The 72089-nt window shown below is 38.7% G+C and overlaps 1 protein-coding gene across 2 annotated transcripts; it reads left to right on the forward strand.

Annotated features, from left to right (window-relative positions):
- The first annotated feature begins 28146 nt into the window (after window positions 1–28146).
- lhx2b (LIM homeobox 2b) lies at window positions 28147–35838 on the forward strand. 2 transcript variants are annotated; one of them, XM_060881384.1, is made up of 5 exons: window positions 28147–28957; window positions 30219–30421; window positions 31016–31383; window positions 34332–34537; window positions 35095–35838. In XM_060881384.1, the coding sequence occupies exons 1-5, from the start codon at window positions 28772–28774 to the stop codon at window positions 35383–35385; spliced, it is 1254 nt and encodes a 417-aa protein (XP_060737367.1). In that variant the 5' UTR covers window positions 28147–28771; the 3' UTR covers window positions 35386–35838. The 2 variants fall into 2 exon arrangements, with proteins under 2 accessions (XP_060737367.1, XP_060737368.1); XM_060881385.1 differs by having other exon boundaries at window positions 31019–31383.
- The last annotated feature ends 36251 nt before the right edge of the window (window positions 35839–72089 follow it).

The raw sequence follows: 72089 nt of genomic DNA on the forward strand, positions 1-72089 counted from the left end.
AACAGTTTGTCCAGGGTGAGCAAATTTTCTATGAACGAGTCCAAAAAATGCAATCATCCTTGTCTTCATGAGCAATGTGGCCTGTTGTGCTTTTTTTGGTTCTGGAGGCCAGAAACAGCATGCTCTAGCTTTTGAACAGCATGCTCTAGCTTACTCACTGCTGAAAAAACACAAAAAATGTTTCACACAAATTCTTTAGTCTTGATATTTTCAAATCTTGAAATAATATTTAAATATCAAAATATTTTCAATCTAAATTTAAAAAAAAAAGTGGTAGACTTAAATATTCTAATTTATATAAAATAATTTGAAATTATGATCTTATTTCTTTTTCAGGATATGTTGTGGTAACTCCATTTACCCAGAAGTGATGTCAGCATATTAAACTGATTTCACAGGTTCCTTTAACTTGCACTTGCCAGTTAAAGAGCAGGAAGCATCCCGTTTCACTGTTTTTGCACACCTCCCTTCAAGCAGGGAGTTTGAGACTTATTGAAAGCTTCTGACAAACAGGCGTGAAGGAGGGCAGCTGGAAGGGCAGCCCTCTCAGGACCCTAGGCCCACTGGAAACACAGGTGGTATAAAACAGGAGCCTGCCAGCAAACAACCCAAATAACGCCCACCACCCCCACCCCAACACCACAAAAACATTCCCCCCAACACAGTCCACACCCTCTAACACCCACCCCCAGGCCCCTGGGGAAACTTGATCCTGACTGTTGAGACATGGAGATTGTATGCTGCCTCCAACAGCGTAGAGGATTTTTTATCTTTAACTAATACAAAAAACATTTGTAATACACATTAAAATGTCCTCATGGGTTTCTTTTCATGGAAAGAAATCAAACCTTCAAAAAAAAATCAAACCTTCTCCTCTCTTTGTGCATTCTGTTCACAAGAATTTCTTCTTCTTTTTCTGTTCGGTATTTAAAAATTCTTGTCATTTTTGGGTAGCTCTCTATCTTGGTGTCTTCATAGCATGATCTTCACTGTTTTTTCTTCTACTCCCAAAAGCTTTCTGTTTTTCGATTAAGCATATGTAGAACAGGGTCTTCTGTCTAGTAAACTTGAGAAGTGATTCTGTGTAGTAAGTGCTATAAAAAGCATATGCATATTTGGTCATGAAGGAAGTATGAGCATAGTATCATAAAAAGCTTTGTTGTTGCAATCTAATTTTTCATTTGATGTTGGACTGATAATCACAGCAATACTTTACAGTAAAACGACACACAGGTTTATATTTCCAATCTATATGAGCTGATTTCAAAACAGGTGTTGACAATAAGAATACACATGCAGAAAAAATAGAGGCCAGACATACAATAAGTTGAGATCAGAATCAAAACAAGCACATGTGGAAACATAAACAAACAATACAGAACAAAGTGTGTAGAAAAGTGCACCAATTTTCTTGGATTAGAAAATTAGCTTGTATTAGCTTGAATTAACTTGGATTAGCTTTCATATAAAAGTTCTCTCACTCTCTCACTCATTTTCTACCGCTTATCCGAACAACCTTGTGTCATGGGGAGCCTGTGCCTCAGGCATAGACATCATCTCAGGCATCATCGGGCATCAAGGCAGGATACACCCTAGACAAAGTGCCAACCCATCACAGGGCACACACACTCTCATTCACTCACACACTCACACACTATGGACAATTTTTCCAGAGATGCCAATCAACCTACCATGCAGGTCTTTTGACCGGGGAGGAAACCGGAGTACCCGGAGGAAACACCCGAGACACGGGGAGAACATGCAAACTCCACACACACAAGGCGGAGGTGGGAATCGAACCCCCAACCCTGGAGGTGTGAGGCGAACGTGCTAACCACTAAGCCACATTGCCCCCTCATATAAAAGTTTACATATAAAATTGTAAATAAATGTTTCCAGCTATAAAAAGGTTTATAAATATAATTGGGAATTTCTGTTACCCCAAACTTGGTATTGTATATTAAGAACAAAAAAGATGTTCTCACTTCTTAGTTCTCACCTTTACATCTCCACAAATATTTGTGATCACCAACTTGGATGTAACCTCATGTAGCTCATATAAAAAGACCAATTTAGAGATCAAATATACACATATTAAAGAAAAGGGGAGATAAAAAAGAAGGCTAAGATAATGAAGGAAAAAGTAAAAAAAAAAAAAAAAAAAGCAATGCTACGGGGGGTGACAACTTTAAAAAAGATAAAAAAAAAGAGCATGGTTTTGGGGGTGTACAAGTGAGGGTAAAGACAAAGAAGAGGAAGTCAATTATGTGTTCTGAACCCTGGTCGATGTCATCCCCAGAGACTTGGCTACACACCTCAGGATCAGTAAATAATTGACAGATAATATTAATTGGCTGTGGATTAGTGAGCAAGCAGAGTATCAGCACATTAATATTTGATCAGAAGATGATAGGAACTCCTGGCAGGCACTGAGAGGGGCAGCTGGGCCTGATTTGTTTATTAGGGCCGTGCAAAAAGGGACAGTAGAAACAGACACTGTGCCATATAGACTAATTGCCCATGAAGACACGCACATGGAAACTCACACATGCATGGAGAGAGAGAGAGACAGAGAGAGAGAGAGATTTTTTGGTGTTAGGACTGTTAAGACATTTGTTACAGCAACTAACCTCCCACTGACAGCAAGGTGTAGACTGGATTATTCAGTATGCACCCTTGCAACCATTATGCCCCGCCCCCAATACTCACAACCTCCCCCTCACTTTTCCACCCACCCCAACACATACATCCCCACCAACCCCTGACCCATAATGGCAGTCACTGATTTTATTAAGGAGAAATCTCCAGCTAACACACACACAGACAAGCCACAGCAACATGCACACCCAGCTGCTGAACTACTGAAGGCTAATTAAAGTGTTGGATAGAGTGAACATGGTATGTGTGTGACGACACAATGAAAGACTGAAGATAGCAGGGAGGAGGAAAAAAAGAGAATGGAAACATAAGCCCCAACCACAATAATGCTCAACACACACACTAGTTCCATCTACCATATGCTGTCGGTTGTTTTCTTAAATCCCCTGGAAGAGCCTGTGATTCTAGACTGAACAGCCAAGGGTGCCTCCTCTATGTCTGATCCAATGCTCCCATGGGCTTTTCATGCTTGTTGTGTTACTCCAAAGTTGTTTCTTAAAATTATATAATATTTTAAGTATGATGTCTATATAATCACTCAGTTTGTGTGGTATGTGCTTATATTTTTATACAGCAAAAATGTAAGTGCACACAATACATAATATACTCTGCATAACAGTTGAGTTCCATAATCAACCCATTATCCATTTAACATTCAGTAACTCCAGTAACTTTATACTTTACCCTATAGTTCTATTGTGTTTATTGAATGAATTATAGTGTGTACTAAATAACGCAGATTAAGAAGAATATCTGAAGCAGGTTATAAAGTAATATTATTTAAATGCATATTTCACTGTATAATATTTAAACCATATAAACAATTCCCTATAATTAATTTGGTAGACTGCAGGCCACAGGTGGTTCTTGCTAATTGTGAACATGTGCAGTAGACCAAAACCCAATAACTCAGTGTTTACCTTTGAGTAATCAACCATGCTGATACCCTCAGGAAAGGTGTAGCTCTGCTTTTACAGTCTGTAGCAGTTAAAACTTCAAGTATTACCAGAAGCAGAAGACTTGCATTTATCATGTATAAAAATATGGATTATGGCATGCAACAAATATATTTAGTCTAGGCTTCCACTGGATTTACCTTCTTGTAATGTAATCAGATGATATTAATAATAGAGTTTTATCCTTGAACTAATGTAAGCGCTGGAATGCTAATTAAAGTTTATTGATTCTTTTTTTTTTTTTTTTTACAAATATTATGCTTAACATGCAACACTTTTTCAGTTATCAGGAAGGGCTTTTTGCTAAAATAAACATACTCACATACATTTTTGCTATTTATTTATTTATTGTTTTTTTTGTTGTTTGTTTGTTTGTTTGTTTGTTTGTTTAGTCACTTGGTTGTTTACTCAATTGGAAGATTATTTTTCCCAAATTCTAAGATTGAAGCATAATCCAGTGACATTTAGTTTTTCTACTACTACTACTACTACTACTACTACTATTTTTTTATTATCTAAGTTTAGTTTGATACAGATCATTCTAATTCTATGTATAAAAGGTGCATGTGCAAAGTTCATACTGTGAGATATATTTGTTAATCAAGTAAATCAATAAAATGTTCCAAAAACTTGTTATTTTTGTAGATTTACTGCTAAAGTCACAACAAGCCATTAAACAGATTCTTAGCCTTAATAATGTGACTGTCTTGATTCACCCCAAAACCAACCATAGCAACAAGCACTTCCAGGTTGGTGGCCATCTTGGACTGAGCACTCCTGGGTGTACCACAACTGTATATGCCCCAGCACTATTTAGGGATAGTCTTTTCTGTTTGTCTTTGTGCTGTTGTCATCCTGCCTTGTTTCTGTTTTTTCATTGCCCATTTTGACCGCTGCCTGTTCCTGTTTCTCTGCCTCTGTCTCATCTTTTATGCCCCATTTGCCGATTGAGAGTTACCATTAATGATTGTGAATTTGCCTGGCTCAGATGGTTTACCCACTCCGCTGGAGCCTGAATATTTGCCAGTAGTTCAGCTTAGAGACTATTCCATTACCACTGTTGTTTGCCTGCTCAAAGCCTATTTTCACTATATTATTTACCTGCCTGAACCCCTGTTAAACTTGCATTGTGTGTTGACTGTTTTACTGCACGTGTTCATTAAAAACTGTTTAATTGTTCCTCTGCCTCCCACCTCACATTTGGGTCCAAACCAGTGTTACTGTCAGCACCATCTGGACAGACATGGACCCAGAGGGCACCCAGAGTTTGCAGGCTCAGCTAAACTCGTTGACCCAAACCACCGCCCATGAGTACTGACTGCAAAATTTATGAGACCACACAAGACCTGATTCATCAGCTCAGCTAGATCTCTCTCTTATGCCCCAACAAAAAGCTGCCAGAACACTGTCTGAGATGGTGCAGGGGAATTGTCTAGTTATTGAGTACATGGTTTAGTTTCGACACATTTGAGTGCACTCAGCCAAGATGACAACAACATACAGTTGGCCCCTGAATCATCAGCAGGTCACTCAGTATCCTCCATCCCTGCTAAGACCTACAGTATGCCGTCATTGACACCTGCTCCACAGCTCAATCTATGGAGTTTGGCTGTCATAATATACCTACTGTCGAGAAGGAGAGGTGTCGAGCAAACAGACTTTTTCTTTACTGCAGCGGACCTAGACACATCATGCTTATCTGTTGTGTTGATGACACAAAGTGTTGGCCCCCTTCCTGATTTTTTTTTGCACGTTTGTCACACTTTAATGTTTCAGATCAACATCAAACAAATTTAAATATTAATCAGAGCTACACATTAACACAACATGCAGTTTTTAAATGAATGTTTTTATGCCCCTAAACCTAATTTATTTTGCGATAGCTTGCAATGAGTCTGTTACAGCGCTGTGAAGGAATTTTGGTCCACTCAAAAAAATTTTTTTTTAAGGTCATGCTATAGCATCTAAATAGGATTCAGTTCAGGACTTTGACTAGGCCACTTCAAAGTCTTCATTTTGTTTTTCATCAGCCATTCAGAGGTGGACTTGCTGGTTTGTTTTGGATCATTGTCCTGCTGCAGAACCCAAGTTTGCTTCAGCTTGGGGTCATGAACAGATGGTCGCACATTGACCTTCTGGATTTTTTGGTAGACAGCAGAATTCATGGTTCCATTTATCACAGCAAGTCTTCCAGTTCCTGAAGCAGCAAAACAGTCCCAGACCATCACATTACCACCAACATATTTTATTGTTGGTATGATGTTCTTTTTCTGACATGCGGTGTTTCTTTTACGCCAGATGTAATGGAACACGCACTTCAATCAAAAGGTGCAGGCTATTTGGTTGTACCTCTAGTACAAAAGGCTACAGCAGGGGGCAGAGCTTTTAATTACAGAACCCCACAGTGGAACAGTCTTCCAATTAGTGTTCGGGATTCAGACACAGTCAGAGTGTTTAAGTCCAGGCTAAAAACAAATTTGTATAGTTTAGCCTTTGATGAACAGTTTTCTTAAAGGAACAGGTCTGGAGGGTTCGTGGAGTAGAGTGTAGTGTTTGGTCAACTGGGATGTTTGGATGCTGTCGGCTTACCACCCTTGCAAGTTGCTTAGGTTTGCACAATGTTGAGTGATGGGACGCTTTAAATCCCAGCAAACCCTTATGTCTGTGTCACCTCTGGCTCTAAACTTATAGTTATGCTGTTATTGCTAATCTTGCTGGAGTTTGTGTCTGCATTTTGCACATAACTTACATTGTCCATCTCCTGATTACAACCATACCTATCAATTGTCTTATTCTCTCTCTCTCTCTCTCTCTCTCTCTCTTTCTATCTCTCTCGGGCTCTCTCTCTGTCGAGCTGTATATGCCACTCCAGAGCTCATAGTGTTCCAAGTTCCTAGATTGATCATCTCTTCTTATGGAGCTACTTCGTCAATCCTGACATTCTACACTCGGTTGGTGTCTCGTCGCCCGGTAGTCACCCTGCCAGGGATTGATTTGCATGGTCAGCCAGTGACTCATGGGACTGTTGTGGATGGAGCTGCCTGGAGACTGTCATGCCTTGAGCCAATGTTGTGTCAGTCAACTGTATGGTCTGGTCTTCATCAGCAAACATTTGAAGACTTTGACAAGAAGGAATTAGTGTTGGGTCCATGGTGAACGCAGAATTTGCGCTGACCCATTAGTTCCTCAGGATCTCTGTTGCACTATTATAAACTGTTGTAGAAATGACATTATTTACATTTACATAATTTCCTGTCCAACATAATTTCCTGTCCAATTTTTTCTTCTTATTATTATTACAATAATATTTCTTCTGTTTCTATACTTCTGTAAAGCTGCTTTGAGACAATATAAATTGTTAAATGTGCTATACAATTAAATTGAATTTTCATTTCAATCTTCCCAGCTAAAGGAAGTGCTCATCACTGAAAGGGAAGCTAGAAGGTTGTGCCTCTTGCACAACATCATCTTTGAAAGAGGTCCACATTTCACTTCAATTTTTTAAAAAGTGTTCTGCCAGCTCATGGTTGTAACTATCAGCCTTCCAGCTTCCAAATACAGAAAAACGGTCAGACCAAGTGAATGAACCAGGAACCTTAGATGGGACTACATCCTTTGTGCCGAAGAGCATTCTGGTTGTCAAACCTGATATGGTCTGAATATACCCACAGTACCCTCCCTTCAGCCTCCATGGGCTTTCAAAGTTGCCTATGCCAGCTGCCATTATCCACCCAGGAGTTGGGGTCCTCTGTCCCTTCTGCTGTTACCCTTGCCAAGCGGTTTTGACATGTCTGGAGAAAAGCTTCTCAAGTCCTCCAAGTTCTGTGTTGGTCAGAAGGTGTGGCTGTCCAATGGCTGTCCTCAACCCAGTGGCTGCTTGTGCTCACCTAAAGCGGTCATCTAGTTTGAAACGGACCTCTTCATGCTCATTTAGCCAATATAAATTAAGCTTGCCGCAGAATGAGTCAAAACCTTAAGTAGTTCCTCAAATGCGAGAAAACACTCTCAATACACATGATAAAAGGCAAAGTCACCAGAATGCCCATAACACAATTTTCCACTCTAAGCAGACATTGGCTGGATAAACCACGACACCTGTTTCAAGTTTTGACAGATCACAAAAATCATGAATACACAAAAAGGACCAAAAGATTGAACCCAAGGCAAGCCAGATGAGCACTATTTTTCACTCACTTTTAGTTTACTGTGACGTACTGACCTAGATCTAAGGCCACGTTCACACTGCAAGTCTTAATGCTCAATTCGGATATTTTGCTCAGATCTGATTTTTTTGTTTGGCTGTTCACATTACCTTTTAAAATGTGTTTTCGCCGGCGCATAATTGTGACGAATGTTGATGTATATTGACGTAAAAGTCGCATCAAATCCGCCTTGGCTGTTCACACTGCGGCCACATTGGAAAAAATCAGATTTGGGTCTGATTCAGGACCACATATGGAAGTGGCCCAGATCTGATTTGAAAAAATCAGATCTGGGCTAGATTTGAGTGTTCGCACTACTCCTGAAGACCGGATTTGGGCCACTTTTACCTGCAGTGTGAACGTGGCCTAAGAATAGTAAAGCTGATGTGCTGTTGCGCAACCACAACCCAGAACAATTGTCAGCCAACCCGGAACCCATTCTGTGCCCCCCAATCATGCCAGGCCCAACAGGGGGAAGAATTGTCTCCTAGATGCCCCCTGCCATTTCAGTCTGTACCTACTTCCCTCTGCCAGCGAGTCATTAAAGTGCATATATCACTGAACTCCAGACACCCCAGCATTCAGAGAAACACAACTCCTCAGGATACCCTGTTGGTGGCCCTCACACCAGAGGGCAGTACACAGACAATTCCTAGAGGCCAACCACAGGCAATGCCCACACCCACTGTAACAACCAGTTTACAGAGTGATATTCAAATTCTTTCTGTACAGGGGCACAGCAGTGGCAGCTTGGTGGACCTGGGATTTGAACTCATGACCTTCTGGTCAGTAGTCCAACACCAACACCTTAACCACTAGGCTACCACATCCCTCAAAACAAGAAGTTCAAATGGTTTGGCTGTTAACTAGGAATCTATGCCTGAAACTTACGTGTTACAAGTTAAATCCCTCTTATATTGGCCCCTTCAATATCGCCAGGTAGATCAACCCCATGACATACAGACTAGAGCTGCCCATGGACTATCGTATTTCTTTGTCTTTCCACATCTCTCTCCTGAAACCCGCCAATACTAACAATTTCATAGACAATCACGACATACTGCCCCCACACATAGAAATAGAGGGTACAGCAACCTACAACCATCCTGGACTCTCGGAGGAGGGGGGAAAATTACAGTATTTGATTGGGAAGTATGCCGGCCTAAAGAAAGATTGTGGGTAAACACACAGGACACCCTTAACCCCAGCCTCATTACCAAGCACATGGTTGGTATAGCCCTGGGCCCTGGGGCTAACCTAGAAGAACACCAAGAGGTGGTCCTAGGAGGGGGGGTTCTGTTACAGCTGTGTCAACCAACACCCCTTCAACCTGCCAGAGGGAGTACTGACAGCCGCAAGCCAGCGCTTACTTCCAGTTACTTGGAGATTTAAGCTGCGTTTTTACAACGTTGCCTCACAAAGTATCATCAGCCTTCTCTGCAATTACCAAGCCCATTTGTTTGTATGACATGTGCGTGTTTATTTTGCTCTTTCATTGCCCCTTTTGGATTTGTTTGCTCCACTGACTGTTTTACCTGGTTACAAACTGTGTGGCTATATTCTGACCCTGCCTTTGCCTTCCGTCGTGGATTACTGTTGTTTCGCTCTTTGTTTCAATAAACTGCATATGGATTCTACTGATGCATCCTTACATTATTATTATTATTATTATTATTATTATGATTATTGTTAATAATAATAATTAAAGCTGCAAGCAGCATTTCCCGGGTTCAAGCGTTTAAGGCCTTTAGGGAGTTTAAGGCCTTAAAGGATTTTCACATACACAAAGTGACCCGCAAGTTACAGAGGGTGCCACAATATATGTCATGTCATGCTACATATGTCATGCTACAGAGGGTGCCACAATATATGTCATGTGAAGTACTCACCTGTCCAGTTTTCCCTAAAATAAACAAAGTCATATCCATAAAGCGAAGAAACACAAGCACCCAGATGTAGAACGAGTGACCCACAAGTCATTTCCTGAAGAAAATGTGAATGTGCTTGCACGTGGCAAATTCCCCTCATCGTGCTGAGTGTTTTGATATGTAATATGTCCATGTTGTGCTAACTTTTGGATTTCGCTAATTTTGGGGGCGGGGCTACACATGACGTCAGTTCCCCTTATCGTGCTGAGTGTTTTGATATATGACATGTCCATGTTGTGCTAACTTTTTGATTTCGCTAATTTTGGGGGCGAGGCTACACGTGACGTCATCAGAATACCCGCGAGAATCAGAATCTTTCTCAGAATCAGAATCTTTGCACAACATTGGGTTATTGGACTGTTGGTGGCGCTAGAGGGCTTTTTTTAAAAATGGCTGTTTTTAGTGATTTTTCCGTTATAGCACCACCAAGTGGCCAATCGCCGCGGTTTTTGAACTGTGACCTCAGTTTGACCTCTTTCACATGTGTCCCAGGTTTGGTGTTGATAGCTCATTTAGTTCTTGAGTTATTGACATTTTAGTAAAACTGGCTCCTCACAGTCCAAACGTTTTGGGGCCCCATAAGGACCCTGAATCAAAATTTCGACTTTTTTTCGAAGATTATTGACAATGAGACTCCAGAGAATATTACTGCACTGGATTGGTCTCGACTAGGCGAAAAACCTAGGACTAGTTTGCAAAAGTAAGTTTCGGACAAAATGCGCTATAGCGAAAAAATTTAATAGCGGAAATGAAAACGGAGATATACGTTTTTTAAGTCATGAGCCAAGGATTCCAATGATATAAAGCACTTGAGATTTGGACATACAGTTTGGGAGTTATGGGCACAAACGCGTTGAGGGGCGCTGAAGCGCCCCATATTGTCCGATTCCGCTGAGACCTTGGCCCTGAGTAACTGTGACCAGTACTACCATCTGACCAAGTTTGAGCTCTCTAGGCCTTACGGTTTGGGCTGCACGATCATTTCTAGGGCGGAATAATAATAATAATTAAAGCTGCAAGCAGCATTTCCCGGGTTCAAGCGTTTAAGGCCTTTGTATTGACATGACAATATATGTCATGTCATGCTACATATGTCATGCTACAGAGGGTGCCACAACATATGTCATGTGAAGTACTCTCCTCCCCTACAGTGATAGGCTAGTCACAGCGCCCCTCCCCTACAGTGATAGGCTAGTCACAGCGCCCCTCCCCTACACACATACAGATGTATTGTGTTGCTGTGTCTCGCTCTGTTAACTCACAGTCACACACAGAACAGCTCTCTGTCTCTCCCTCAGTCACTCGGGTTCGCGGGTCTTTTCCGTTAACGTTTAGGGTTTCTTCAGCTTTTTACTTCGGGTTGTAACGTTAATAATACGTACTTACTAACCAGTAGAGTTCAGACGTGGCGCTTGCTTGGTAGAATGCGACTCGCATTGCGTCTCTGCCTGTCGGAGATTTTTTTTCTTTTTTAAACCTTCAGCTGTCTGTAACCAGTAACCAGACACTGTGTGTCTGACATGTTTTTGCTGTATTTCATAAAAACATAAAGGTAGTAAGCTAGTGTTATAAATATAACAAATTAATTATTACTGGTTAAAGCCCCGCCCATTTCAAGACAAGCCCCACCTCCTTCCCCGCCTATAGCTCATTTAGTTCTTGAGTTATTGACATTTTAGTAAAACTGGCTCCTCACAGTCCAAACGTTTTGGGGCCCCTTAAGGACCCTGAATCAAAATTTCAAATTATTGACATTGAGACTCCATAGAATATTGCTGCACTGGATTGGTCTCGATCAGGCGAAAAACCTAGGACTAGTTAGCAAAAGTAGGTTTTGGACAAAATGCACTATAGCGAAAACATTTAATGGCGGAAATGAAATCGGAGATATACGTTTTTTAAGTCATGAGCCAAGGATTCCAATGATATAAAGCACTTGAGATTTGGACTTTTGCAATAATCATGCTGTCTAATCAGCATCTTGATATGCCACACCAGTGAGGTGGATGGATTATCTTGGCAAAAGAGAAGTGCTCACTATTACAGATTTAGACAGATTTGTGAACAATATTTGAGAGAAATAGGCCTTTTGTGTACATAGAAAAAGTCTTAGATCTTTTCATAGCTCATGAAAAAAGGGGGTAAAAACAAAAGTGTTGTATTTATAATTTTGTTCAGTTTACATATATATGGAAATCTATATGGTTATTTAACATCTGCCCTGTGTAAACCACCTCCCGGGGCAATTCTGGATGAAAATTTCCAATTATGCCTGAGGGGGAAGAGACACCTTGGGTGTTTATTCATTCATTCATTTGTTCATTCATTCATTCATTCATTCATTCATTCATTCATTTCCATGCACATGGAATCCAAAAGCATGCAAATATTTTATTTAACATGCCCTGTGCTATGAATAATTCCTATTATAATAAAAATTATGTAAGAATGAAAAAGACCTAATGTATATTATCAAATTATTTATCTTATCCTATAAATATGCACACAACTAAAAAAATACTTATTAACATTAATAAAATTTATAAAGCAAAGGTAGTCCAGCAGAAGGTTCCTTGGTGTTCGATTCCCGGGCAGGGAGCTAACCCAGCCACTGAAGGGGTCATTCTTAGTGCCGTTCCCATTCCCAAATAAATTAGGAAGATTGCACCATGAAGGGCATCCAGTGTAAAACCTGTGCCAAATAAAATACATGCAGACCAGATGATTGTACATGTACCTTGCACAATGACAATAAAGTTGAATCTAATCTTATCTAATCTAATCTGCTGTGGCGACCCTGAACAGGGAGCAGCCAAAAGAACAGCAACATTTATTAAGTGCCGTCTAGAGGAACTAATGTACATTCTAGAAAAAATGGTTCCTCAAGCAATCTTTTCATTATTCTAGGTTCTTATTTCCCAAACCTTTTAAGGCTTCTGCATTTAATCTTTTCCTAAAAGTGTAATATGTCCCAATTAAGGGCCATTAAATATAAATTACCAGACCTAGGCTTGTCAATTGCTATCTGGTAATGAACCTTATAAGCATCCTTTGAAAAAAATCAGATCACTATAATAAAATGAAAAAAGCATCTGGTTCTCCAGACAGGTTTGGAGACAAAACAATAATTAGCCCACATTCTCACTGACTAAGTGTATTTGTCAACAGGATGCAGGTCCTACTACAGCTCTTTTTAACAGTGAGAGAAATCTGAAAACACAAAGAAAAATATATAGATTTGTATAAAATTCCTGGAAGAAGCTGATCTCTGTAAATTCGCTGCACAATTTCATGCAATTCTCGTGGTCCTGATAAGAGGCTTCCAAGCTAAATCTAAATCTGCATACCAAGGCTCAAGATCTACAACAGGCAGTTTGGGATTCAAAGCACATTCAAGGAATTACAGTATCAAGCATTGTCAAGCAAAAGCAATAAAGAAATAAATTGCAATAACATTTATTTATATTTAAATGCAGTGCTTAACATGTGCAGTTCACACCGAATCCTGTGACAATTCCTGTTTAAGCATACATTTTTCCTAATAAGTTTCAATAATTATTTTCTTGTATTATTCTTTTTATTTATTTATTTATTTATTTATTTATTTATTTGTTTATTTATTATTATTATTATTTTTTTTTTTTTACGAGAAAGCTTCTTTCCATTTATGTAACTATAATAAGTAGTATAAAAAAGCCACTGAATTTTGACTGCACCTGAAAGTAAAAGAAGTATGCAACTGAGCAAAGAATAAAGATGAGTTAAAAAGTTAAATGGTAGAGACATACTTTGAGCACTTTCAAAATGGCACAATGTGTGGCCATTAATCTTCTAGCACTTTGCAGAAGTGAGGGGACAGATTGCACTAGGAGCTACATTTTAACGATGATGGTGATTAGTACAGTAAACCCAAGCCTTGAAATTACTCTAAAAATACTAAACTTCCCACATAATTTAAATTTAAATCAAAGCTGGTTATGAGACCATTTTGGGCAACATGTTATGTCTGAAGAAAATTATTAATGCAACATGCAATCTATATTAATGTTACTTCCTAAATTTAAAGAGAGGTTTGAAATCAATAATAGAGGGAGGGAAAGAGTAGTTGTATGTTGGAAAAGCAGAACTAAACATAAGGATGACTCAAGGATGACATACAAAATGAGTAAAAATCATGGAATTTTACATGTTCATTAAATTCAAGATGTAATATAATAATGTTTTTTTCATTAGAATACACACATTAAAATACATTCTGCAGTATGGAGGCAGTGTAAATAAAGATTTTTACAGACTTTATAATTTTTTGGTCTGTTATAACTGATTCCCAGGCAATTAAATAGACACACATTTCACTAAAAAATAAAATAAAAAACATTTTTCACTGTAAAAATATTCCATGTTTCTGCATGCTGGAATTGTTAGCATGTCTCACCAAAACCTTAAAAAATTAATGTAATAAAATTAATAGATTTTTTGAAGATTGCAAAGAGAACGGTGTCGAGAAATAATACATTTTAGACTTATTTTGGCAGTAACCAACATTAAATAATACTTAGTAAATACACAATATCCCCTCCTCACCACCAGAGAGAGAGATTTCTGAGCGATTTCTGGTTCAAGGGTTACTTCCTGGTTCTAGTCTATTTATACCATGCTAATGCTAACAGCCATGCCTTATGCCGCTGCTCACCCTGGATTGGGCTGCCGCTGTCCTGATAATTAGGAACACGCATCTTACTACTACTTCTATTTCTCCCAACTGATACGAGACATCCTCAAGGGGGGAATGAACATGTCTGATCAGTTGTTGTGACTCTGTCATGCTCAGACTCTGTGGCTAAGTATGCTGTCATGTTTCGTATGCTAGTGGCACAAAGCGTGTAAAACATTACAGCACTGAGGGCAGGCTTTCGGGAGGGGCTCAACTCGGCATTACAGGCCTAGATTCCTTTGACAAGTGCCAGTGCATCAAGGCCTATGCAGTTAAGAAAGAACCAGTTTTCGCCCGAGGAATACCAGCGATGCCTAAGACTACAGCTATGTTTTTACTGCGGTCAAGCCAGTCACCATTGGGCCATCTGTTTTGAGAAACCTGAAGTCAGAACTGCTAGGGTGAGCCTGAACCTCTGTACCTACAGCCTACTATTATCTGCACAGTTGCAAGGTCCTAATGGCTTTCTCACAGCTGGATGACAAAGCTGAAAAATGTGAATTTCATAAGCACTCTATTTTATTTTTAGGATGTATCATCACCCAGCAAGGGGTGAAAATGGACAGAAGCAAGGTCCTAGCTGTAACAAAATGGCCCATACCTGCAAGCATCAAAGAACTGCAAAGATTCCTGGGTTTTGTGAATTTTTACAGATGCTTTATCTGTAAGTGTCTTTGAGGAGTTGAGGCAGCAGTTCACACAGCCCCCATTCTGCCAACACCCTAGACCCCAACTTCCCTATTGTCGTGGAAGTAAATGCTTTCAACTGTGGCATGGGGGCATGCTCTCACAAAGGCATGGTGCTTCAGGCAAGTTTTTCACCTGCACCTACTTCTTGAGAAAATTGACCACAGGGGAAAGCAATTACGATGTGAAGAATTGTGAGCACTTATCTATGAAAGACATTAGAAGATTGGAGGCATTGGTTGGAGGGGGCCAAACACCCATTCCAGTTCCACAAAAACATGGGATACATTCAAAACGGCAACAGACTCCACCCCGTCAAGCCTGGCACACCCTTTTCTTTACCCAATTAAGTTTACCTTGACTTGCAGATACACTTTTCCGCCACCTGCCACGCTCTATCATCATTGTGCCCATCCAGTGGGATATAATAGAGGAAATTCAACATGGCCAGGCCAATGTACCCATGACCAGGGAGTGCCCGCCTAACAATCTGTATGTCCCCCAAGACATTCGACAAAGGGTCATCCAGTGGGTGCAGACAGCACCAAACTTGGGTCATCCCGGGACTCACGGCACCACCAAGCTGGTCCAAAAATCGCAGACCACATTCACTACAGATATCGGAGACTGTCAATGCGTGTGCCATCTGTGCCTAAGTCAGAGCGTCCCGCCAGCTACCCTATGTTCTGTTTGAACCCATTAACATGCCCGCTGTACCTGGTCTCAAATTGCCAAAGAATTTGTAATGGTAGACAAATGGTTCACCCACAGCTGAGAAATGTGAGAAAGTGCCCACATACACCTCCAGTCAGCATTCCAACTGAGGGAACTGCAATGCCCTCACCCCTACGGGCTAGGTCAAGTGATGTCGCTCTCCGCACAGAACATTTAATCTGAAGTTAGCTTGCCAGAAGCTGAGCCCCCTATTCATTGGCTCTTCAAAATACTGTGTCAGGTCAACCCAGTCACTTACCACCTGTAACTTCCACCAGAGTACTGCATCTCACCTTCTCTTTATGTCTCCTCAAGCTCACTCATGCCTCTCCATCTAATGAGGACCCTGAGCCACACCCCCCGCCACCACTGGAGGTCAACAGGGCTCGAGCATAGGAGCTCTCACACTATTCTGGATTCTAGAAGGAGTGGGGGTTGACTACAGCATCTTGTTGAATGGGAGCGGTATGGTCAGAGTTGACATGCTGGGTGAAGCCTGATGACATCTTGGACCTCTATCTCCCAGAGGAATTTCACAGAACCCACCCTGATTGACGAGCACCCAGACCCTAGGGGAGACCATAAAGTTTAAGAACACCGGGATGTGTTCCTAGGAAGGGCGGGTTCTGTAACAACTTTTCACGATTCCCCCTCCTCACAACCAGAGGGAGCCATCACTAGAATATTTCCAGTACTAGAGTTAGACTACCATATTTCATACTAGAGTTATTTCCAGTTCAACGGTGACTTCCTGCATTTATACCATGCTAACGCTAACAGCCAGTGGTTTCTTTGTGTATAACCTTTCCTGTTTTTTCTAGTTTTCCTGCTGTGAGGATTGTGTTTTTTGGATGTGTTTGGAATTCCATTGGAATTTTGTAATTGGTTTGTAATTGTCTTCTATTTATTGCATTCCCAAAATGTTTTCCTAACTTCACCCTACCAAACTCACTATCTTACTCTTTATTTCTATCTCCACTCCTTTAGCCTGTGACCTGGGCAAGAAGCCACTCCAGCCTCAGCAATCCCAGCCTCAGCAATCATATGTGATCTTTTGAGCTGGAGGATGAGGTATGTCATGGTATGAAGACTACAAATTGAGACGCCAGTTTTACACCTTTTGATCTGACAGGAACCCAGCACAGTCCAAGTAGTTATGTATAACTGGGCATGCAAGGCCTGCATGGAATTTCCCCAAAACACAAGAACTCATTAATTTCACAAAATACAATAAACAAAAAAATTCAGATTATATTAATTAGTAAAACCTGTAGGTCATTTACCATTTACAATACAAATGTTATTATAATAGACACATTTGTGTGTGAGTGTGTGTGTATGTGTGTGCGTGTGTGTGTACACTTCATCCACTTCAGTGTGTGGTGTCTTCCTGTCCCAGGGTGCCAGTCACTAGGCAACTTCTGTACACTGGGAACTGCTGCTATTGGTGTTCCTGAACTGTGTGAACAGCAATGACAAAGAAAGTGGAGAAGAAAGAGATCCTTGAAGTTTTGGGCCTTTCATATATAGAATGGATTAATGAGTGGTTTGTTGAATTGTGCTCCTAAAGAATGTCTCTTGCTTTTTAGTTAGCTGGTAAATTTATTGTTACCTACCACATACAAACATAATACAAATTATTATAGAAGTAAACCAAGTCCATAGCACTATTTTACAACCACTGCTAATATCTCATCCATCTGAATATTATATTATAAACTAATACGACCTCCACTTCATGGCTGTACATCTTAGCCCTAATTTGTAAAAGAGCACCTGTCCTGGTTGAGCCACTGATTGTCAGTCACTATTCTGTGCTCTGGTTGCTTGTCTCTTCTTATTTTCTTCATGTTCCATTATGATCCTTAAGAATCTTAGATTAACTTGCCTGGCACTGAGCTTGGTTTCAGGGGTGACTGGTTTGGATTGCTGAATTTTTAATTTATTTATTTTGCCATGGAGTTTATGAAAGTCATGCTAAACATTAACAGATTGCAAGTTGCTGTGCCTGGTGTAGTCAGTTTTAAACAGCAATTTCTAGTAAACAAATGGGATAACTGTCCTTATCATTCAATTTGCAATCAAATTTGTCCTTTTATGGAAGATTTATTTTGATAGCATAGCAATAAATGTAAGCGAATGAAAATAAGATCTGCCAAACCATATAACTGGAATCCTATGTATAATCTCAAAAGACATTTTAATACTGTAAGCAAATTTGCCTATTAGCCTGATGCATGGTTTCCAACATGCATTTTATGATCAGCTTCTATTAGAGCTTTACAGCAAAGAAGCCCTTTGAAAGGGAACTACTTACCATGCAGTGTGATGCAGAAAATCCAAAAATGCTGCTTACTTAGTGTACTGTACTCTACTCTCCAAAACAGGAAGGTTCCTCCTGCAATGGACTCCAACAACCACTGGGATCCTACATCTTTTATCTTTTGGATAAACAAAATGAATCACACTGATGTCTGAGTTCTAAAGCATGACTAAGTTGGTTGAGTGATTCAGAGTTTAATATGGAGGTGTTTGAGGCTTTTACTCATAACCACAAATTGGCTTTATGTAGACAAACTCAGGCCAACATCCACACTTCTATTTATTAGATTTATAAATTAATTTGAGCTAATATATGTCTGTCAGTAGTGCCAGAACTGATAATGAAAAGTGTCTACAAGAACTGGTCATGAAGAAAAGTTTAGATAAAATCAACTCACTACTGTATCACAGTTCAAGAGAATTCACACTAGTCGCAGTTTATGAAATGTTATGAATGGTGAATAATGGATGGGTGAGATCCATCTTATAAATTCAGTAGTACAAAGTCAAGTAAAATCTTTTATCCTCAAATCATGTGTGTTTTCCATGAAATTTTTTTGTTAAAGTAGGTAAGTGCTGTCTCCATTAGTCAGAATTCTCTGAAAGCAAAAACCATAAGATATGCCAAGATTAGCTCCTGCTTAGATTATCCAAGCAATTCTTGCCATAGGCCTCCTTGGGTTTTTATTTTAAAGTGGCCAGGATGGGAGTGGCTTCCGCATGGTGGTTGGTTCTTAGAGGTGATGTGTTTGGTTTGCTAACATAGATTGCATAGCTGGGGTGTGTGTGCACAAAAAAAATTGCAGTGGTCTTGGAGAAAACCTTATTGATACTTGACCACAATCACAGATTTGCAGATATTTTATATATATAATATAATGTTGCTGTAGCCTGTGTGTGTCTCTTTCGTTCTCTTGCAACTTTCAAAATCCCGTCTGTCCAATTATTTTGGTCTTTAGTTCTTTGTTTTTTTTTTGTAATTGTACATGAACATCTATGCTTCAAACCTACTGTTTTGAATGCTGATTGTATATTACTTATATTAACTTGTTCATACCATTATTTTTACAGGCTGTATTTACAATATTCTTTGAGCCACCTTTGTGGTTATAGCACAAAGAAACAAATTGTGTACTCCATATATTATATTCAAATTGCTAAACCCTCGACTGTGCCAACAAAGAATGCTCTGAGGATGTGTTCAATGGTTTCAAGAGATAAATTGTGTGCTCTCTCATTTTGTGCATCTAGTCAGAGATCTACTCATTTTGACTGAGTCATTTGACTGAGGCCCATACAATTCTACCCCCATTTTTCCCAATGACCACAATACACACACACAGTCCTACTGAGGCCTACACCCTCACAAAGTTCAGTGTCCTTAAAGTCTAGTCAGTCTGGGAAAAGCCACAATAATTAATCAGTGAGTTTAATTCAAATGAGTGGGTAATGAAAATAGGACTAGAAAGAATAGAACAAACTGTGTTAAAAAATCAATCAGGCCACCAGACCACTTTGAAATGCATGACTCTTTTCATCAGCTTCTTTTCCACATACGAAAAAAAAAAATATTTCAAATACAAAGCCTCTTACACATTTGTAACAATGAGAGGGCTTTAAATAAAAGTACACATGAAAGGTATGAGGCAGGAGAGCAAGTGGGAACATACAAGTGGGAACAGAAACTCTCTCCTGATTTTGCAGACAAGTCTAACCTGATTTCAAATCAGGCCTGTTTATGGATGTGGTCTCTCTCTTTTTCACTCTCTCTCTTTTTTAAAAAAATTCTATTTTTTGATATTGATATTTTTCTAAATTTATACAATGCAAAGTATTCTTTATTAAAAGAGAGAGTTTTTTTTTAATCGTACTCTGTTTTAATTATGCCCTAGTATAAAAAAGTATAGACAGACAGCATTTGCTGCACAGTTTAATGGGCTTCTGAAGGAGAGTTGAGGATTAGGTTTTGTGTGTGTGTGCGCACGCGCACGTGTGTGTGTGCACTGCACAACAGCCAGAGCTCTCTGAGGAGAACACTGGCATAATTATAAAAGGAACAAAGCACTGTAGATAAAAAAAAACATGAAAGGAAAAGAAAACATTTAAAGCAATCAAGAAGCCCACAAACATTCAGCTGGACACACACACGCCACATCTCAAGGTCAGGACATAATTATATGACTACAATCTCTATGTAACAAAAGCTTAAAGCAGGAGGTGAATCTTTAGACAATCAGTTAAAATTACAGCCATATTTTAATAAAACACTCAGTGGTCATAAAGTGGTGACTAATCTTGAGCAGTAATAATACAGTAAGGCTTGTAAGTGTGGAAACTCAAGGAGTAAATTATAAAGTATCAGGGCAAGAATTGAGATGTGAAAAACAGGGTCTGGGCATGAGATGGTTACTGGGGTTCCTGCAATATGGCAACAAGTAACAAATACAGGAACTTTTTAACTAGGTACTTTTCACACAAGTAGATATTGTGCTTTTGACTATGTCTTTCTGAAAATAAAAATGTTAAAGAATGATAAATTCATCCCCCTTTAAATTATTCTTCTGCAGCCCTTGCAGACACTCACTCACTCACTCACTCACTCACTCACTCACTCACTCACTCATATGGGTCTTTCTCTATACAATACATATAAGGATGTTGAATAGATATAGATAGATAGATAGATAGATAGATAGATAGATAGATAGATAGATAGATAGATAGATAGATAGACAGACAGACAGACAATTATTTTTGAGTTTTGATTAGGATACAAAGAATATGAATAATAAAGTGCAATGAAACAATATTTTATTAATAATGAAATATTGATTATTATTTGTTATTCACTATTACTTGTTTTCTCATTCTGCGTCTTTCCCTATTTCTGTCTCATACATGAATGCAGCTGTCTACATTTTTAATCACAACATGGCATCTGTCAGTCAGCCTCATGTAACCACACAGCATAAAGAAAACTCAATCAGCCATGGGAGCCTCTCTTTGTCTACCAATTCTCCAACTTTCATGCTCCTTATTTGTTAGGTCAGAGGTTAAATTGCTGACCCTCCCTCAACTTCTCTCTCTTTATCCCATCCCCCTTTTTGCAGTGAAAAGTTTTATCTGTAGAGATCCCATATTTACATGGATTAAACTTCTTTCATGCTAAAGAATGGAATCTGGTACATAGTCAAAGCCTGAGGACCAGCCTACACTGGTAGCATAGCCATGTTATTCACTGCCAGACAATGACCATATTGTGGGGATTTGAAGGCGTTAGTGGTGGTTGGGCTGTGTTCTCCTTTTTCGCCCCAGTCCCAGCTCAGAAAGACCCCCATTCCACAGCCTTTTCGTCTGTGGTAAAGGCTTGTGCTTGTGCCACTCGGTTTAGAGAGCTAAGCCCCAATCACTCCAGTGACAAGAGCAAACAAAAGCCTGCCCACTGTGAATTAGATGAAGATGTCAAAAGCCTTTGGGCTTTTTTAAGGGTTGGGGATATAGATGGTGGTAAAAGTATAAACCAACAAACCCAAGAAGTGTTTTTTTTTCCTATGGATGAATTGCACTAAGTCTACATTCCCCATCAAGTTTACTTTTACCGAACAAGAAGTCTTCGATTAGATGAAAGTGATGTGACATACGGCTAAGTATGGTGACCCATACTCAGAATTTGTTGTCTGCATTTATCCCATCCAAAGTGCGCACACACAGCAGTGAACACACACACACCGTGAACACACCCGGAGCAGTGGGCAGCCATTTATGCTGCGGCGCCCGGGGAGCAGTTGGGGGCTTCGGTGCCTTGCTCAAGGGCAGCTCAGTCGTGGCCGGCCCGAGACTCGAACCCACAAACTTAGGATTACGATTCAGACTCTCTAACCATTAGACCACGACTTGCCCCTAGTTGAGTAATGTCACTTCAGAATATAGATCACTGGCTTGGCAAATAAAATATTTACAGTGAGTCTGTTGATCTTAATTGGGCTTTCTGTTAAAAGGACCACAACAACAACAATAATAATAATAATAATAATAATAATAATAATAATAATAATAATAATAATAATAATAATAATAATAATAGTACAGGTATTATTATTACAATATTAACATAATCATCAGCACCAACAGAAGCAGCATCTTTGTCTATAAATCAATATTTTTCATTATATTAATTATTCCTAATGTAGCCCCACTCTACTGATTACAATGACAATGTGAATAACATTTTAACAATTTTGCACAAAACAACAAACCACATTTTTAAAATACTGTTCACATTTTATAAATACATTTTTATTGATTTAAAAAAATAATTAACATGGATCACATGATTTCATAACCATCCATTTAGTAAACCCTAAACCAAGATTTTCAGTTCTCCATATCATCATGCTTTTAGTCACATATTTGTGCCCAAGTGCAGCTAGGATATCTGAGATGTAAATATGTTAATTTGCATTACTACACAACCTCCAAGCCAAGGACCTGTAAGAAGAGGTCATACCGTCTGTGTAGTTCAGAGTAAGATCTTTAGAGAACTCATTGGGTTTTTTTTCTGGACTTTGGTTTAATAGAAAATGGCGCTGTGTGTGTGTGTGTACACACATCAATGTTCATAAATAGAATCACTCTACATTGATTATCCCATAAATTCTATAACATGAATTACTTCATAATTATGTAAAATATTTAATATTAGGCTATGAATTAGGCTCCATTAATTAGGTCTAAATTAGCCACCCTTATGCTATAAATTCATTACCATGAGAGAGTATAACAAAAACATTCTAACCTATAAGAACATGATAGTTTTTTGTATTGGAACCTGGACAAAAAAAAACAGCATATTGGACAGGAAGCGGTTTTGGTTAGTGTTTACTTTCCACTGCTGCTTTCCCTTGCAGGCTGGACCAGTAGTGGAAAATAGGAAGTATTTAAATCCCAAAGCCTTGCTGTCCATTGAAAGGCCACTATATAAAGGATACCAGAGAAGAGATTGTGGCCCATTCAAATGTTAATATGCATGCCAATGCACTGACTCTGATTAACTCCATGTGAGTTAATAGTTGCCCTGCTAACAAAGATTTATCCTCTCATTCAAGCTGCCTGCACATTTAGGAGGAGAAAGCAAGAATGGAGAAGTTGTCCTGAGCCTATACAGTACAGATCCTTCAAGATTTAATACAATCTCTGTCTCATTGGACTAATCCAACCTGCATATGTAGCAAAAGAGACTATTGCTCCTACAAAGACAAATAGAGAGGATAGAACAAAAGAAATAAACACAGCTTACAAAATCTTCATCTTTTTTCCTGCTTTTTGGTGTGTGTGTGTGTGTGTGTGTGTGTGTGTGTGTGTGTGTGTGTGTGTGTGTGTGTGTGTGTACTTATGCATGGAATCATGAAAGCTTCCAAGTTCTTATTTCTTATCAGGTGTCACTGAAGGAATATGTTCAATTTATAAATAAAATTAAATAAAATATAAGGATAATAATCTATGGTCCTAGCAGCCATATTGTCATTTATACCACTGTCTATAATTAACCACATTTTAGAGATTCTAGTACTATTTGCTCTTGAGGCAACAATGAAGTGACTATGTTGGGTGGGTTTTCCTATAAAGATGAATCATAATGAATTAACACCTTAAAGAAGGAAACAATTTATGCATGAGTCGGTTTTTCGATAACGTTCGACAATAGTAACAATCGTTAAACAGCCCTGAAGAAATTGAAGTTGAAAATGAATCATAGATTTAAACAGTAGAAATAGAGGGAGATTTAGACAGTGTTTAAGGTAGACACTACAAGACAGCACAGAGAACAATTTTCATTGTATTTTGAAAAAGTATAGTTATAGAGATGACGGCCACCTTACTTTATGCACATAAAACTTCTCAACAGTTTGAGGTTAGGGTGATGCAATACAACTGTGTAGAAAAAGCGGCCTCTGTCTTTGTGAGGTAGAACTGCACAGAATCTCTAAAAACGGCGTGTTTTGATAATAAATAATAGCTCAGATAACTTGTTCATTTACGAACGAGTTTAGGAACTTGCTTATCAAAATGGTTTTCACTTGTTGGAATCACTTGTTAATTAAAGAACTTTCTTACGGACCAGATAACAAAATACTTGATGTTATGATGCCACCCCGTTTTGACTCTTGTTTCTATCTTTGACATCTTTAATCTAAATCGGGTTGGGGAGTGGGGGTGTATTGAAAAAGATAATGGAAAAAAAGCGTAAAGATCTGTTACATAAAGACTTTGATGCACAATTCAAAATGGTACGTTTATGTCGCATCTTTTGGGCCACCTTGATTTACTAATCAGAGCAAAATATGCGACATAAACGTGCCATTTTGAATTGAATGATTATTATTATTAGTAGTAGTAATAATCATAATAATTATAAAGAATTATATTCACAATGTCAACTTTGCAATTTGAATAAAATAATGTTTCTCAAAATTGCAACTGAAAAAGCTGCCACTTTTATCATGTGAACACATTGATTCGGCTCTCTGCCTGTTGCAGAAGCAGTTATGCGTTTCCTTATAATTGTAAACGATCTTCTGCAAATACTGTTCGGAACTTAAAACGACAAACAGGTCAAAAGCTCGCAAAAGTACCACCCCATTAATTCTGTGTCCAATGCTTATTCGGCTATAGAACTGGTACAGGCTTTATTTCTGACGCAATTATTAAATTAAAACTATTGACTTGCCCACACTTGATTTGACTTGAGATATTTCAGATGCTATAAGATATTTCGGGAAAGATCAGTGTTGTAGACAATACTCTGTGTTCTGGACATTTTATTTATTTATTTATTTTATTAATTTATTTCTTGTATTATTGTTTTAGGATTTGTTTTAGAGTTAGCTGCGCGGTTTTATGCCTCAGTTCCGGTTCTAGAGCCCGCGAAACGCCACTGCGGTGTGGTGCATTTTTAGAGTCGGTGAGAGAAATAGTGTGTAGCAGGTCGGCTTTTGATCAGAGCTTGATAGGAGTGTCACGAGGAAAAGAAGGCATGTTATACAAAAGCACCAGACAACAAAGCTCTTGCTCTCTCCGGTATTCCTTTACAAGCCACAAGTCGCCGTTATCAGCTCATAACATAGCCAAGAGATGAAAGACAAAGATTTATAAAACCAGACAGCACGATTGACAAAATCCGATCCTCTCCGATCCAAAACCTCCATAAAATATGCGATTGAACTTACTCGTATAAGATCTGCTAAAAACCGTTTCATTTATCAATCTCCTTATTTACATTTTTTTACATTTAATTTATTATTACATCCACGTTAACATATATCTACCGTACTGAAATGTTTTATGTATAAGCCAACATTACTCACGACAGTGACCGCAGATAATAAATATGCATGTATTCAATTAAGGGTAGTGTAATAATCCTATTACATGGGATTTTATTTGCATAAGGATTTTAGAGCACGGGTCTTCAAATTTGTGCACTAAAACTTTCATGTAAGCCCGGGTACGTAAGGTACAACCATTAGTTGGCCAAATGATACAAAGTCGGTTTATCAGGATATTCTACGATGTATTAGAATTGCCTACCGTGTGACATTTGTTACGCAAAGCTCGGTCATTTAATGTTCCAATATGACACCTGGTTTTACCGATTAATTCCAATTTTACAAATATGACAACATAGTAAAATATTAAAATAAATAAATTAAAGTAAAGGAAATAAAATAAAATAGCCAACCGGAAAATAACAAATGTCATGCAAAGTCAGTTAGACTTACATTTTGTCTTGCACTGATTTTCAGCCAACATTTTGACGACTTGCTTGTCCACGTGCGCAATTGTATAATTATGGTAAGATTAGTATGTTAAGAATAAAATCAAATATGAAAGAAATAGTCCGTTATACATTAGCCTTGCTTATTTACACAAGTCATTTGTAAGAATTTGCTTTAGCCAAATGAACCCTGGATAATTCACACAGTACCCATCATTGACGAGTTTCCTAAAAGCATTGCAGCATAAATATCATCGGTAAATAGTCGAGCGAGGATCACATGAATAATCTCTCGCCCATGAAGACGATGTTGACTATGTGATGCTTTTAAGAAACTCAGTCCTGTACAGGTTTCTGGGTTCCTGTTACTGCTACTTTTTTTTTTTTTTTGCTGTTATTGCCTATAAGGAATGACAATAGTGGCAACAACAATGTCAAGTAACTTATTTTCGCTACTAAATTGTGATTTGGTTAAAACAATTTTCGTTCATATTTAGACAAGGCTATGTACGTGTTTGCATGAGTCATGTACAATCCAAAAGGCGAAATATGCATTTGCGGATTTTATATATTGTTACATCAATTTTCATTTTTAAAAAACATTAAATGCTAAATTGTGAAGCCAATTTTCACGGAAAGAATATCCAAATATCTAATGTAACAGTTGAGCTGTTATTAACGTTTATAACAACAAAAACTACTTTTACTACTACTACTACTACTACTACTACTACTACTACTACTACTACTAATAATAATAATAATAATAATTATTATTATTATTATTATTATTATTATTATTATTATTATTATTGTGTTGGTGGTGGTGGTGTTTCTTTAATATTTAATATTTAATATTTTTGTATTTGCTCTTGCAAGTTGTGAGTATTATGTAACAATACACATGTCTTTAAGGGATGGGCTTTAGAAACCGTTCATTTGGATTGCATCCAAAATGTAAGACGATGACGGATGGGTTTTGATAAAGTACAGGTCACGTATTTGTCGCTTATTGCCATTTTGATGACCCGAAATTAATGCTTTCTCTCCAATTAAGCACTGAGTGCCAATTAATGTTACAATAAAACTATATCTTTGATTAAAAAACAATAATAGGTCTGCAGAACATACACAGTAAAACAGTGTTTTATCGGATAACGAGACAATAATTAGACTATTGGTTTAAAGAAATTAAATCCATGTTAATATATACTCATATATATATATACGCATAATAAGAATTTTTACATATTTATAATACAGCACAAAGTTTTTCTTAATGCTTGGTTAGTGGCTATGACAAACAAAATAAATTATATCAACAACAACTAATAATAATAATAATAATAATAATAATAATAATAATAATAATAATAATGTAATTTTACAAAGCAGTGCTGCATTGCAAGGTGTTTATAAAAACGCTTTCGTTTTTAAAAATAAAGTATGTCAAGTCTTAACCCTCAATGAAAAAGGCTCTGACGTTAATTGGATTGTAAGGAGCGGCTCCTGTAGCGTTACGTTGTGTGTCAGTTGGATACCATGCTGTCAGTACGGCATTCGCTTCTTTTGACACTAAACGCGCTCTGTTTCCTTTTGTTGGAACTCACGGGGGTGAGTCATGGGGTCTGTGACCGGGACTGGTTTTATTGTGCGGCATGTCCTTATCCGGTGGGAAATAGTTAAGAGCTATTGGATTAAATGATTAGGTCCCATTGCATAAAATGTTAAAAATCACTGAACTTTTTTTTTTGAAAAAAAAAAAAAAAGAAAGAAATTATCTGAGAATTGCGCTAAAAATGTTCTCATCAAATAATCATTACAAAATAACGTATTGAGCGTTTTGTACTCCAAACTAACTATCAAACATTGTAGCGCTTCGCTGATTGTCACAATCATGCTCATATGTTTTAGTTAGGTCTATTGTTTAAGTTAAATATATACACTCAACTATATAAAACAAATATTAAAGTATTATTTGCGCTTTGGTTACCATTACATTTGTGTCCCAACGAGCTCCAATCCTGTCATACTTATACACGTCGCTCTGATCACGAGTTTGACTGCACCGCTCAGCCAATGATAGTCCGCGGTGTAATGTGACGTCAAGATCTCGTAGAAAAGGCGCCGAGGGTCGCGCGGAACAGGAGTAGGGGGCTGGCAAAACACACATGTACTCATACCCCAAAAGTGCACTCAACTCCTCCTCCTCAATTATTTACATTTGGCTGCGACTACACGAGGGACACATCGCTTGTGAATAACAACAGCTCATTTTCAGAGATTGTGGCTTTAAACAAGAACTAAAGCAGCCGTCGTTAAAGGTGTTGGTATGTTAGCATTTATCATTCATTGGAGCCTACTGCTGAAGTTGGATGTCTTCTGAAATGACAAAGTGCTGCAAATGAAGCCAAAACACGTCGAAGATGCAAACCCTTCTAAAATACGAAAGGTAGAAATTGTACTAGATATTTCCACACAATTTCGGGATTAATTTTAATCGGCGATGAGAGAAAAATGGATTTTCGGTGAAGTGCGCCTGCAACCTCCTCCATCCTCAGGCCGAAAAGAAAAAACGTCGCGTTCAATTTAACAGTGTGATGACAGGCGTCTGACCAGTTGAAAATTGAACACGAAACACTTTAGACGAGCGTTACAGAAGTGGCATCCGTTGTTCATGCGTGCTCAAAACTCTGGAATTTTTTGTTCTAGGTCCGTTTCTGTACACTGGAGGAAAGGCTCTAGCAATAAAAGAACAGCAAAGTATTAACTTCTTAATATGATTTATATTACGGAACATCCATGAGCGAAGACATATGAACCGTAAAAGGAGAGGACTGTATCTTACGGAAGCCAACACGTTCTTTTCGCTCCCGTCCGCGATGCTATTCCACGGCCTGCCCGGAAGCGACATTCACGGTGTGATGGAAGAAATGGAGCGGAGAGGGAAGAGTGATTCGGCTGCTATCAGCTCGGCCATAGATATGGGCGAAAGAGAAACGGTAGGTGATAATACGTTGCAGAATGGCAAAGTGCTACAATTTCCATTTTCAGTCTAAAAAACTGTATACAGAATAAACAAAATTAAGATATTAATATTAAGATACTTTGGTAATTAAAACATATTACAACCTGTATCATATAAGTAATTTAATCCATTTGTTAATATCACAAACCCAGTATATTTTACTTCCATTAGTATTAATTTGTTATTTGAAATAGTGTATTCTGTTGCATAATGATTTTCACGTGTAAACAAGCAATCGATACAATACTGAAATTCTGTCTGTCATAGATGTAAAAATAAAACTATTAAATTACAGGAACATTTTATCAAACAGTTTTGATCATTTTGATGTTTGCAGGTCTTTTATTAACCTCTACCAAACACAACTGCGTTGTTTAATGTGCCGTCCAGTTTAAGGCAAACGTGAGCTAGCTAAAACCTCTATACAAATAAAACAAAATGAAAATAAATTAATTGTAATAGATTAAATACTTTTATGTTTTTTTGTTCGTTTGTTTTTTAATTTATACGAGAGGGTGTTTTGGCTAAACACTGGTAATTCATTTTAACATTACATCCAATATATATCTAGTAAAACGCACAATGTGTGAATATCTGTCGGTGGTATGTGTTGAGCAGGTTTTTAGTAGAAACGGGTCCCATTATTTTAATAGTATTATTGTTACCAGTAAATAATATTACTATTGTTAATAATAATAATAATAATAATAATAATAATAATAATAATAATAATAATAATAATATGTACGATGACAATAATTGAATATGCATAAGTTTTGGAAGGAAGTGCAACAACTATTTATTTAATACGCATCATATTTATAAAGAATATAGATTTAAAAAAATCACATATTTAATGTATAATTAATGTCATCCATGTATTATTTAAACTTTCACGTGCTTCGTGTCCCCTCATTTTTTAGGACACGCGGTCAGCTCTTAGCCCCTCCCGTTCGGACACTAAGCACCTCTAATCAGCCAAAGTTCAGTATACAAGTTTTCAGCACTAACATGGCGGCAGGGTTGCAAATTCAAACGTCGTTTTTATTAGAGACCATGAGATACCTGATAAACTACTGATAAAGATACAAAGGCAACCTTAGATTTTAGGACCATAAACAATGATTAGTAGCCCTTTTTTACGGTCATTTTATTTCTGAAAGTGTTATAAAATATGCTTTTTGGACAGGTTGGACCCAGTCTTTGCTTAATCTGTAAATGGTGTTTCTACTTAGAGCCTGCCGTCGATGAGCGGTGAACGAGTGGCTCTGTGTGCGGGCTGCGGGGGAAAAATATCCGACCGCTACTACTTGCTTGCCGTAGACAAACAGTGGCACATGCGCTGTCTGAAATGCTGTGAGTGCAAACTCAATTTGGAGTCCGAGCTCACCTGCTTCAGCAAGGATGGAAGCATCTACTGCAAGGAAGACTATTACAGGTGAATGGCTCGCGGTCACATAGGTGCCAACTTGTCACAATAGCAATGTGGCTTCATGCAATGTGGCTTTTGAGTTCTTTAAGAATGTATTCCCAGACACCTTCTCTGCACTGTCCGTAGGGCTCCACACTTAACTAACTTAACTTTAGCTATAAAGCAAAGGTGTTTGCTGCTTAGAGTGAAATGTAATGCTCTTTTAACAGTGGTTATATTATAACGCGTGAAAATGGAGTAAGGCTACCTACCAACTGAACAAGACTCGTGGCACATATTATGTCTCAAATGGTGGTAATAATATTTAATATTAATATTTAGGTTTATTATGCGAATATTGCTTTCCATTACAGCATTAATAACCACCAGTTATTAAGGAGAGAAAAGACAGTACAGGAATATTAGCATTTATTGGGTGTTTATTGTTGTTTACAGAAGTAAATATCACACTCAACACTGCCGCGGTTTGTAACAAGTAAAAAACGAGCCCTTAATTTTCGGTAGCCTAGCAGACTAAGACTTTGGGAGCTAAAAATGTAAATACACTTCATGTCTTTAACTTATTCAATCTATGCTTACGGCTGTCTCTTTCTTGTGCAGAAGGTTTTCGGTGCAAAGGTGCGCGCGCTGCCATCTCGGGATTTCAGCCTCGGAAATGGTGATGCGAGCTCGGGACTTGGTTTACCATTTAAACTGTTTCACGTGCACGACGTGTAACAAAATGCTGACAACGGGCGACCATTTCGGTATGAAGGACAGCCTCGTGTATTGTCGTTTACACTTCGAGACGCTCGTGCAGGGGGACTACGGACACTTCAATCACACAGAAGTGGCTCCAAATAAAGCGCTGGGTACAGCGGGGGCGCTCGCGCTCTCCTATTACAACGGAGTTGGCAGCGTACAGAAGGGACGCCCAAGGAAACGGAAAAACCCCGGTTCGGGAGCAGATCTGGCCGCTTATAACGCAAGTGAGAGCTGGTTTTTTACGTTAATCAAGGAAAAGTTATTTTTCAGCCTTCCAATTTCCGGGCTATACAAAGCGTAGGTTAACGAAATAAAGAACACACATAAAATAGATTTAAATATTCGATAATTAAAACACTAATTTGTTTACTAATCAATTTACAATGTTTCATGGATTAATCAATACAGCAGCCGTACATTTTATTTAAGAGCAGGCTACAGGAGCAAACCTGACCTCCTACAGTGCAGGCGGGCGCTATTTTGAACACAGTGCATCGAAAAATGTATTATTTTCAATGTTTCTGGCTGTTCGCAACTTTAAACTAAGGCTACAAAAGCTAATGAAACAAAGATGATATCGATATATGTATGCTTCTATAAACAGTTCTGTAAAGGCACTTGCTTATCGTTATGCTTATCGTTTTCAGGCAATCCTTTAAATGCAAAACCTCATATGAATATTTAATTATCTATCTTATGCTAAAAAAACATATATTTCAACTGTTTTCTCTTTAAGGAGAAGATGCAATTAACCCCAAATGATATTTTCTTAGATGGAGGTAAAAGTATTTTTAAAAGTACTTTTACTGCAGGTGTCTGAAAACTTATTTCTTCATGCTGACCATGTGTAGATAAAATACCCCACATTTTCACAGCAGCATGTCTGATATTAATCTAGCCAAGAGAGCGAACATTAAGCTCAGGTAAGGTAAGAGAGAAAATGTTAGAAAGGCTTTGTTTAGCGAAGATTAATTTGGAATTTATGATATTATATATGAGATAAATTAGTTACACACATATATTTACCTAATTTATATATAAATATGTACAGCGGTTACACATAGGTTAACATTTCGGATTTGTCATTTGGTGATCCCCAGTTTGAGGTCAAATTTGCTAATTAAAATGAAGATCTTTCAGAGTTTCACAAAAAATGGCATTACATACTTCCCCCAAAGGTACAAGTGAAAAACGTTGTAAGCGTTCTAACTTGTTTTTATTTTCGCCCGTTTACGTTTACGTATGCATGCTAAATGCACGTTTTGATTCGATTACAACTGCTTGAGAAAAACTTATTTAAGGGTTATGATCGCTGCACTGAAAACTATTATGCATAAACGATGCAGTAATATAATTATTTAGTTTTCAGAATGTTCTTGTCCTCAAACTTACGGCAATTAGTGACTCGTTAACTCCTACCTAAATAATTTGGGTCAACTGTTTAATTTTCCTCTGTATAGGCCAAATGAAGCCATAAGTAGCCTTAGTCACGTTCTCAAATACAGGAGCAGCCTATTATAACTCAATATTATTAGGTGACTACCAGATTGCAATGTTATTTATGTTAAATTTTGTTGTTTGATTTTCCATTGTGTTTTGCTGTGGTTTCTAAGGAGATCATACAACCGACCGTGAAATTCAAAATTGAACATTTAAACAGGTTGCATTCGTTATAAGTAACAAATTTTAAAAGAAAGAAATGTCCTGTCCAAACAAATTTTGTGTTGCAGTTTAGATATATTTTCACAGGTTTGTCGAATTAGCAATGCCAATGTCAAATTGCTCATAAAGCTTTGTGTTATTATAGTTTTTATCCATTATATTTTTCTTCAAGTCGCTTTATCATGATATTAAATTAGAAAATTCACTTATACCACTGCCATATTTTTCTGTACCATTACACAAATTAAAAAATGAATTTAGGTATTAGCCTAGACTAATAATGTCGGTACAACGAATTGTTAGATATCAAGGATCTCTTTGCTTGTTAAATCAACACACAGTGCCGCACGAAATGTACAGACCGGACTGCAAGTATGTGGTTTCGATCAATGCTGCCTCCTTCGGGTTACAGACAGAACAACAACCACGACCAAAGGGCAAGAATAGAGAACACATTATCTGTAACATATATTCTCTACAAAGAACAATTTCATACAAAGCCATAGAAATAAATTATTTTGAAGCTATAGTTGCTTAAGAAACTTCAGCTGTGGAACTGTGTTAAACACCAGTCAGTATCATATCAGCTTAATTAAACAGCGGAGACTATGTTTTAATTTACTACTATAAAGCACATATTAATATTTAGGCACTCTTATATTTAAATAATATTTACTATTTATTATAGTGCTTCACTAACAGTAATATGTCTTGATTGCCTGATTTATGTCAATCCAGTGCATCCATGTGCATCACTTCACACATTAAAGGATAATTATCTGACATGCTGATCAGACATTTTTTTTCCGAGATTAATATTTACAGTTGTCAGAGAAAACAGAATTCCTGAACTGTCTTGTGCATAGCAACACTTCAACCTCTGCCAAGTATCTCCCACAACTCTCTGCATCAGTATGTTTAAAAACACTTCATTGCAAGAGGCATCTTAAATTGCTGAGCCACATGCAATGAAAATCACTATATTAATATTATAAATTGGCATAACTAACATTTAAAAACAACTAAAGGTTTTGGGCATATATTTATTACTCATCCAAATATTTGATTTTGATCCAAATATTATTAATTTGTTTCTTTTTAAGGTGAATAATATCAATGATCTATATTTCCCTTAGACTGTAGAGAACTGGTTTTCCCCTTTGTTTCTTATATGCAATCAAAGACTATGTTGCTTTTAAGCCATAGTTTATCAGGCAAAATCCAGGTACATATAAACACGTAAGAATTTGAAAGAAGTCTAATGTCAGCAACTAGCAAAAGAACAATATAAAAAAAGAACTAAATGGCACCTCGTTAATTTATAGCCTTGCATAAAAACTAAAAAAACAATTCACTGTCAACCCAACTGAATCTGTTAATATTAAGATTCATTAGAAGGGAATTAGCTGGCTGCCTTTATATCCTACTGTTCTAGCTCAACATACCTATGGAAGTGAATATACCCAGACTCCCTTATGTATGTATATTTCCTATGTTTTCTTTAAAACAGCACTAAGCTGCAATGAAAATGATGGGGATCCCATAGACAGAGAATCTCACTACAGTTCTGGTCAGAAGACTAAGCGAATGAGGACTTCCTTCAAGCACCATCAGCTGAGAACCATGAAGTCCTACTTTGCTATCAATCACAATCCAGATGCCAAGGATTTGAAACAGCTGGCACAGAAAACAGGTCTTACGAAGCGTGTACTTCAGGCAAGAAAGCTTTTTTTCTGTTATAAAGTGTAGCCAATTGTAAATTATATATTTTATTAGTATAGAAAATTTCTGAATTCTTCTTGATTAATATACATATTTTAATTTAGTTTAATATTAAACCTTATACAGACATGAAATTAAAGAATATATTCTCAGTTGAATAATTACACTTGGCTGACAATTTATTTTTAATTAAAAAAAGCATTATAATTGTATTCAATCAGTTTTCAATTCTCTAAAAGTAACTATAAAAATGAAATAATTAACTAAAAAAATCAGAGAAATAAAAAGCAATAGCGTAGACAAAGGAATTGTTACATGCCAAAACAAATATAAAAATGAACATTGCCTCAAGAACCACCAGATATCATTGAAAGGACATAGGTTGTAGTTATCTAATAAATGTGCCTAGAGCACAAAACAAAAAGAGAAATTAAATAAAAAAACGCTAACCTTTTAACCAGCATGTCTTTTTTTTTAGTTTGTTTATATGCCATTCCATTTTAGATGCAATTTCCGTAATGAACTAATGGATGGATCAACATGTTTTTTAGGTCTGGTTCCAGAATGCCAGGGCCAAATTCCGACGAAATCTTCTGCGTCAGGAGAATAGTGGAGTAGACAAAGTTTCAGATGGATCAACTTTAGCTGGTGGAACCCCATCTGGTCCGGCATCAGAAATTTCAAATACTTCTATAAGCCCATCAAGCACTCCAACTACACTGACAGACCTCACTAACCCCACAATGCCCACTGTCAACTCTGTACTGACTTCTGTGCCAGGCACCCTGGATGTGCATGAGTGTCGAAGCCCTTCACAGGCAACACTTACCAGCCTCTTCTGATGCTTGTCACTAGTGATAATCACCACAAACTCTTTTGGCTTTGCAATTACAGAGAGCATCCTTTCTGTCCTGGTGTGAAAGTTTTACTACTAGTCTGTACCACATACACCATACCTAGCCCTTATGCTCACAGGTGCTGTTTGTAAAATGGTGGTGTATAATTCAGATGTGATTAATGACACAAAACCCTGACCTGGGAAATGTTTTAAATAGACAGAACAAAATGCTAACAAGCTAATGCCAACTAGAGACAATTAAAGACTGTTAAAGTACACAAAACAAGTGGAAAGTCAAAACAAACTTGAAATTGGTTAAAAGAAAAAAGCTATTGTTTGAGTTTGAGCCTCTTTCATAGTATTGCATAGAGGCAGGCATGCCTCAGTGAAAGGATGTTGATGTTTTGTTGTTGTTCTTGTCTTTGGTGGAATTGAAGAGAATATATTTGAATTTTTATTTCATTGTTACCCAACTATGTTTACAACATAAGACTGAGGACAGACGTACTCTCATCATATGAGAAAGACATCTATCTTCAGTCTTTTATTTATGTAACTGCACACAGGGGTCAAAGTGAGGAAAATGGATTATAACGTTAATAATCTTGAGATGAAAATGATAAACAGTAAAATCATAATTGTCACGTGCCTTAAGCTGCATTTTAGTAACTCTATACAAAGTCCATTTCTCACAGCTAAAATTAGTTCAATTTAAATAGGTGTAGTTTATCTGTTGAAGCAACAAGGTTTGGTTACTTCATAAAACACAAGAATTAAATACAGGTACATGCTGTTTCTTCTGTCCTTCTCTTACTCTGTTTTGCTCTCTCTCTCAGCTTTTCTTGTTTTCTCTCCCAAGAGAAACTTAAAATATATAAAATAAAATTAACTCAACATCTTACCTCACTAAAAGAACACTGGATATGATAGCAAAGCAGCTAAAACCTTAATACACACTTCATCTTAGCAAAGGTAAGAGTAAAAAGTGCACTAAAATGCTATAGCTGGGTGATTATTTGTATTAGTTCTGACAGATTTTGCTCAGAACAGGATAATGTAAAGCAGTAAATATGATCAAATTGTTTTGTAAACAATTGTGAAAGAAACACCACATTTTTTTTTTGTAGATTTATGAATTCTTTTACAATTATTAAGATGTGACAGTGTTGAGAAAAAGGGGAAAGGTTTTCATGGTGACCACAGGCTTTTATTGAAAATGCTGTATGTTTTGGACTGACTACTGAGGTGTTTCTTTGAGTATCCTTCACAATATCCCATTTGCTGTAATTGTCAGTTCTGTACAAAATATATGTAACAATTTTTTGGGTCATCCTTGTTATTGCCATAAACTGAGAAAGAAGAAATTTTGTAGTGAAAAAACATAAGATCTCATATCTCATTATTATTACTCTACTTATAATACTATTATTTATTCCATTATGATCTTAGTTTTTAGATTATCATTGAATTTGATTAAAGAAAAAATAATTTATACACTATATGGATATAGGTCTGTGGACACCTTACCATCACACCCATATGTGGTCCTTTCCCAAACTCTTTTCACAAATATGTAATCTCAGAATTGTTTAGGATTGTAAATGTTTGACAAAATCTTGAATGGGATGTTTGGCAAAGGCCCACATATGTGTGGTATGGTCAGGGGTCCACAATCCTTTGGCTATATAATTTATGTCAATCAAAATCATACATATGGTTACTAGTGTTAATATATATTTTATTATAACATAATTTAACATAAACAGAATTCTAACTTTTATGTTACTAATTCTATTTGATAAAAAAAAAAAATCAGTGGATTTCCTATATGTAATTATGTTCTAAAATTACAACAGTAACAGTAGTCTTTAAATAAATGCTTTAAAATCATACTATAATGATGGGTAAACTTAAATTTTAATTGAACCTTAATTGTTGCAATGTACTGTGTGTGTTAACATATCAGAGAACTCAATTTATTACTTGTCATACAAATTAACTGACACATTGCTCTACATTACATAACTATTACCGTAATTTCCTAATTACAAATTTTTAAGTTTTGCAATGAGCAAACGATGAAGAGCACACCATGTATATAGCCACTGGTTTACATCTATGATAGAAAATAAGTAATAACATAAACAACAACTAATGCTTACAACTTTATTTGGCCAATTTGTTCACATGAAATGACTGCGATTAATCTCATCATATGCTTACAACAAATTTCATCTCACAATATTTTTCCATTTTGCTATACCTTGCACTTGGGGGCATGGTGGCTTGGTGGTTCACTCTGCATGCTTCCTTGACTCTGATCTCACTCACTCACTTATTTTCTACCGCTTATCCGAACTACCTCACAGGCAGGATACACCCTGGACGGAGTGCCAACCCATCGCAAGGCACACACACACACACTCATTCACTCACACAATCACACACTACGGACAATTTTCCAGAGATGCCAATCAACCTACCATGCATGTCTTTGGACCGGGGAGGAAACCGGAGTACCCGGAGGAACCCCTGAGGCACGAGGAACATCTAAACTCCACACACACAAGGCTCTCTGACACTATATAATTTACTACTCCTGCCTCACCGTAACATTATAGGGGTCCTATCATTTAGCAAACCCAGGTCATATTCAGAACCCAATGTAGAAACTCCAACCACTCTGTTAGCCAAGACAAGAAAATGGTAGCTAAGATTACTACTACTACTACTATTAATAAATAGATTCAAATTTGAATAATAAAAATAATAAGCATATTATAAGAATAGTTGTATTGTCTGCGTGGAAAGGGCTGTAAAGACAGGTTAGGAACCTGGATAGGGACCTAGTGCATGGCCAAGAGAAAAGAAAAAAGTAAAAGCACGGCACTAATCTGGGATTAGGTGCTTTAGGTGTCTTGTTTGTGAGGTTTAGGGAAAACCTGCTGCTAAAAGCTGACAAGCTTGGCGTAGAGGCCCTCTGGAGAGCAAAGCAGGTCAGGGGAAAAAAGAAAATGAGAAGGCCAACAAGTAAAAAGTAATAGAGAAGTACAGTTTTTCTGACACAGAGACTGCCCATTTTACACTGAAATAGTCACGGGCAACAGTTAATCTAAAATCCAACCCAGAAAATGTGAATTTTATGATAACTAATTATGTTTCTGAGTCTCATAAGTTGTGACAGCCTTTAATATGTAGAAATCAGATACATGGAAAAAAGGTAGAGAAAACCACATTCTAATCCAAAGTGATTATCTCCACAAAACATACAGAGTATAGCTCAAGGCTCACAAAGTGTCAAAAAGTCTTTTTCAGACAATCCTGACCTGGATGGACCACCTCATCATTCTCTTGGAACCACGTCTGAAGGAGGCTGCACCACAGCCATAACCAACTAATACCGGCATATGACCCACTAGCAACAGCTCCTGACTCAAAAGCCAGACCTCTGCTCTACCCAGACCTGCCTACTCAGGAACGTCCGTGCACACCACCAGTCAATGCATTCATGGCACCCTTAAGGTGTGTGGGAGTAAATTCAAAGATTATTCAAGTTTTCCTTTCTGCTGTCTGAATGTTGTCTGATTAATCTGATGGGCAAAGTTTTAATTTGCAAATTCTGAATAAACCTACCTGACACTCCAAATGGATTGAAAGTGAATACAAATCAACCAGTTGAATTTCAGGGCATTAAGTAGGACCCCAGACCTCTTCTGTATGTGTATGAGTGGAAACTCAGCACTTCTGATGTGAATTCAGTAAATCAAGAATAAATGTTGTAGAATACATGCAAAGCCAGGGAAGACACACTCAGAATTCATTCATGGGAAGTGGGAAGACTTATGAGAGTGGACATTGAAATGTGTGAAAACTGGTGATTGAAAAACCATTTCAGATACCACTGTGTTTTATAATGATATAAAAGCGTACTGTAATGTCTTTGGAACATTTGAGATAACACCACAGGCAAACACAGATGTGCTGCAAGCAATGTGGCAGTTACCAGATATTTCTGTAGGTTGATCCCAGTTTAAACGCATTTCTTAAGGAACTCCGAGCAAACATGATGTGGGTCTACAGTAATTAAGAATTGTGCACCGGTACAAAAATGTGACTGGCCCAAGCTGCTGTTTGACCTGGAGGTTCTCAGACAGGAAAGAGCTCAATTTATTGCCTACGGGCTCTTACCCCATCATTGTGGGCCGATGATGCTTACTGTCACATCTGGCACTCATGTTGTGCTGATGTTGATGAATCCGTGACCGAATTGAAGTGCTCACCGGGAGTTGATGGGGTTGACACAGTGGTAATTCTAGCTCCTGCCAAATGTGAGACAGAAAGTGGTGTCGTGTTGGATAGCACAATAATGCAAGAGGACCTAGGATAGAGCAGCCCTAATAGAGAAACCTTGCGCAAGGTATACACATATGCCATTTTTAATTTTTCATCTTTCCACACCTCCATTAGCTTGAGGATGGTAGAAGCAGTGTGTGTATGTGCCGCTGTTGTCAAGCAGAGGAAAATCAAGGCTAAGGAACAGGTCAAGACCCAGGATATTAGTGCCATGCTGAGTTATGTAGAATGGAAACTCTGGTAGATGTTTTTGCCCATATTGTACAGGGAATTTAACTACTCCAGTCACTGGAATACTGGCTTGGTCATAGCCACTGAGCTTTCCGAGCTTTCCTTGATGACGGTTACATCAGAGAAAAATTTCTTGTAGGTGGCCATATTAAGCAATGACACTTTACTGTAGCTCCTGTGTCAAGAAGCAGCGGAATACAACAGTCTTTCAGCTGCCCACCACATCTACAGACAGAGGCTGTGTTTACTGGACTGTGTTTACTGGACTGCACCTGCAGCCTGGTATTCCTCATCCATGACTGTATTTGCAGGTTGAATTGACATCAGTTTTAACTGCATTAATCTCTGCTACTTTAGCTGCACACTGTGTAGCTTCCTCAATTTGGAATGCCAAAGTGAGAGCCTTATCCAAAGTAAGAGTTTATCATCTTCCATAAGCAGCCTCTCTCTGTCCCATGCACTGTTTGTTTTTTCAATAAGTTTGTATCTAATTAATTTGTCAAGGAGAGCACTGAATTTCCACTCAGCAAGGCTTTTTAAATCAGCGACAAACTGACTTGCTTCTTTGTCTGGAATTTAAGCATTTCAACAGTGTTCTATGAGTCTTTTGAAAATGTCATTTTAGTCATGCCACAGCGTCAGGGTATGTATTTGCAGCACACAACATCTGGAAGATCTGTAATCTTACAGATGACAGATAAGAATGACTGATAACAATGAAAATCTGGTTAGCAACCACAACATAGACATGTGTTATTATTACAGAACCTTTATACCTAATTATGCAATTCTCGAGGCTCCCTTGAGTTCAATGGCTCTTTGGAAGGGTCTACAGGCCCACAGTGCACTTAGTTGGACATCTGAAGCAGAAAATGCCTTTTTAAGATTTAAAGCTAGCCTTACAATCCACACCCAGATGAGATACCAAATTCAAACAAATCATTCACACATAGTAGATAAAAAGGGGGGTTTATGACATCAGTATTATGGCAAGATCATGAGGGAAAATTAAGACCAGTAGACTATTTTTCAACTAAACTGGTAGTGGGATTGCCTATGTACTGTATTTAAGATCTGTAGGAACAGCTGAAAAAGCAATAAATGCTTCGGGTGACATTGTAGAATACAATGAAATTACCCTATACTGTAGTTCCAAGATGCAGTACCATTTATTCTCCTTAAACAGAAAATGTCACATATGTCAGCAGCCAGCACAGTGGTTGAGAGATAATGTCTTCTTGAAATGTCAAATGTCAAAAGGGAATGCTGTACTGTACTAAAGCCTGAAACCCTTTTTTCACAAAAGTTGATGAAGAACAGCACGATTGTGTAATGGCTGTAATTTGCAGGTCCGACTTGTCTCCTACCCTATCGCAGAATCCAGAGCTTGAAATGTTTGTAAATGTATCAGCCTTCAGAAACCAGAAAACAGGCCGTAGCTAAGATGCATTAGTTCAGTGAAGTAGTCACTTCAGTTCTACTAGTAACAGTAAAAGGTGAATCCCTAGCAGGAGTTAATTGCTTTAACTGAAGCATGTAAATTAGCACAAGGCAAAAGTGTTACCATTTATACTAATAGCAGATATGCTTTCAGGGTAGTACATTATTTTGGCACATTGTGGCAACAAAGAGGTTTCCTTACTTCTTAGGTAAATTAATCACGCACAATGCCCTGATTCTGATCGCCTGGATGCAGTCCTATTAACAAAATCTATTGCTATACTGTATGTGAATGTACAGCACATACAGGAAACACTGACTCCATTTCACAGGGTAATGTCAAAGTGGATGAATCAGCAAAGTCAGCTGCACAAAAATCCTTTATGTATAAAGAAATTGTGTGTATTTTGAAAATATCTACTCCCACAGCTGACCTTAAAGATCTTCAGGCATGTTGCACAGCAGAAGAAAGAGCATGGAGAAAAGTAGGATGTGTGATAAGAAATGGGGTTTGGTAGAGCCCCAATGACAAACCATGCTTGCCAAATAAATTGTTTCCTTACTATAAAAATTTGATGCATGATTAAGACAGGCAAAATAATCTGAAAACGCAAAACAGGCAAAGCAGAAAAACAAGGCTTGGTATGCAACAGGGTTGACGATACTTTGCACCATATAGCCATTTGTGGCTAGTTTATATGCTGGCACATCCTTAAGTGACTTCGACTGAACATGGAAGTTAGTATTCCAGGGAGCTGGCAAGGATGTTCTCACAGAACCCACCCCTCTAGGGGCACCTCCTGGTGTCCTTTTCCTTCTTGGGTCTGGATGGTCTGGGTATGACTGGTGGAATTATGTGATTAGAGACACGGTCTAGTATTTCCATACCATGGAAATAAGGGAGGTTGGTATCCTAGGATGCACTGGAATGGGATGAGTCCCGTAGCCGTACAGGTGAGGGAGTTTTGAGCATACTCTGTGCATGCTCCAGTTTTGTTGCTGTTGGCTACAATATGTTCGTAAATAGCTTTCCAGCTCCTGGCTAAGACATTCAGCCTGTCCATTAGACTGGGGGTGATAGCTGGACATTTATTCATAACATCTTGCAGAAGGCCCTCCATACATGAGATGTGAACTGTGTGCTTCTGTCAGAGACAATGTCTTCTGGGATACCGTAATTTCTGGACACTTGCTTAAAGATTGCTTTGGCAGTTTCCATGCTGGTGGGAAGGCCTTTCAGGGGGATCAGCATGCATGCTTTAGAAAACCAATCTACCACCACGAGAATGGTCAAGAATCCCTGTGAGTTGGGGAGATTGGTGACAAAGTCTACTGCGATGTGGGACCAGGGGCGACACGGTATTGGAAGTGGTTCCAGGAGTCCCGCAGGTAGTTGACGCTTTGAGCTTGTCTGAGCACAGTTTGAACATGCCTCTATGAACCTCTTGATGTCCATAGCCAGTGAAGGCCAACAGAAGCCTTGCGAGTGAGCCATGTCGTTTGTTGGATGCCTGGGTGTCCTGAGTTCGGAAGGTATAGACCCTTTCCAAGGTGCATTGCCTGAGATTTACGTTTACATTTACAGCATTTGGCAGATGCCCTTATCCAGAGCGACGTACATAAGTGCTTAAATCTCTATCATTGGATACATTAATGCTGGTTCACTAGGTAAGATACTTTAGATCTGTGGGTACATATTTCAGCATAGTAGGGCATGTGTGTATATTACAGTGTGATGGCAAATGTCATTGTCCAATAAATATTTTAAACAAACTTATATATAAATTATATATAAAGAAAGAAAGAAATCCATGTAAATGATAGGAATATTCAGTTCTCTAGAAAATTGTCTTGGTCTTTATTTAACTATGAATATGCACTAAGAAATGCGATATGTAACAAATGGGTTTTGTTGTGGTCTTGCTGGGATTATACTAGCATCTAAAAAACAACATATGTTGACCAGCACACCAGCATCCCAGGCTGGTCGGCCAGCACACCAGCATCCCAGGCTGGTCGGCCGGCACACCAGCATCCCAGGCTGGTCGGCCGGCACACCAGCAACCAGCACCTAATGCTGGACCAGCATACCACCATTCCAGGCTGGTCGGCCAGCACACAGCACCTAATGCTGGACCAGCATTCCACCATCCCAGGCTGGTCGGCCAGCACACCAGCATCCCAGGCTGGTCGGCCAGCACACCAGCAACCAGCACCTAATACTGGACCAGCATAAAACCATCCCAAGCTGGTCCCAGCATGCAAAACATACCTTATGCTGGACCAGCAATGCTGTTTTTTTGGCAGGGAAGAGTGGAACTTTCAAGAAACCACTGTTTTTTATTCTGAAGTAATCACAAAACACTACAATTGATGTCTGGTGTGGCAATTAACATGGTGCTTAATCTGGAAGTTGATTGGTTGCACCTGATGAAATTTATAATGGTATAGTCTAAGAGGCTGATCACTGTATAATATGTACATAGAACTTTAAAAAAAGTTAGTTTCATTTATTTTATTTACCAGGGTGAAACCTGCCAAAAAGTAAAGATAGTCAAAGGGTGTGATTACATTCTATAGGCACTGTATGTCCCTCTATATTCCAGGTGCTCTAATGCTTTGTGGAGATCTATGACACTTTTTGCCTTTTTGTAAGCAACTTGAAGGGGTCAAAGGCGGAAGGGAGGCTGGCTTTAATTTGCCTCAGAAATGGTCTCTCTAGGCATTTTGTGACAATAGATGAAAGAGCAATGTGTCTGTAGTGATTTAGACTGTCGAGAGCAGGCCTCTTTTCTACCACAATGATAGTGGATGATTCAAGTCAGGGTATGCCAATGGCTAATTGTGATGGGGACAAATTGTCTGTATTATGTATTTGTAGTGGCCACATAAGTTTATGAAGGCTGTTTTTTTACTTATCTTTGTCTCATTTTCAGGCCAGGTTGTATCTGCTGCTTAGATCTAGCTTGGTAAATATATTTGCCTCCCTCAGTTACTCTAAAGTTGGCGGTACAAGGGGTAAAGGAATGCTTGACTTTGATTACATTTAAACTGTGATTGCTTAGTAACCAATGCAAGGTTGTAGTTCTCCATCCTTCTTCTGTATGAAGAAGAAACTAGATGCTGCTGGTAATGTGGTGGATTGGATAAAGCCAGCTGCCAAGGCTTCCTCAGTATATTCCTCCATGGCCTTTTGTTTTTTGATAGTGAGTAGATGTGTTTCCTTGGTGGTTCTCCATTTGGCAGTAAATTGCTCCAGCAGTCCCAGAGGTGGTGGGTGGTGGGGGTGGAGCAGGGTTTAATTTAGTAGAGTGTTCTTTACTGAAGACCTGTTCCAGTTCATTGTATTCATTGTGTATGGATTTGTCTGGGCTTTCCACTGTGGTGGTGTGAAAGGGTATTTGCAGGACATGCTTTAGACAGTGGTGTTTAATATACGTAATGACTTTACGTATATTAAACAGGACATGCTTTAGACAGTGGTGTTTAATATACGTAATGACTTTACTCCTTGATTCACAAAGAGTGCATATGGCAGGGGCTGAAGACAGTCAGTGAATTTAGAGGCAAATCCATGAATGTGGTGAATGCTTACACTTCTCTTCCAGGCAATATGAATAACTTGCATGCATTCTTTTGCTAGCATTAGTCAATTTCACACCACCCTAACCCATAGCAACCATAATAAGGGGAACAGTATAAGGCTGGTGTTTATAGACTGTAGCTCAGCATTCAAATACTATAGCTTCATAAAGTTTGTCTCACAAGCAGACTCCAGGTAGTTAGATTGTGCATGTTCATGTATAACCACATCCCCATTAATGTTGGAGCAACACAAAGATGCATCTTGATCCCCTGCACTTTTCTTTCTACTCACTAGACAGGGTGACTTACAAAGCTTCTCATATATTGTCATGTTTGCTGAAGATACAATGATTATGGGCCTCTTTTCCAACAATGTTTGCTCCACCTTGTCAAGGTGGAGAAACCGACAGTTTGTTTCCAGACCTCTCCCTGAATGTCCACAAAACTAAAGAAATGGTTGTGAACTTCAGGAAGAGACAGCAGCAATGCTACAATTGAATCATGTTTAGCAGCAACCCTTTGGAGATTTGAGTAACATCAGGAACCTTGGATTGCAAATTTCTGTTGACCTGACCTGGACTTATCCAATTCCATTTGCAGAAATGCAGACTGATTGTTACACCTGGGATCACTGAGGAAATTCAGAATTCAGAATTCAGAAAACTTTCTATACTGGTACAAGCAAAAATCTTTTGACTTTGTTAATCTCAATGTGGCATGAAAACTGCTCTATCGAGGACTGCAATTAGATGCAGAGAGTGTCTAGCTGAGCATGCATGGGTCTGTTCTCCCTTCTCTGCACCACATCTACAGCAGGCAATGCAGGATCAGAGCTATGAATCATCATTGCACATCATGCTATTGCAGGTAACAAGTAAATGTATTGCACATTCATTCTATTCTCTTTTTCTTTCTTATTATTTCTATTCTTTTTTAGCCAATAGGAGGATGACAAAGAAAACCACAAAACACAGTAAAATTTCATGGACCTATTGTTAACAGGAGCCTAGCCAGTCATCTAACCAATGGTTAACTTGATCATTATCCTGAACATGATCAAGCAACTCACCTCAATATTTGATATATTGGGTAGGCTTAAACACATCCTTACAGCTCTCTGGGCTTAACACTACCATTTTCCACCTGACCTGTTCTGTCAGGACATAGTCTAAAGTTTCCTGTTTTTGCAAAATCAACATCCAGTGTGATTGTAATGTATTATCTATAAGAGCCAAAACATGTATGGCCAGCTAACCATAACACAATTATTAGGGAAAAGTGTACTTAGACATTTGCTCCAAGTGATATACTGAAGGGGTGCTTCTTGTTGTAACAATGAGTATGGTTCTGATAACCCACAGAGCACATTACCTCATTCATACTAAAAGAAAATACAGAAAATGTGGCATCAATTTGCAGAAATAATGAAATATCCACAAACTTTCTAGGCTTTATATTACGATTGAATCTTCTTGCAGCTTCAATTAAAGATTGATGACCCCTCTCCATAGACAAAATATCTAAAGTGCTATTATGATAAAGCTGAACATTATTAGACATTTTGTAAACCTTTTTTGTCTGCAACTGTGTGTTCACAATTCTTACACCATAAAATGTGGGGAGAGGTAGTTTAAGGGTCTGGCTATTGAGTAAGTCTGAATACTTATGAGTTTTAAAAAAAAAAATTAAAAGGAATGGGGATATATATAACTCAGATGGATACAAAGATTGAAGCTCTTCATTTATGCACTGTAGGAAAACTACATATGTAGTTCCCTGTTCCCTGAGAAGGGATTACCTACATCATGGCTGATGTTATGGAAACACATCATTGTGGAAGATTTGTCTGAAGCTCTGTGTGAAATCACGCCAATTTTTTAGCTTGGGTAAGTCAGGTGACAAAGCGGAGTGCGCCAGCAAGACCATAAAAGGGCATCTATGTCATATTACTCCAACTTCTACTTGTCTGAAGGAAGTGGACACCCAGAGTGTGGCCAACAATCTTGTTCCCTTCTTAAGGGACCGGATTACATACTGTGATGGTGGCGAATACACCAATACACAATCACACCAAAAGTCTGTTCTTCAACCCAGAAAATCTGCTGAAAGGAGAAGACAGCAGTGGTGCAGCACCATGGCCAGCATTGCTGACAACAACAAGGGTTCCAACAGCACCAAGATCAGCTCTGCTGGATCAGAGTGCAAGGAGGGGCAGCAAAACTCCTGACAAAATGCAGCTGGCCAATCAGGAGTGCCGCTGTGGCATTCACACAGGTAAAGTCTCTTAGTTGGTGCTGTTCTTTTTCAGTCCTCCCGCTTCAACTGATGCTTTCATCTCACCACCCTGCTAAGAAAAAACAGCATTGCTGGTCCAGCATAAGGTATGTTTTGCATGCTGGGACCAGCTTGGGATAGTGGTATGCTGGTCCAGCGTTAGGTGCTGGTTGCTGGTGTGCTGGCCGACCAGCCTGGGATGGTGGTATGCTGGTCCAGCATTAGGTGCTGGTTGCTGGTGTGCTGGCCAACCAGCTTGGGATGGTGGTATGCTGGTCCAGCATTAGGTGCTGGTTGCTGGTGTGCTGGCAGACCAGCTTGGGATGGTGGTATGCTGGTCCAGCATTAGGTGCTGGTTGCTGGTGTGCTGGCCGACCAGCCTGGGATGGTGGTGTGCTTTCCGACCAGCCTGGGATGCTGGTGTGCTGGTCAACATATGTTGTCTTTTGGATGCTAGTATAATCCCAGCAAGATTACATATCACATTTCTTAGTGCATATTCATAGTTAAATAAAGACCAAGACAATTTTCTAGAGAATTGTAATTCACTTTTTAATAAAGAAAAACATTCTGGATATTCCTACCAATCATTTACATGGCTTTCTTCATATATATATATATATATATATATGTATGTATAATGTATAATGTATAAGTTTGTTTAAAATATTTATTGGACAATGACATTTGCCATCACACTGTAATATACACATGTGCACAAATAACGCTACACAATATAACCTTTACAACACACATTTTTGTTCTTAGCTTCCACTCTCTCTTTTAGCGAGTAATAAGTAGTATGTGGTGGCGATGACCATGTTTTTTTAAGAGGTGCCACCTGGAGTCGTTTGCCTTTAGACAACTCCTGCTCTATATCTTCTTTATTCTCTGAAAAATTATAGAAACAAAATAAGAAACAAAACTATATATCACTCATTTGTTTATATTGTGCAGTGAACGAGTTACGATAAAACAGCTACTGCTTAAGTTACATACCTTTAAGCATCAGTATTTGTGCCCTGAAGAAGTATTGCTTCCATCGTACCAAATAATTGGTCAAACCTGTCCTTAATTTCACTAGTTGAAACATCTGCCATGCAGCCATCATCCAGGTACCTCACATATGCAAACATTCTGATTCCCAGTGATCAGCAGATTCGTCGTGTAGAAGCGGAAGCTTTTTATTTACCCAAAAACAAAATCCTAATTACAGTGAAAAACAAGATGATCTGGAACACGTGCACTTATACTAATTTCGATAAACACTGTAAGGTATATAATGTAGTCGAAAACATTGCGAGATTTATTTTTGGAAAGAGCAGGAACTATTTACCTTCGTGAACATAGTTGCTTTAAAGGTTGCATAGCAATGCTGATGCTGGGTAATATCTCTTCACAATACCGGTTTACTAAAAAAACAAACAACTTCCTCTTAACTACCTCTTAAATGAGACAAATGGATTATATATATCTTTCAAAAACCATCATTCTGTATGATTTATATGCTGCTTCCCTCATGGAGCCCGGGAAGTCAACATTTGTTGGTATTACTATATTTAATCTGTGGAGACACTTTAATCCCTAACGAACGATTTTTGAATGTTTTTATTCTTTGTTACTCAAAGTTTTTGAGCTTTGTTATTTCAGTTCTTTATTCAAAAGAGGGAGGAAAAGAAACAACATACTTATAATTAAATATATTCCAAAACATTGTGTTTTAATCTTATATTAATATGTTACATAGAAACATACACAAGCAAAAATAAAGGTTGTTCCCATAAAGCTCATTCCAGCAAGATCATACTGGTTAAACCAGCTACACCAGCCCTGTTTTGCTTGATAACACCATGACTATGCTGGCCACCCAGCTATACCAGCACTGACCAGCACTATACCAGCATGAACCAGTAAAAACCAGCCTGGACCAGCATGGAATTCATGCTGGTTTATGCTGGATTTTTCAGCAGGGCACTGCTGGCTGGACTCTCCACGACCCCTTGGCTGTCGAAACCCCCACACGCCCCCACAAAGTTTGCCACGCTAAGAATGCTGTACCATTTCTGCTCGCAATTTTAACTACGACTGTAAAATTCACCATAATCCCCAACTCTGTGCTATCCTTTTGTGTACACCCTACTAGAGTGCCCTACAATACAGAACCTGGTTACATAGATAACCTGGTATAGTTCCATTTTGAGGGAACTCAATGCTGCATCGTCATTGCTGAAGCTATGGGAATGCCAAAACCAATGCCACTACAACCCAGAAAACTTTCCCGGATGTTATGAACGGGCATGAACAAGTCAAGTAGAGCACCATTAGCCCTGTAAGACCCAGTATCCAGGAGTGGGGTCCAGGTTATAGAACCTGATCAGAGTGTGCAAAGATTACCAAACTGCTGCAGCATGTGTATCCTGTAGTACCCCTAGACAAAGTGCTGGGCAAGGCAATGCACCTAGTGGAGTAAGCCATAATCCTTAGAGGTGAAGCCTTTGAGGTGAATGGGTGTAAGTGCTGAGAACATGAACTGGAGAAAGACATGCAGAAAGACAAGACAAGCAGAGGCTGACATCAGTGGTGCAAAGGCATTTTAGATTAGCCCATCCAGGAAAACCGAGAGGTTCCAGGAAGGGAAATGCAGTATGCAGGAAAGCCTTGGCTGCCTGCTACTGTGCAGAGTGAAAGCCAGAGAACAGGCAGGTTCCAAATCTCAAAGCTTGGATGAAGAATCACCGTCCTTTTGCCAGATATAGGAGGTTCCTCCTGATGGGATTCTACTAAGGAGCACCATCCAGGAAGGATATTAGGTCCACAAGCCAGACTCATGTGGTCCAATGAGGAGCCACCAGGAACAGACAGACTCTGTCATGGTGAACCCTGGCCAGGATCCCCATGAGCAAGGCTATCGAGGAAAGCATACAGATGAAGCCTCGGCTATGTTTGCATCATGGCCTCCAGCCCCCAAAGGGGCTGGTAAAAAGAGAAAACCACAGGGGACAGTAAGTAAACACCTCAGAGGTGAACAAAGCCACTTCTGCCCAGGCAAAAATTTCCATTTGCATTTCCATGCTGAGTGGTGGTATTGCCATTCCCTGGGCCTCAGCAGGCCTTGCCTTACCTGCTTCTCGATCATGTGCTCAGGATTGTAAATCGCTATCATTGACAAAAATTTTGTCTCTACCTAGGGCCAGATCTGGGTAACCAGCCTAAACAGATGGCACAAACACAGACAACCTAAATGATTGATGAAGGGGACCATTAAAGGTAGCTCCTGTCAGGACTCAGTCCGGACTTTGGCTTTTGTTTGTTGTTTTCACATGTCTGCCCCACCCTTGTCTCATCCTCCCCTCCTCTGCACACCTGTTCCTCATGTCTAATTGTCTTGTCTATTTAATTGTGCCGTATTGCCTATGGTAGTGCAGAATCCTCTGTTGTTGCTGTTATGTCTTGTCTTTAGTCTGTGTTCCTGTTCTGTGTTTTTTATTTATTAAATCCAGTTTATTTTACGCTATCCTGCATTTGGGTCTGTTTTTATCCCTGCTTCACTGACAGCTCCTGAGTTTTGGGAGGAAGTGTTTCAGCACTAGAAACACAGCCCCAATCTTCAGGCAATTTGTGTAACATGAGAACTAACGTTCCGGTGACCAAAAACAAATAAGTAGAAATCCATCTTGAGGGGGAAATAAGTTTGACAACTCACATTGTCTTTTCAACACAGTTTTGTTCATTCACGAGGAAAGAAAAAATACAACTGAACACAACAAATCCGCTGTAATCCATTGTTTTAGTAATTCGCTGGATGGCTCACCATCACAAAACACGCGGTGGTATCTGTTCAGTGTTGTCCAACTTGAAAACACTAAAAACTCACTCAATATCACTAGTGAAACAGAGGACTGTATCACTCATAACTCTCATAATTTTTTTAACCAAACTTTCTGTCTAGTTATATTTATAAATTTCAATTTCTCTTCTCACAAATCATAAATCAAATCTTTTTTCACAAATCTTTTTTCCCCTCTCTCTCCTTTTTACCAGCATGTGCTTTGTTTTCCTACAGCTGATTCGTTGAACCCTCGACTATTAATTTAAAGAAACATTACGTTCTTATACCAACCATTTCGTGTATCAACATGGAAAAGAGAAGAAAAGAAAAAAATAAAGAATAAAAATCATCACCATTCTTACATTTACACCAATAATTAAAAAAAATAAATTCAAATGTTTATATAACAAAAATATATATTTTTTTTATTATTAATTTATTCCTTTAAATTTTAATGTGGGGGCACAGTGGCTTAGTGGTTAGCACGTTCGCCTCACACCTCCAGGGTTGGGGGTTCGATTCCCACCTCCGCCTTGTGTCTGTGGAGTTTGCATGTTCTCCCCGTGCCTCGGGGGTTTCCTCCGGGTACTCCGGTTTCCTCCCCCGGTCCAAAGACATGCATGGTAGGTTGATTGCCATCTCTGGAAAATTGTCCGTAGTGTGTGATTGTGTGAGTGATTGAGAGTGTGTGTGTGTGCCCTGCGATGGGTTGGCACTCCGTCCAGGGTGTATCCTGCCTTGATGCCCGATGACGCCTGAGATAGGCACAGGCTCCCCGTGACCAGATGTAGTTCGGATAAGCGGTAGAAAATGAGTGAAAATGAGTGAAAATGAGTGAGAGTGAGTGAGTAAATTTTAATGTGTATCAGTCAGGATATAGGCCTCATCACAGTGCAGGGATAGCACTGGTTAAAGTGGTAAATGACCTGTTACTGGTCTCTGATCAGGGTTATGTATCCCTGCTGGTGTTACTTGATCTTAGTGCAGCTTTTGATTGACCATGCTATTGACACAATTGACCATGCTATTTTATTTGTTAGGCTTGGAAATGTTGTTGGAGTTAAGCCCTCTCCTAGCTCAGGTTTTATTTTACAGATTGTTATCAGTCTGTATATCTAAATAGTGACTTCTCTAAACATACTAATGTTATGATCAGTGTACTAAGCACTGAATGGTCTCGCACCACAGTACCTGAGCAATCATTTTTAAAGATCCGTGAAGCTTATATAAATCAAAAGATGCAGGCTATTTGTTAGTACCTAAAGTAGTTATTGCTACAACACAGTAGGATTAATACTGCACTCACCGGAATTATCATTAATATTTAGAGAGTCCACAGTGTATACCACATTCCCCTGGTATAGTTCATCCTGTGGGTGAGTGTGAGGGAGTTATGACAAAACCAGGGTATTTAAATCCTACTTTTGTACATCGTTCTAAATAAGTTCATCACTCTTACAGAGCTACTTTGTCAATCCTGATGTTCTACCCCGGTTGGAGTCTCCTCGCCCGGTGGTCACCCTGCCAGGAATTGATCTGCATGTTCAGCCAGTGACTCATGGGATTGTTGTGGATGGGGCTGCCCGGAGACTGTCATGCCTTCTTTGAACCAATGTTGCATCAGTTAGCTGTATGTTCTGGTCTTTATCAGCAATAATTTGAACATTTTGACAAGAAGAAATTAGTGTTGGGTCCAAGGTGAGCTCAGAGTTGGCACTGACCCATTAGTTCCTCAGGAGCTCTCGGTTGCACTATTATTTACATCTACATTCTTTACTGTTTGTCCAGTGTGAATAAAATGAGGATGGACTCCCTTCTGAGCCTGGTTCCTCTCAATGTTTCTTCCTCATATAATCTCAGCGAGATTTTCCTTGCCACCATTGATCCTTGGTTGCTCATTAGGGATAGATATATAGTATTTTAAAATTTTTAATTCATATTTTTAAATCTTTAAATGTATATTCATTTAGTTATTTTTATTCTTATTTCCCTTATTTTTATTATATTTATTTCTTTTTTCTCTTCTGTTTCTATTCTTCTGTAAAGCTGCTTTGAGACAATGTGAATTGTGAAAAGCGCTATACAAATAAATTGAACTGAAAAGTTCAAGTTCAAGTTCAACTTTATTTGTATAGCACATTTACAAACAGCCACACGGCTGACCAAAGTGCTTCACAGTGCGTTTGACATTGCACATACACTTAAAAATACACACATACACAATAAAATAGTTCAAGAAACTAAAATAAGAATTATTAAAAAAAATAATAACCATAAGATATAAACAGACATAAACCCCAGGGCAATCATGAAAAGGCTAGAGAAAAAAAGTGGGTCTTTAGCATGGACCTAAAACTAGAAATGGTGGGTGCCATCCTAATCTCTAATGGCAGGGAGTTCCATAGTCTAGGACCGGCCACAGAAAAGGCACGCTCTCCTCTACGCGTACACGAGGGACCACCAACATGGCCTGGTCAGATGAACGAAGACTTCTAATAGGAAAGTAGGGATGAAGAAGTTCAGATAAGTAGAGAGGAGCGGTATTATGGAGAGACTTATAGACAAAGAGTAAAATCTTAAAATCTATTCTCTGAGAAATCGGCAGCCAGTGTAGAGATTTGAGAATAGGCGTGATGTGTTCATGTTTGCGACAGCTAGAGAGAAATCTGGCAGCAGCATTTTGAACAAGCTGGAGACGCGTAATCTGAGTTTTAGATATACAGAGTATAAAGAGTTACAGTAATCTAAGCGATTAGGGGTAAGAAAGTTTTTAATTTTGGAGAGAATCCACAGTTGGTAAAAGCTAGACCCAATAACAGACGAGATGTGATTGTCAATAAAGTGCTGATCAATAAAGATGCCAAGATTCTGCACCCGTGAAGATCTAAAAACATAAACTCTCTAGGTTGATGTTTGAGGACTGGGAGTTCTCATTTGGGCTAAACATTATTACCTCAGTCTTTTCTTCATTTAAAAACAGGAAATTTTGTGCCAGCCATAATTTAACCTCTTCTAAACATTGTAGAAGAGATGAGATTGCTGAAGGATTATTTTTCCTAATTGAAATTGAAATGAAAGGATACGCCATGTTTCCGGAGAATAGAGCCCAGGGGTAGCATATATAAGGAGAACAGAGAAGGAGCTAAAATAGAGCCTTGTGGAAGGCCATAGGACAGCGCGGCAGGGGAGGAGGAAAAGTTACCCAGTTTCACTATGAACTTTCTGTCAGTTAGGTATGACTGAAACCAGCTCAAAACATTTGCTTTTAGACCTACCCAGGTCTCAAGCCTTGATAATAAAAGGGAGTGGTCTATGGTATCAAAAGCAGCTGATAAATCTAAAAGAATAAGAACCACAGAATCTCCGGAGTCAGTAGAAAGATAAATGTCATTTAAAACTCTCAGAAGGGCAGACTCAAAACCCGATTGAAAAACCTCATAGATACAATTGTTATTCAGAAAACTTTGAAGTTGATTTAGCACAATTTTCTCCAGAATTTTTGACATGAAAGGCAAGACAGAGATAGGTCGAAAGTTTTTTTGAATGGAGGGGTCTTCTTGTGGAGGCTTCTTGAGCAAGGGAGTGACAGTGGCAACCTTAAGGTTGGCAGGGACTGAGCCAGTTTGCAGGCACTTGTTGATCAAAGACAGCAGGCCTGGACCAATTGAGTGAAAGATTTTTTTTTTTAAATTTTGGGTGAATTATGTCACTGGGACAAAATGAGGGTTTGAGCTTGTCAATCACCTCCTTCAGTTGCTGGAGGTTGATGAGCTCAAAAGCTTTAAAAAATGCAGAGACCTTTGACGTGATTGGGGAAGAGATAGGAGTTATAGTGGGGTGAACACTTAGCGTTAGTTTAGTGATTTTGTCACTAAAGAATCTCGAGAAGCCTTCACAGACAGCAACAGAGGCAGCAGGCATAGATTTAACAGAAGGATTTGTCACAGATTTAATGATAGAAAACAAAACCTTAGGTTTAGAGTGGTTTCTTTCAATTAAATTAGAGAAATAAGCGGCTTTCACAGATTTGGCTAAAGTCTGGTAAGATGTAAGAGAGTCTCTAAATATCTGAAGAGAAACATGCAGCCTGTCCTTTTTCCATTTACGTTCTGCCTTTCTGAAAGTTGTCTTTGCAAAGTTGTCTTTGCAGTTTTCAGAGTCTCAGCGTTTTGCCAAACTACAGATTTTGGCAAAATTTTTTCTTGCAAGGTTTGAGAGGAGCAGTTGCATTTGCAGTCTCAAGCCAGGCAGAATTTAAGAGGCCAAGATGTTGGTCAGCATCCAAGTCAGGTAATGGCTGCTCCAGGAGCAACTGTGAGCAGCATTTGGCAAAATACGAGTTAAAATTAGTGTTAAACTGTGGAGAATAAAAACGTGAAACACTTTTTTTTTATATTTAACAGACGTATTAGAAAAGTGAGAGATGACTGGAAGAGACAGGGAGAATAATATAGGCTTATGATCTGAGATCATAATATCAGAAAGCACAATATCAGCCACATCAAGTCCATAAGATAGAACCAGATCAAGCGTATGTCCCTGAATGTGTGTGGGGTCACTGATCCACTGGGATAGGTTAAACGTTTTGAGCAAGTTCAAAAAGTCATGTGAAAGGGGGATAGAGGGACAGCAAACATGCACGTTAAAATCCCCCACCAATTAAAAATCGATCATAACTCACAGCAATATTGCCAATTAGTTCAGTGAGATGCTGTATAAAGTCCGTGGTCGAATGTGGAGGACGATAGATCACCCCTAAACAAACCAAAAAGAAGTTCAAAGCTGGTAAATGTCATAACCGGAGTTTGACGACAGTGTTCAGATAGAGAGCTTTTTAAAATGGTAACTATGCCCCTCCCCCGCTTGGACGAGGCGTGTTAAAAAATGTACAATCAGCGGGGATCAGGTCAGAAAATGGCATTAAATCACCAACCTTTATCCAGGATTCCGTGATAAACAAAAAGTCCAGGTTGTGGGAAGAGTAGAAGTCATTTAATAAAAAAGTCTTATTCAAGAGCGAATGGGCATTTAATAATGCCATCTTCGGTGAGAAGATAGTAACAGGTGAAGAGGACACTCTTTTCAGCTTGCGTAGATTGTTGTGTGTAACTCCTCGACCCCAGGAGCCGAGACCAATTCGGTTGATACCGGCATGGCAAGCACGGTAATGATCAGGGCTCGGATGGTGAGGGTGAGACAAAACGAAGGCACCTGTTGATTGGGTTTCTATATGATCCACAGAAATATGCTAGAACTAAAAGGAAATAAAACAATCACTTAAAATTATTTTCCCACAGTAGGAAGGATCCGCAAGAAAGTTCGCCCGCAGATGAGCTTTTAGCTTCACGATGTATCCTCAGCGGTGATGTTGAGGGGCCACCGGCGAAAACATTCAGGTAAAGGCAGTTTGATGGACTCGTATGTATAGTTGAAAAAGCAACAGAGTTGCGGATATCCAGCAGCGCTTGGTGGTCGTAGGTGAAAAGCGAGTAGCAGTTTAAGAACAAAGCAGACAACCAAACACACAAACACGAGAGCGACAGACTTGCCCAACACACAAGCACCATCTTGTCAATTGATTTGAATAAGGGCATCTGCCAAATGACAAATGTAGTTCTCTTCGAAATAAATTATGAATGCTGGTCACTTTTTGGAGTCTTTTCTGCATTCTTTTCTGTTAACAGATGAATATGATAAAAATACCAACGGTCCTAGGAGTGATAATCAAACAGATTCCTCATTCTAACAAAAGCTTTGCACTTGTCTAATGTCTGTAAAGTTTTAAAGTCAGTACAGAATACTATATAGTAGTCTGCTGTTGTAGGTGTTTGTCACATAGACCTCCTTTTTTTTTAAACTTTGTGCATGTGCATACATGTTACTCTCTCAGACAGTGATGTGTGAAATGTGTGTCTTCTCCCTGTTAGTTCAGATGAATTGGTTTCTTATCTCAGCATTAACAAGCTGTGCTGGAGCTCATGGGAGAAATTACTAGCATGTCATCATGTGCCCTAAAGTTCTTTCTTGCTCCTCTTAGCATCTTTAGTTTGTTGTTTTTTTCCCCAGGCTCTGGGACCTCCTTAAAATGGCTAACCTGAATCCATGTAGATCTTTCTGCAATCCTCGTTGCAGTTGGGGTGATCAGAAGTACCTGAAACCTTCCCAGCCAGGCGGTTCCCCCTGAATTCCTTCACCCAATCACCTGGCTTGAGATTATGCAGATCTGTTTACATCACCTTGGCAGCACCTCCTTCACCTGCTTATGGATTTGAGAGAAAGAATAGAGGACAATGTTGCACAAATAACACAGCATATTTCAAAAAATTTGGGAGCCTTTGGTGTACCAATATCTAGAAATACTGTTGTACAGCCCTCCTTTTGACACATGGTCTTACTCATGCATCAACTTATTATAGTAAGGAAACTATACTATTTAACTATTTATTTGGCAAGCATGGTTTGTCAATGGGGCTGTACCAAACCCCATTTCTTTCCACACATCCTATTTTTCTCTATGCTGCTTTTTCTTCTGCTGTGCAACGTGCCTGAAGATCTACAAGGTCAGCTGTGGGAGTAAATATTTTCAAAATACACAAAGTTTCTTTATACATAGAGGATTTTTGTGTGGCTGCTTTTGCTGGTGCATCAGCTTTGGCATTGGAGTGTGAAATGGAGTCAGTTTTCAGGTGATCAGAAATCAGGCCATTGTGCATGATAAATTTATATAAGAAGTAAGGAAACCTCTATGTTTTTACAACTTGCAAAAACCATGTACAGAATGCTATCAGTATAAATGGTAAAACTTTTGCCTTGTGCTAATTTACATGCTTCTGTTAGAGCAATTATCACTGCTGCTTGTGCAAAGAGGTGTCCTGCTAGTGATTCAGCTTCCTATCATCACCATTACATGCTATTATCTTGGGGCATCCTTGGCTAACAATACACAATTCACAAATCACTGACAATGCTATTTAGTATAGCTATCCACTTTCTATAGTCCCATCAAACATATACATGAACCCAGATTTTTTTTACCGAATTTGAAAGGAAGTTTATAAGGAGTGTTCACACCCTAATTTCAATCAAGGAGGGAGATGAATGGAAGACTGTATTCTTCACCACTAGTGAGGACTATGAATATTTTGTTGTGATGTGTGGTCTAGCTAATGCCCCATCTAACATCAAGTTGTTCATACATTAGATTTTTAGAGATGTGTTCAACTTGTATGGTGACAACTTGTATGGTGTATGACATTCTCATACATTCTCACTACAGGGAAAACATATACTTACCATTATTTCAACTTCATGTATATGTACTGTAAAAGAAAAAAGTGAGTTCCACCGCACAACTACTACAGTCTTGGATTATATCATCAGCCACCAGGGGCCTGTTTCAGAAAGAAGGTTAAGTGAAAACTCTGAGTATGTTAACCCTGAAATGAGGGAAACTCTGGGTTTTCCGTTTCAGAAAGGGAGGTATGGTAAACCCAAGAAAGCAGGTTAAGTTAAGCCCGCTTCTGAAAGGGAGGTAACTTAGAGTCAGTTACCATAGTAACTTACTCTGTGAACCTAATCTGGTCGGGAGCAGGTTTTCTTCGGTAAACCCAGAGTTTCTGTCGGTCTCCTCCCCTTTTTAAGGAGGAAGCGACGTTTAAACACCTCATTCATTGCCCACATTTCAGTTACGCAGAGAGCAGCAAAGCGAATGTGGGATGTGGTAGCTCAGTGGTTAAGGTGTTGGACTACTGATCAGAAGGTCAGGGGTTCAAATCCCAGGTCCATCAAGCTTTTGTGGACACAATTGCTCAGTTGTATAAATTAAAACAAAATATAAGTCACTCTGGGTAAGGGGGTCTGCTAAATGCCGTAAATGTAGAATGAATGAAGTGGTGTGTCCTTATATGGACGATCCTGTTGATGAAGAGTCTGTATTAATTCTTTTGAGCCCAGAGTGGATTTTTGTCACATCCCTATGAATTTTTATTTGAGCGGTACCGTTTTTCTTTACAGTCAATAAGATCCATAATCTCATCCATTATTACATCAGCCATCGCGGCCGTGCTCTTACATCCGAGCAGATGCTTTGCGTTGCCTTACGTTTCTTTGCGAATTGTAGTTTTGTGTATAACATCAGGGATGCAGAACATATTAGTAAGGCTACTGTTTGCAGAGCGGTCAGGAAAGTGTGCCTCGCTCTTAAGCGCTTTCTGACAATTTTTGTGTTGTTTCCGGATAAAATAAAATACTGTTCTTCCGGTTTCACCTCTGATATTATAACAGTTGGGAATTTACTCTAAAATAGTTCTTACTATTTTACTAGTTCTTAGTAATTACTAACTACAAATTACATCTTCAATAAGTCTAATTAGATTAATGTAATAATTACTATCTCTAGGAAGTATTGGTCTACTTACTAATTTGGTCTCCTTACTTATTAATTACTTTCTAAATCCCAAATCAACATCAACCACTTGAACAATAAGGTGAGACAAGAAAATGCACTTCTAATGCTTTCAAATAAACAATATACAATTGCATGAATTATCCTTGAATTGAACAAAGTGTGTAACTAGAGGGAGAAGTTTACATTAAAAATATACCCTTTTTATAATAAAAAAAATAATAAATTAATATATATATATATATATATATATATATATATATATATATATATATATATATATAATACACCTTTTAAAATTTGATGTTAAATCCACTATTCTTTTATACAGCAGTGTTGTTGTTGTTTTTTTTTTTAAATACGTGTTCATATTCTCCATATGCTTGCATAAGCACTTCCAGTTCTGCTGGTGAGAAATACACGAGAAATATGTCAAAGGTGACCACAATCTCTTAAGCAGCTAGAAACCTATATCAGGCAAGAATTGGAACAAATTCTAACACCAAAACTGCATGTCTTTAAAGATGTCTTTAAACTGCTTTGAAAAGAAGAGGAGATTCTGCACCATGATAAACATGACCCCATTCCAACTATTTTGAGACCTAATTTAATGGATACAAGTGTAAAATGTTTTAGGGGCAAGGAGGAGCTTAATATGTAAATCAGCTTCATAAAAATATAAATCTTTAATATACCTACACATTCAAATTTAAAAAATGTCCCAACATTTCCACAGTTTGTACTTGAAATAGGTACTATGCCAGTAGCTCCAATCTGCATTGATGGAATACAGTTTCTTGTTCCCCACATCACAATTTGACTCTGCCTTGCTTAGTTTTCTTGAGGAAAATGAGGACAAATGTAGAGCTTACTTGGGCCAACCGGATGTTGGGACAGAACTGCTCCAATAGCACAGCTAGTTGCATCTACCCTAATGATGAAAGGAGAGTACTAGACACTTATTTACAATGTGTTAGAGGGATTCGTATAAACCGCTTTTTTGAGAACCTTCAATTTAAATGAGTAAGCCCTGCCCACTGTTCACACCTTAAGGGAGACTGAAACTACTCCTGATTAATCAGCTGAACACTAAGATCAACAATGCTATAGAATAACAAAATTCAAATCACACTACTATAGAACAAAGTGAGTTAAGCAGAAAAAGTCAGGAACCTACTTTACCAGAAGACAATATATTCAAATAAATAGAGTTAAAGCACAGAGAGTGGGCTGGTTCACAATGATGTTCCTCAATAACATATGGCTTCCTTTTTGCATGACAGAGCTATAGTTGGCATCTGCAGATGAGTGACTGAGGGCCCAAAGACAATGGACATCCAATAAAGGTCTTTGGCCTTGTCTCTTACACATGATGTTATGCACTGTAGATTTGTAAAGACTTTGCTATTTGATATTGAGGAACATACTTCTGAGAGACTCTGACTCTCTAAGGCCACGTTCACACTGCAGGTAAAAGTGGCCCAAATCTGATTTTTTGGGGTCAAGTGACCAGGTCAGACTTCTTCAGGAGTAGTGTGAACACTCAAATCTAGCCCAGATCTGATTTTTTCCATATTTCCATATGTGGTCCTGAATCAGACCCAAATCTGATTTTTTTTCCAATGTGGCCGCAGTGTGAACAACCAAGGCGGATTTGATGCGACTTTTACGTCAATCTACATCGATATTTGTCACAATTATGCGCCGGAGAGTACGCACACAAACATGACTACACCTACAAAATGGATCAAATAATCAAAAGTTGCCCTCGACATCCGAAAATTTTCAAAACACTGCGTCTCTGTGCTGCCATTACACAAACATTTAGAAAGAAAAGCAAAAATGCTTACTTCCTCCATAACCTTGCCAACTTTAGCGCAACGGCGTGCTGCGTGTGACGTCATTGTTATTGTTCGTTTGCGCATGCGGGTCAGTTCGAAACAGCAAACAGTTCACACTGGTATCTGATATAGGCCACATTTTAAAAGGTAATGTGAATAGCCAAACAAAAAAATCAGATCTGAGCAAAATATCTGAATTGAGCATTAAGACTTGCAGTGTGAACGCGGCTTTAGACATCCCGTTTTATAGCTAATCGTTACAGACCTGATATCAATTAACTTCATTAGGTGCTAGATGTTCTCCCAGCTGAATAGTTCTTACATTTTCAGCCATTTATTGCCCCAGTGCCAACTTTTTTAAGTCTTGTAGCAGACATTAAATTTGAAATGAGCTCATTTAGTGAATAAAAGTTTAAACAGTTTAAAGATTTGTTACGTTATCTATGTTCTATTGTGAATAAAATATTGGCTTATGTGATTTGAAAGTCTTTTAGTTTTCATTTTATTCAAATTTAAAAAACGTTCCAACATTTCCAGAATTTGAGTGAATGGGAACCTGCCCACAATCTACTACAAGCTGTATGGTGATTAAAAAAAAAATAGCTAGATCCAGCAACAATGGATGCTCTTAATCAAAGATGATTGCCCTGTCTAAATGTAGGTAGGCAAATAAACTTTTTCCATAAACTCTTTTTTCTATGGCCTGTGCAGACTCAAAATGTTGTTTAATTGCCACCTAAGACAATAAAGGAACAAGTACTTTTTTATGTTCCCATTATCATTGTTGTGTGAAGTCAGTGTCTTGTGTTTGTGTATGTGTGGAAAAATTATGAAACAAAAAAGGTGCTTTTCTATTTTCACTTAATTTCACTTTCATTACATGGCCAAACATTTATGCATTATTTAGTGAAATCATATTTGTCAGAAATCATATTTCTGACATGAAAGAAAGCTCTTGTGATATTATTTATGTGAGCTTTAAATGAGAGACTGGAGTCAATAATCACACCAAAGTTTTTTTCTGCTGCAAATGATAAAATAGAAATAGCTTATGCCTTAAGTAGGATGAAGTTCATTAGCATCTGTAAAACTCCTGAAAAGAAGATTAATAAAGCGATAAAATCATGCGCTGCACTGATGGCTTCTTCAACTTTGTACTCAACATTAATGAAGCACAAGCAACCTATCAAAATGTCCGATGTGGCACATTACACATTCTTTTCTCAGGCATGAATAATCAATCAACATTTCAACATCATAAAAAGCATGAATAATCAATCAACATTTTTAGCAATTTTAGAAAAATAGCATTTTACATAAATTGTATTCACTATATCACACTCTCCTCTACAGGATAAGATGTCATCTCTTGCATCCCTCGTTTCCATGCTTCTAGGTACACACTTTGGCTCATAGATGGGCTGCCTTTGTTAAGCCCAAAGAGTACATCAATGGGAAGTCTCGGAGAGCGACCAAACAGTGATGCCACTGAACTTCTGCAGTTGCGCAAACAGCTGGTTTTCAAACTCTCCCCATTGATCATGGTGTATTCTCAGTGGAAATCCAAACTTGAGGGCAAAGTCATAAAAGATTTTGTATGTCACAGCCTTGCCGGACTTTGATGTTGTTACATATGCTTGTGCAAATCTCATAAAGTGGTCAACTATGACAAGGATATATTCATATGTTTTATGATTTGTTATTGTCATATTTCAGTAGGTCATACAAGGGGCAAGCATAAAATATGCTGCACTGATGGCTTCCTCGACTCTGTATTCAACATTACTGAAGCACATACATGCACACAACCTATTGAGGTGCACGATGATGTCATGACTCAGGTATATCAACCAAAATAAATTCATTTTAAATCTGATTTTTGACAGTGTTTTAATTCCTATTTAATTTTGCAACAGTATTTAATTAGGATGGAGAGATATACTTATCTAGCAGCATTAATAGATTTTTTGAAGCTTAGAAGGCTCTCCTTCCATGCTAATTGAAATACTGATAAATATTTACATTTACAGCATTTAGCAGACACTCTTATCCAGAGTGACTTACATTATTTATTTCAGTTTATACACCTAAGCAATTGAGGGTTAAGGGCCTTGCTCAGGGGCCCTGCAGTGGCAACTTGGTGGACCTGGGATTTGAACCATTGACCTTCCGATCAATAGTCGAACACCTTAACCACTGAGCTACCACATCCCACAAATACTAAGTGGAGCTAAAATATCTAGGGTGTGGCAAAACACTAACTTTAATTATCTAAATATCTCTAATCTGACTCAGTTGCCTGATCAAGTTCTGTGGCAAATTGCAAACCTCGTAAACAAGGTGCATTTGGCGAAATGAGATAATGGTCTAAGATAGCTTCTGATTGAGGCAGTGTGAGTGTATTTTCTACATTTAGTTAGAATGACATCAAGCATGTGACACGTTCTGATTAACCCCTAGTGAATCTAAGATGTTCATAACTGTTGTTATCAGTCATGTTATAACTTAGCAAAATGAATATAAAATGAATATAAAGTGATATAAAGTAATATAAAATGCTAGGTTTTAATTTAAATCTGAAAATTCACATACAAATTCAGTTACATGGCCTGGATGTATGTGAATAACAATGAAAGAAATTTACTCATTTTACTTTTTTTGAGGCTACATATGTTATATTAAAATGAAAAACTTCAAATGAGTTGAACTTATGTCTAGATTGTTACATGGTGCCTACCTTATTATCATGAATAACTGCCACCTCCTCCCCTGCTTGTTAGGTGTGGTTGATGTATATAAATATAAGTGGGTGGAGAAGCTTCATTTGGTTAACTCTTAGATCTTGTATTTTACAGTCCTAGCTTCAGTTCAAAGGTGCTGGATGTGCATTCACTATGATCTAATTTTATGGTAAAAAGATTATAAATTTGTTTATAATTTTTTGTTTAGCTCAGGAAACAGTCTCTATATTGTGAACCCTGGGTAATAACTCATTGCAGCTAGCAGGGGCAGACAGGCCACTGGACATTTCCTGGTGGCCTGGCAGTTTTTCTGGCCAGCCTGCTGTGCATTTAGTTCAGCTTGACATGTGTCAGAACTCAGAATCCTTTCTGAGGTGACACATCAACAGGGTGGTTTACAAGATCTGCCTTATTACCAATAGTTCCTTAGGTGATCAGCCAAATTCAGAAAAGAATAAAAGAAAATTTGAAGCTTGGATGAGATCAGCAATGTCCCAACTTCATTGCAGTCAAACAAAAATCCTCAAATATAATCTCTTAAAAAAATGTCTTCAGCAGCATAGTCAGCAAACAATCCAAACATCCAGGCATGGTGCAGTCGAGTGCGGAATGTCTCAGTCAGGCCGCATCTATTTATGCTCTAGCACCTTTAGGTCTTGCCAATTTCCATTATTTCTTAATTTAATCTCCTCCCTCCAATTTTACATAGCTCCTCCTAACGAGTTTTCAGCTTGCACCTTATTTCCTTATTCCTTTTATAGTTTTCTTTTAATTTCTTCAATTTTCTCATTTTCTGCTTCTGCTCTGCATCTGTCTATGTACAGTAGTGTGAAAAAGTGTTTTCCCCTTCCTGATTTTTTTAAATCAGGAAAGGGGCAAACACTTTTTCACACCACTGTATATACTAGCTACTCTTAGTGCCTTAAATGGTTACATATGGTTAAACTATTCTTAGTGCTTGCAGTTACCTGTGTCATGCCTGTCCTTGTTGCTGTCAAGTCTATTCTTATTTTAGACTCATTTAAGTCTTGCATAATTTAATACCCTCCTGTCTATCCTCTTCTCCTGTGCCTAGATTTCATGGTGTCTCAGAATCCTCACTCCAGACCACACCTAGGCTGCATGATGTTTCACACTTCTCACTCCAGGCGCCTTCGCCACTACAGGTGGTTTCAACTACAGTATCAGCAATGCCTGTGGAACTATCTTACTACTTGGATTACACTGCCATTCCAAAAGCTTGTGGCAGATAATGAATTTTAATTTTCAATAAGTCTTGCAGTTTTTGTGTCAACCACAGAAAAAGGCCAAAGTTAAAATGTGAAGTTTATCATTATATGAAACTGCTTTTTGGAAAAACTGTATCAAAACAGTAAATCATGCTTTACATACATTTGATTTTTATAAATCTCCCAGAAATCATATATATATATAATTTTTTTTCTTTAATGTTGTCACAGATTAACTAGGCCTGTTTTAATACTATGTGCTATACTGCAAGAAATGAAACAAGCATCTTCCTGAGTGGGATGGACACTGTGATGTCCTAATAGGCCATTCTTACCCTTAAAAGTGTTCCAATTTTCTATGAAGCCCACATTATTTTTGGAGATCAACTTGGACATCCAGCGGTTCAATTACCATAACCTGCTGTAAGCTACAATGCCATGTTGCATTGGGATGGGGCCAGAGCATATTACAGCATCAGACATTGTCTTAGCTATGTTACACACCTCTACAATATTACTCTTATATTAACCTCTGACTGATGAAGGCATTTTGTATTAACCTCTTATATTAACCTCTGACTGATGAAGGCATTTTGTATTAACCTCTTATATTAACCTCTGACTGATGAAGGCAATTACCTTTGAGAACCTATGCTTGCCTAGGACCCTAAGATTTTAACATGCCTTAAGATTAAGTCGCCTATAACCAGAGCTCTTTCAGGTTTCTCAGCAGATGCTTCGACGGCAAAGCAAATCTGATAGATTTGCTTTGCACCCATGAGCAAGCCTTAGCGTTAGCTTTGATTTTGCGACTATGTCACTAAGTCATCATCCATTTGCCCTACTGTGAGGGCTGTAATGCAGGAGATGGGGGTTATGCCTCCACCTAAGGAATACAGATTATCCCCTACAGAAACTACACTACTCTCACTATCGCTAATCCTTTCTAGCATGTGGATTTGCACCTCTAAATCTAAAAGGTTCTCCACCAGAGAGTTAACTAACATGCACTTATCACAAGTAAAATGAACACTAATGATGGAGGAAGTATTGAAATTAATATATCATCCTGAAACTCACACAATGGGCAAGATGAACGTTTGCAATTCTTAATACATTTGACTTGGAAATGATTGGAATATTATATCCGAAGAGTGTTTCCTCCACGGTCTGTTTGGAGACAATTCAATTCAATTCAATTCAAGTTTATTTGTATAGTGCTTTTTACAATTAACATCATCTCAAAGCAGTTTTACAGAACATGAACAAAGAACAAAAGGTTAATATAAAGAATAATATAAAGATTAATAGAGTACAATATTCAAGATTAATATTAGATGTATTTAGTTCACAATGTGTATTTATCCCCCAGTGAGCAAATCTGAGGTGACTCAGGCAGCAGTGGCAAGTGTGGCAGGATAGTTTATTGTTGTGACGTCAGGTATTAATAGCCTATCGGAGAGCACCGGTGCGTATAAGGGAGGGTGTCCGGTTCATGGTGATTGAACGTGCATCATTTTGAGGTGCTCTTCCGGTTTCCGGTGCCGTGTTTCAACAGAGGTCGCTGGGTGTTAATGGTGCGGCTAGCTGCACGGCGGTTCTGCTTTGTTCCAGTTACTTTCAGTTGCCTGGGAGGTAAGAGGCTGTTAGCAGCATGGCTACGCTATTTTGTTGTGGTCGTACAATAGGCTAATGCCGCAAGTATGCTTCATTGTAGTGTTTCGCAACGGAAAGAAAAGGGTCAAAAACAAACTCTGTTGTGACAGACTGTCTACCCCCAGGTATGTGAGTTTGTTTTATCTATTTTTACTTGGGATGCTAGTTTAAATGCCGGGGGTGTAGTGTTAATTGCTTTTTTCCCCCAGTCAGCGTTATTTCGTCACCCGATGTTCATCCGTATCCGGTTTATTACCGAACCAGTACTGTATCTGTGATTTGGTGTGGCGGACGGCTGTATTTCTCCGGTATGCACTAGCGTTTTATTTAAGGGTTTTTCTGTGGGTTTTAGATTATTCTTTTTTTCAATTGCACTTACTTAATGTGCGTAATATTTTGTGTTAGGTTCCGGGGAATTCCTGCTGTATGTGCAGTTGATGCTGCACATTGTTCCCGGGAAAACGCTGCTGTTTTGTTCCGTGCTAATTTTTTTTGTGTTAAATTGCTTTGCTCCTCGCTAAATTGCTTTCTCTTGTAATTGTTTATTTTTGGTTTCGGTTTTGTTTCTTGATTTATAGCCACACTGTTACCTTCTCTCTCTGACACTGTTACTGTGCTTTAAGTCCTACCTTGAGGTAGGAAGCCTTTTTGCTGAAGTCAGTGTGGTAATTAGTTATTCTTTTGTTACTTCATTTAATTGCTCTGTCCTGAAATCTAATTTATATATTTTCTTGGATTGATTTATGCTTCCTCCTGGGTTTTGTAAACCTTTACTTTTTTTGTTTTGTTTATTTGGTTTTCTTGGGTTGAGCATTGTCAATTTTAACATGTATTGTTTTTTTGTTTTGTGTACTCTCTGCAGGAGCTGTAGGCCAAAAGGCCGAGAGGCCTGACTTTCCTTCTTTTCGAGTGTGTTTCTGTGCACCGTGTGCTGTGGGACCACCGACAGAAATTTCACTGAGCACTGAGTGAGTGTGTTGTGATTGAGCACATGCATGGTGTGGATATTTAAACCTACTTCTGTTTCAGCCTGTCTTGTGCCGATCAGCTGCAGCCCTGCATGAGCTTTTGATTTTCCTTTTTTTGCTCATCCTGAAACTTTATTTTAAATTCTATTTTTGTACCCACGTCTCCTGCTCATTTATTAATTGGTAGAACGAATTTGTGCTCCTTATAGTATTGTGAGGTGATTCAGATTTCCCTGGGTGAAAGTCCCAGGGTGGTGTAGTCTGTCATTTACATATTTAGGTTTGCATATTGTGCTTCCCTTCCATTTACCATTCCGTCACACAAGGAAAAACTCCCTTAGATGGTAAAGGAAGAAACCTTGAGAGAAACCAGACTCAAAGGTGAACCCATCCTCATATGGGTGGCACTGGAGGGTGTGATTATAAATATACAGTCATACAAATGTTGTATGGATGCAAAAGATCACATGGAGTTCACATCTCCTCTATAGTATCTCAGAGTCCAACTGGAGCTGGTAGATCTCTAGATGCCTCAGGATTCTCACAGAGTTGCCCTCATCTCAGTGGAGGTCCAAAATCTTCATCGCACGGAAGAGGATCAGAGCTGGTGCAATTACTGGATGCCCCGGGATGGGTAGAGAGAGAGAAGCTGTGGAGAGGGAATAACATATGCCTGACTAAAGAGATGAGTTTTTAATCTACATTTTAACTGGGAAAGTGTGTCTCAGCCCGGAACACTATCAGGAAGACTATTCCAAAGTTTGGGAGCTAAATACAAAAATGCTCTACCAACTTTATTAGACTTAGATATCCTGGGAACTACCAGAGGTCTTGAGTTTTGTGATCTCAGAGAGCGTGAAGGATTGTAATGTGCTAGAAGACTAGTTAGATACATGGGAGCTAAACCATTAAGAGCCTTGTACATATGTAGCAGCAGTTTGTAATCAATCTAAACTTTACAGGTAGCCAGTGTAGAGATGATAAAATTGGGGTTATATGATCATACTTTCTTGTTCTGGCGAGAACTCTGGCAGCTGCATTTTGGACTAACTGTAGCCTATTTATTAAAGATGCAGGACAACCACCTAGTATTGCATTACAATAGTCCAGTCTAGAGGTCATGAATGCATGAACTAGCTTCTCAGCATCAGATAGAGACAGGATGTTTCTCAGCTTGGCAATATTTCTAAGGTGGAAGAAGGCTGTTTTGTAGTATGGCTGATATGATTTTCAAAAGACAAGTTGCTGTCTAATATAACACCCAGGTCTTTCACTGTTGAGCTACTAGTAACAGTGCATCCCTCTAAATGGAAGTTGAATTGTGAGAGTTTCTGTGTATTGGTTTTTGGACCGATAAGTAGTATTTCTGTCTTATCGGAGTTTAACAACAGAAAATTACAGCTCATCCAATCTTTATCTCTCTAACGCACTGAGTTAATTTGGACAATTTAGCTATTTCATCTGGTTTTGATGAGATAAATAACTGTGTATCGTCAGCATAACAGTGGAAATTAATCCCATGTCTTCTAATAAAGTTCCCTAATGGAGGCATGTATATCGAAAAAAGCAGAGGTCCTAGGACTGATCCTTGAGGGACCCCATAATTAACTGGCAATAAACTGGAGGATTCACCATCTAATTCTACAAAATGGTATCGATCAGACAGGTAGGATCTAAACCAACTTAAAGCCTGTCCATGAATACCAATATAATTTTGTAAGTGATCTAGGAGAATGTTGTGATCTATAGTGTCGAGTGTGGTGGATTTGGTTCGACACTCTGTATTCGATTAAGTTGACTTGTGTGTCGGACTGATGTTTTGTTGATTGCTTATGCCTTGCAGTTGCGGAACTCAGTAAAGAAAGCACATGGCTCAAAAGCACATGTCTCGTGTCGTTCATTAAAATACACATACTGTACAGTATACAACATGGTGTCAGAATGACGGTGGAGTGAGTACCGCAAACTGTTTTGATTCATGTGAATTGTCTTGCACGCCAGTTTAAAAAAAAAAATTAGCATGCTAACGGTAGACGAACATGGAACAGTTTAAGCCGCCCTCTTCACTAGTGTTAACCGGCAATTTAGCGGAAAATTGGCGAAGATGGGAGCAGCGTTTTTGTCTGTATATGACGGCGACGGGAGCGAGCGCTAAAGAAGAGAAAGTCAAACTTGCTATTCTTCTTCACGCAATCGGAGAAGAGGCGCTAGAAGTGTATAACACACTCAACGTCACTCTCGTTGATGAAGAGAACGAGACGATGGAAGACGTGCTCACAGCATTCCGATGCTACTGTAGTCCACAAAAAAACGTCGTGTTTGAGAGGCATCAATTCTGGTCTCATCCCATGACAGAAGGCATTACAGTGGATAGATTCATCACAGAGCTGAGACAAAAAAGCAAAGATTGTGAGTTTGGTGCAAGTGAGAACGACATGCTTAGAGACAAGCTTGTGTTTAGCATAACAAACCCTAATCTCAAAGAAAGATTGCTCTGTGAAAAGTTGTCCTTACACAGAGCTATTGAAATCTGCAGGGCAACCGAGTTAGCTAAAACACAGATACAGGCAATGCAAAATGCCACTGCTGTCCAAGACTCTCAAATAAATGCCATAGACAAAGCAGCAGAACATAGAAAACCAGCTGCAAGGAATAAAAGTAAGAAACCAGCAACACAAAACTGTCGCAGATGTGGGAAGGGCCATGAGCCACGCCAATGCCCAGCGTTTGGAGCAGTATGTCATAAGTGCAGCAAAAGCAACCACTTTTCTAAGGTATGCCGCTCTGTCAATCGCAACGATAGCAGAACAAAGACAGTGCATAGCATAATGAATGAAACAGATTCAATGTACATTGGCATTTTAAGACGCGCTCAAGTGCACAAGTTGGAACAGATAAAAGATATTTTGTGGTACGCAGCAGCCATCATCCAAGGTGTGGAGATAAAATTCAAACTAGACACAGGTGCAGAGGCAAATGTGCTACCTCTATCCATTGTCCAGAAGTTCCCTGGTCCAGTTACTCTACAGCCTACATCAATGGTGTTGGTAGCATTCGGGGGAACACGCTCCACCCCGAAAGGTGTTGTGTCACTGAAATGCCAGACAGACAAAGCTACAGCCACATTACAGTTCTATGTGTCCGATCAATCTGACATGCCGATTCTGGGTAGAGCAGCATGTGAGGAGCTGCAGCTTGTGAAGAGGATCGATCAGCTTGCAAAGAAGTCTGCGTCAACCAAAGAGGAGCTGATCGAGATGCATCCATCAGTCTTCTCGGGGTTGGGTGAGTTCCCAGGAGTACATCATATACATGTTGACCCAACAGTTACACCTGTGATCTATGGATGCAGAAATATTCCACTGTCTGTTCGAGACAAGCTGAAAGACACACTTCAGGATCTTGTACACAGAGGTGTTATATCTCCTGTGACGGAACCCACAGAGTGGGTAAACAGCCTCGTCATAGCAGAAAAGAAGAATGGTACACTGAGGGTATGCTTGGATCCTCGTGACCTGAACAAGGCAATAAAACGCCAGCACTATTCCATTCCCACTCCTGATGATGTGTGCAGTAACCTGGCGGGAAAGTCCATCTTCACTATTCTTGATGAAAAAGACGGTTACTGGCAGATCAAGCTGGATGAACCATCCTCAAAACTATGCACTTTTAACTCACCATGGGCCAGATATTGCTTTCTTAGACTCCCATTCGGCATCAAGTCAGCAAGTGAGGTGTTCCAACAGAAAAACTGCGAAACTTTTGGTGACATTCAAGGAGTACACATCATCGCTGATGACATGATCATTGCTGCTTCAACGGAGCAGGAGCATGATGAAATCCTTGATAAGGTGATGGAAAGAGCAAAAGCAGCCAACGTGAGGTTTAATGGCGATAAGATTCAGTTCAAAGTAAACACTGTGACGTACATGGGACACATAATCACACCGGACGGCCTCCGACCGCACGATGCAAAATTGAAGGCGATCACGGACATGCCACGGACATACACGGACATGACTAAGTACTTAGCTCAGTACATTCCGAATGAAGCTTCACTCACAGCGCCTCTAAGGCAATTGCTGAGAAATGATGCGGTATGGCAGTGGAATCCCCATCATAGCGCTGCTTTAGAGAGTTTAAAGACCACTCTCACA

This window comes from Tachysurus vachellii, chromosome 11, assembly GCF_030014155.1.
Source record: "Tachysurus vachellii isolate PV-2020 chromosome 11, HZAU_Pvac_v1, whole genome shotgun sequence".
NCBI lineage: Eukaryota > Metazoa > Chordata > Actinopteri > Siluriformes > Bagridae > Tachysurus > Tachysurus vachellii.

Coding starts and splice junctions, on each gene's coding strand:
- lhx2b (XM_060881384.1), top strand. CDS start 28,772: ATGAACCGTAAAAGGAGAGGACTGTATCTTACGGAAGCCAACACGTTC. Junction 30,422..31,015: donor TGCAAGGAAGACTATTACAG/GTGAATGGCTCG, acceptor TTTCTTGTGCAG/AAGGTTTTCGGTGCAAAGGT. Junction 31,384..34,331: donor TCTGGCCGCTTATAACGCAA/GTGAGAGCTGGT, acceptor TCTTTAAAACAG/CACTAAGCTGCAATGAAAAT.